The sequence below is a fragment of the Lynx canadensis genome, chromosome B2 (genome assembly GCF_007474595.2).
Source record: "Lynx canadensis isolate LIC74 chromosome B2, mLynCan4.pri.v2, whole genome shotgun sequence".
NCBI classification, from domain to species: Eukaryota; Metazoa; Chordata; class Mammalia; order Carnivora; family Felidae; genus Lynx; species Lynx canadensis.
The window spans coordinates 161,847-233,935 of NC_044307.1; the positions used below are offsets into that span (position 1 = coordinate 161,847).

Sequence of the window (72,089 nt, forward strand, 5' to 3'; positions counted from 1 at the left end):
ATGTATATATGTGTATATATATATATACATATATACACACACACATATATACATACACACACATATATATATATAGTCAGGGTCCTTGCTCCATTTTTGTCAGGATCAGGCTTACAAGCATGATGGGCTGATGGGTGTGCACAGAGAGACAATGAAACCGTGAACATTTACTCATGGGCGTAGGGGAAAGGGCGTTTTGAAGATATATGTGTTAGGGGTTTGGGTCAACACAAAACAAAATTCTGGTGGCACCACCTCTGTTTACCTAAACTGACCTGGGGACAAGAAAGACAGAGCAAGCTACCTCAGGGTCAACAAGGCACCTTTCTCTTTCTAATTAGCTCCACTCTGGGCAGCTTCACCCCACAGCAGTCTGAAGCCCTGTTTTTCCTGTTTACCTAATTTGGTCCTTCCTTCCTGTGAAAGCAGCTTTCTGCTATTGGACTAAATTGGAATACCTAATCTTGTTTACCTAATCTTGTATATTTTTATCCTGAGATTTCCTATTCCTACACCTTTGTATAGGGGCTTTTGCCCCGTTTACCTAATTTTGTTTACCAAATCTTGTTTACCCAAACTTGGGTGTGTTCATCCTATGGCTTTCTAATTCTTTATGCCTTGTTAACCCATTGGTGCAAGCTCAGGGAATTCGTAAACTTATTCCCCACAGCCCTTCAAACAGAGTCAGAAAATCAGCCAAGGTAAAATGTCATGCGACAGAGGCCTTACCAGCTCATAAAAGGAAGGTGTCAGACACATACACGTACAACCGGTACAACCAGCCAGTGTGACTCCCTCAAAAACCAGGCAGGTCGGTGCTGGTGTTGGGCGGGTCACTAGGCAGGTCACTGCCATCAGGGCAGAGGCCCCTCCTGTGTGTTTTCTGGTGTCCCAGGGGGCATGTGGAAAACGGCTCAGAGAGCTAGAATACCACTTCAGAAATGCCAACCAAACTCCATCACAAAGTTCCTGAGAATTTTCATTTATTTATGATTGGAAAAACAATTCATCCACTCTCATGAAGGACAATGTGGAAATACTTACAAATGTAAGTCTTTATTTCTGGATTTTTCCATCATAGTCCATTGATTTGCATGTCTCCCTTTATGTCACTACTACACTGTCTTTATTACTCAAGCTTCATAATAAGTTTAAAATCAAAGTATAATTTTGCCACCTTTTTATTTTTTACAAAGTGTTTTTGGCTATTCTTAGTCCTTTGTATTCTAACTTTTAAGATCAGCCTGTCAGTTTCAAAGGAAAGAAAGAAAGAAAGAAAGAAAAGAATCCTGCTTTTTTAATAGGTATTGTATCCATAGAGAAATTTGAGGAGAATATCCACTTTTATATTTTCTTCTAGAATTTTTTTTAATTTTCTTATTTATTTTAAAATTTACATCCAAATTAGTTAGCATAGAGTGCTACAATGATTTCAGGAGTAGATTCCTTAGTACCCCTTACCCATTTAGCCCATCCCCCCTCCCACAACCCCTCCAGTAACCCTCAGTTTGTTCTCCATGTTTATGAGTCTCTTCTGTTTGGTCCCCCTCCCTGTTTTTATATTATTTTTATTTCCCTTCCCTTATGTTCATCTGTTTTGTCCCATGAAGTCCTTAAATGAGTGAAGTCATATGATATTTGTCTTTCTCTGACTAATTTCATTTAGCATAATACCCTCCAGTTCAATCCACGTACTTGCAAATAGCAAGATTTCATTCTTTTTGATTGCCGGGTAATACTCCATTGTGTGTGTGTGTGTGTGTGTATCTATATATATATCTATATATATATCTATATATATATAGACCCTGACTCGCATTTCAACCCTGCCTACCGCTTTCTTGCTGGGCAAGAGAGAACTCCAGACCCACAATCTATGACAAAGGGCAAATGAAAAGGAATCTTTCTGAGCCTAAAAAAAATTATTATGACAGAGGGAAAAAGCTTCAGATTTCCACTGTGCTAGGAAGCAAGGACAAGGTCAGGTCCCGGGAAGAAATCCTCCCTGCGGCCACCAGAAGGGCACAGGGCACAGCCCGGGCCGCGGCATGGAAGGGAACTATGTGGAGAGAGATCAGAGTCCAGGTTTGTTATTTGGATTCCTGGAAAGCACAGCGCGTCTTGGAATCCAACCCTGTCTGGGTAGGGAATCCCCTGAATCGGTTTTTCTTAGGGAAATCCCAGGCTGGCCCTTGCAGTGGCTCCGAGCTGCAAATCCCCAGCTCCCCTGGGTGACTCCCCTACGGCTGAGGCGGGTGTGACAGCAACCCCTGTAAACCATCCCCACCCCCACCACCAGTGTTCGGGTGGGGGCTGTCCTCCTCCAGGCTCTGACGTCTGCTCTCGCAGGCTCTCTGCTGACCGCTGCCCAGAGGTCCAGGCAGGGCCCGCCACACAGGATGCTCCATCCGCATACAGACCCGAGCTCGAGCCCATTCCTCGCCAGCCTCCTTCTCTGCCCTGTTCCTTCCCTGACGTGTGCCCTTCCTGTGATGCCAGGGCACGCACACCGCGCACTCCCCCTTTCCTTTGTTCTGGGGGAAGACTGGAAGGAAGGCAGTAGAGATTTGCATCTCCAGTCTTGCTTGCCAGCAGCTACTAGCAAGACTGTGGGTGAGTTCCCTTCTTATCAATGGAGCTGGAGGGGTACCAACATTTACCCCATAGAAAGTGGAAACAGGGAATGCGGTGCATTTACAAATGTCTCCTGGAGTTCCTGGAATCTCGTAAGTCCTCATGCCGTTGGTAAATATCAAGTATTTACTGCACCAGACAGATGCCCACGAAGTGCTGAAGATACAGGTCAGTCAAGACACAGTCATGGTCCCCAAGATTCCTACTGTTTAGTGGGGGTGACAGACAAGTAAGCAGGTGGTCTTATTGCTGGAGAAGCTTGTTCCGAGGGGCTCAAGGAAGGCGTATGACTGGACAGAGGATGGGCCCATGGCCCAGCATAGGCAGGGAGTTAGAGAGGGCTTCCTGGAGGAGGTGCTGCGCACAGGTTGATCTGTGTAAACCCCTGAGGCCGAGGGGCGGGCCAGAAGGAAAGGCATGCTCCCTGGCCTGGTGTCGGGGCATCTGCAGGGAACGCGGACGGTGCACGGGCGCAGCTAGACCGGCAGGTCCGCGGCTCGACAGACTCTGTTCCCAAGAAACCTCGTCCTGGGCCCCCCTGCAGGAGCTTTTCCGAGAAAGGAGACATGGGCCCCAACATGGTGTAGCCTGCGCAGGCGGGAAGGGCTGAGAGGGAAGCATGAGAAGCCGCGAATGGTAAGCAGCTTTCAACACCTGATCTCTGTCCGGGTGTGAGGTCCAGGTGTGAGGAACGGAGGGGCTCAGACGAGGGGTCCGGTCCCGAGGCCAAGGTGGGAGGAGGGGTGGGCTCAGACCAGGGGTCCAGTCCAGAAGCCAAAGTGGGAGGAGGGGAGCGGAGAGGCTCAGACCAGGGGTCCGAGCCCCGAGGCCAAGGTGGGAGGAGGGGAGGGGCTCAGACCAGGGGTCCGGTCCGAGGCCAAGGTGGGAGGAGGGGAGGGGCTCAGATGCTTTGCGCAAACACGACGGAGATGGCTTCCCGGCTTCTAACCTCTTCTTGCAGCGCTGGCTCCAGCCTCCCGCAACCTGATCCGGTGTTTTCTGCTCGGCTACTGCTGACGCTTCAGGATGCCCGGATCCTATTGGACGCCGGATGCAGGTGCAGCCCTGCAGGCGGATGGTCTCAGTCTTCCTCCAATTTTATTGACCAGTAAGAGCTTCAAGGAGACCAACATGATTTACGTTGAGTTTTTAAAAATATTTGGTTGGTCTTGGATCCCATGACCCTACACAGGCGCTTCTGTAAATCCAAGTTCTGCAGGTTGGAGACTCCTGCGGTAAAATGGGACCATTTCGCATCTCTCCGTGAGTGAATGGCCACTAAAAGTACAGCAAAAAAGATGATAACTTGACATATTTAGGGAATTTTTATTTGGAAAACATTGGGAGTACTTTTAAATTTTTTTTTCAACGTTTATTTATTTTTGGGACAGAGAGAGACAGAGCATGAACAGGGGAGGGGCAGAGAGAGAGGGAGACACAGAATCGGAAACAGGCTCCAGGCTCTGAGACATCAGCCCAGAGCCCGACGCGGGGCTCGAACTCACGGACCGCGAGATCGTGACCTGGCTGAAGTCGGACGCTTAACCGACTGCGCCACCCAGGCGCCCCAGGAGTACTTTTAATAAATGGTGTTTTGAGAACGGCTTTTGTGGCACTGTCCTGAGTTTGGGAGAGGGTAGTGGTTCCTTTGGGATGTTAGGAGGATCAGAGTAGTCAAGTCAATTCCCGGAGGGCACACAGCCTGTGCACGCCCTCTTTGTCTCAATCCAAATCCTCCCTGCAGAGCCAGGGAGGAAGCAACAGCTTCCTGGGAGATTCTGGGAGGTCACAGCGCATAGGGAGTAGGTAATGTCCAGCGGAAAGGTGGGGAAACAGTGCTGTGATGTGACAGCGGATGTGCGGTGTTCTGGTGTGCGGAAGGTGGGCTCAGCACTTGATTGTTGGTCTAGGATTGTTTTAAGTACTGGATTTGGCTTGCAGGTTCTGGGGCAGGATAGGAAGAAGGTTAGAGAGCTCACGACCCAGGAACCTAAAGTTCTTTGTGAAGAACATTTTATGAACAGTTTTCTGAGCCTGGAAGAACTTAGAAATTCTGTCCAATCGTCTCATGTTAAGGCTGGAAAACAAACATCTGAGGAGGCGAACGCACCTGCTGGAGCGCACATAGCAGGTGGCGCCCTGGGACTGCAGCCTTGTCTTCCATCCATGCAGGAGACTCATCCTGTGTCTTCTGGAGACCTGGTTCCCTCTGTCAGGCTGGTGTGAACAGGCTGCTCTGGTCACATCACTCCTCACCGACCCTGGCCAGCCTTTCCGGGTCCAGAGGTCAGGACCAGGGGTGTGGTTGTGAAGCAGGGAGAATTCTCAACAGAGAAGGACCATCCTGTGTTTGGAACAGGAGGGTAGATGCTTTGGCAGACAACAAAGTGCTTGATCAGACAGTATTCTTTGTTTACCGACTCCACTGTAGCAAAAGTGAAAGAAAATTCATGAGATCATTTGAGAACAAAGGGTACAGACACAGTGGTTCAGGCAGCAGATTTCCAACCCAGCCTATGCATATAAGCTGGACACAAGGCTCTTTTTCCTCAGCCTCCTGCTTCTGGTCCCTTGACTGCAGACATGTCATCTGGTGCTTCCTGCCTCTGTATGAGTTGGGGCTTGATGGTGGGGTTGGGGAGAGATGGGGTGGGAGGGGGCTCAGGAGTGCAGGAGAGATGGAGCTGGGAGGAGCTGGGAAGCCATCTTGCAGGGATGCACCAGGCACCGATATCTACAGAGGTGAAGGAAGATTCTGGAAATAGAAGAGGTTCACTTGACTCCTGGGTTCTCTTCTGTGTCAGATCTGACAGGCTGCTTAGGGGAGGGTGGTGGGAGGTATGAGTGGGCCTTGTGCTCAACGGGGCTGCCAAGATTTGAAACCATGCAAGCCCTTTGACTCTTATTGTGTTTAGGGGTCCTGGGCTCTTAAACTTCCTTCTCCTCCCAGAAGAGCAGTTCACAAAACTCATTTATCCCCAGCTGTTAAAGGCCTGATACATTATCTTGTAAAGAGTATGTGCACCGTGAAGAGAGCTAGGATAAGAGCTTGGCACGGAGGGGCCCCAGTCCAGTGAAGAAATGTCTGTGGCATCCAGACTGGAAAGATGAGTTTGAGTGGAGCAGGAGGGAGGGCCTCCCAGGCTTGCTGATAATGACACAGGGTAAGCTTGCCCAGTTTTAGGTTATTCAAGTAGGACTCAGACCTGGCCCTACCTCCTGTGAGTGAGGCCCTAGTCTAATTACAGGAGGAGATCGTATTCTACAACAGGCATATATAAAAACACAGGAAATACAGATGAACAAGGCACATAACACACTGAGTTATTATTATGAGGCCATGGGACATTTAAAAAATGAAACAATTGTACAGAGAATAGGCATCCTAGCCAGGGTTTCCTTGTAAGGTAGTCCTGGAGGGCAGTGCCGGGAGTAACCCCTGAGGCCACCAAGTCTTGGGAATTCTCTTGGGAGTTGTTTTTAGAGTCTGGTATATATCTTTGGATGCTTTGTAATTGTATTTAGTTCTGACCTTTGACAAACTACATGGATAGGAGGGAGGCAAGTAATGTGGGAAACCATCAATGACGTTGGGATGAAGAAGAGGTATGGCTATAAAGGAATACGATTGATTTTCTTGAGTTCTAAGCTGGAAATTCCAAACAAGAAGTTCCAAGACAGGGGGGGCCACAGCTTGTTGTGAAGGAGCTGGAGGGCCAGCCGGGTGTGTCAGAGAGGGGACAAGTGGTGCAAAGGCTGCAGGCATTCCAGTCACCTTGATGCCGGGTCGCTTGGCTTTCATTGTCCAGGTGGAGGTCTGTTCTGAGGAATGGGCATCAATGACCCTCACTGCTAACTTGGACAACAGAGTGAAGAAGATCACTGAATATGTCTGGGCTCAGACCAACGTTCCTGTGCAGGACCAGGTCCTTCTGCTGGGATCCAAGACTCTCAAGCCCCAGAGAAAGCTGTCATCTTATGGCATCGACAGGCAGACGACCATCCACCTCACTCTAAAGGTGGTGAAGCCCAGTGACGAGTAGCTGTCCCTGTTTCTGGTGGAGATTGGTGATGAGGGGCAGAGGCACCTCCTCCAGGTGCGAAGGTCCAGTTCGGTGGCCCAGGTGAGACAGATGATTGAGAGCAAGATGGCTGTAGTGCCTGCCTGAGAAACAGACTGTGGTTTGCAATGGCAAGGAGCTGGAAGACGGGAAGACCATGGGGGAGTATGGCATCAAAAGGGGCAGTTTAGGGGCGCCTGGGTGGCTCCGTCGGTTAAGCGTCTGACTTCAGCTCAGGTCATGATCTCGTGGTCCGTGGGTTCGAGCACCGCGTCGGGCTCTGTGCTGACAGCTCGGAGCCTGGAGCCTGTTTCGGATTCTGTGTCTCCCTCTCTCTCTGACCCTCCCCTGTTCATGCTTTCTCTCTGTCTCAAAAATAAATAAAAATGTTAAAAAAAAATTTAAAAAAAGGGGGCAGTTTACTCCTCATGACGACCTACTGTATCTGGTGTGGGGGGGTGGGGTGACCGCATCATGGGTGGGTGATCCAGGAGCAGAAGGGCTACTGCTAGCCCTTACTCACCACCCACATCCTTTGATGATTTCCCCAAATTAATGGGAAAGATAGAGAAGATGTGGGGTTAAGTGGGGAGGAAGGGCTGCAGAAAAACTCTGCTTTCTAATTCCCACCTTCCTGGATCTCACATAATTGATTAGGTGGCAAGATTGTGCATGTGACTCCAGCAGAACATAAATCTTTAAGGCACTGTAGAGACAGCATCAAAGCCAGCTTGCAGGGGTGCCTGGGTGGCTTGGTCGGTTAAGCGTCCGACTTCGGCTCAGGGCATGATCTCATGGTCCGTGAGTTCGAGCCCCGCGTCGGGCTCTGTGCTGACAGCCCAGAGCCTGGAGCCTGTTTCAGATTCTGTGTCTCCCTCTCTCTGACCCTCCCCCGTTCATGCTCTGTCTCTCTCTGTCTCAAAAATAAATAAACGTTAAAAAAAAATTTAAAAAAGCCAGCTTGCAATTGAATCTTTCCCTGGCCCCCTCCGATTTATAGAGACACTGCTGTTTCCTCTTTTGTCCAGCAAGTTAGTGTAAGTTTTAGATTGGGATCCATGTTCTACTAATTTCTGTTTCCATCGATATGTTTCATCTGTAATATCACACCATATGCTGAACAAAACTGAATTTCTACTTACAGAGAACACTGAAATGACTCATCATAAATGAAGTACTCTGATATGATTACAATCTTGTTAATAAAGAATTTAGAAATTCAAATTAAAGTATATCCTGTGTCCCTATTTAAAGCTGTTTGGTATGAAATGTCACCTGGCACCGTGTCCCTTCTTACTCTTTACGTTCGGTAACCAAACTGTTCTCATTTCTGGGGAAGATGGTGAGCAAGGGGAAATATTTTCCCCAGGACCCAGAGGTTTCGTGTCTCCAGTGGGAGGTCCTTGGGGCAGGGGTTTCTGGAAGGTGTGGTCTGCCTCCATCACCGTCACCGTCACCGTCACTGGGGCCGGGCCCTCTCCGGGGAGCGCGGGGCCCTTTCCTCCACCTCCTCCGCTCACTCACTCCTTGTCCCCCTGTCCCCCTGTCCCGCTGCTCGGTACACTTAGGGGTCCAATGCTCCTGGTGGGCATTAGGTTGGTCTGGTTTCCCAAGATGGGCAACCGGGGATCCTGTTTTCGGACGGGGTCTCCTGCAGGTAGAGTCTACGATTTCCCGGTCAATTTGGGGGCCTCCCTGACGCCAGACAGCGTGGGGTCTTTTCATGGTGTGCCGTCCGAGTGGGAGCGGGTGGACGTTACCCGTCCGGTGATACCTGGCCCTGGCAAGGGCGGTCACAGTGCCCCGAGGATGGGGAATGTCCTCCCCCAATCCTGCCTTCTCTCTGCCTCCGCCCGAAGGCCACTCTCCCCAGCCTGAACCGTGAAAACGAGGATGGAGGGACTGCCCCGAATACTCCCGGACCTCAGGGGCTCAGGATCGCCCCGCCCCGTCCGACCTTGGGCACTTGCAGGTTCGCACACGGAACCCGCAGACCGCCTTCCCGGTGGCCATCCCCACCCCCGGGCCCGCCCCCTCCCCAGACTCCCCAGGGCTTCCTCGCCGCCCCCTCACTTCCTCCTTCCCCAGCGTGGACACTAGCGGGTTGAGGGCCGGCTGGACCGCCCGGTAGGAGCAAAGCGAACCCGGTGGTAGAGGCGCGGGCGGCCTGCGGGTGGAGGGGGGCGGCGGGCGGGGCACACGCACCCACGAGGTTCCTGCCTGCGTGCGGTACGCGTGCGGGAAGGCGGGGAGGGGCGGGGAGGGGGACGAGGGAGGCGGGGAGGGGAGGGAGGCGGGGGCGGGGGGGGGGCTAGCGGGGAGGGGCGGGAAGGGGCGGGGGCGCCGCGGGGAGGGGCGCGGGGAGGTGGGGAGGTGCAGCGGGCGGGGCCGGCGGCCTCGTGTCACGCCTGCCCCGCCCCTCCCCGCGTCCCGCACCGTCGCCGCCAGCTGGGGGCACGCGGGCACAGTCGCGCAAAGCGGCCGCAGCAGGGGCGCCACCCTCGCCGTGAAGCCCGCATCCAGCAGCGCCGGTGACACCTGAGGTCGCACGCGTGCGCGTGCGTCTGCAGGTGCAGGTCGCGCACCGGCGGTTGCACGAGCGTCCGGTAGTCCTCCGGGGTCGGGACGACGCGGGAAGGCGGGGGGGGGGGGCGACCCCGCAGGAGGAAGGGCTCCCGCGCTGTGGCTGCGCTGACAGGCGAGCCCCCGGAGTGTTGGGGGTGGGGACTCCACGCGCGAGGTGACGCTGTGGCTGCAAGAGGATATCCCAGCGCGCGGAGCCCGGTGGTGAGCGCCATAGTGTGGGAGGCGAGCCTTGGTGCCCTTTAGCTGGTGTGTTTGCCACCTGCTTCCTGGAAGAGAGAACCTCACTCACTGGACACAGACTCAGGGTCGGAAAGGTGACATTGTCCCAGGGTCATAGCTAGTGAGTGACCGTGTGGGAATTGTGGCCTGTCTCATTTCCCAGTCGCTGCTTTTCAGCTGCTTCCCTGGGTTACCCCGCTTCTGAAAGGGCTCCTAAGGGCCAGAGTGGAAATCCGACTTCCTCCCGACCGACAGTTCTCCAGGATCCCGTGGATCTGATCTCCCTCCCATATGACAGTTCTCTAGGGGGGTGTGGATCTGAACTCCCTCCTCTACGACAGTTCTCCGTGGTGTGGATCTGAACTCCCTCCCATATGACAGTTCTTGAGGATGGTGTGGATCTGACCTCCTTCCCGTACGACAGTTCTCTAGGGGGGTGTGGATCTGATTTCCCTCCCATATGACAGTTCTCTAGGGGGGTGTGGATCTGAACTCCCTCCTCTACGACAGTTCTCCGTGGTGTGGATCTGAACTCCCTCCCATATGACAGTTCTTGAGGATGGTGTGGATCTGACCTCCTTCCCCTATGACAGTTCTCTAGGGGGGTGTGGATCTGAACTCCCTCCTCTACGACAGTTCTCCGTGGTGTGGATCTGAACTCCCTCCCATATGACAGTTCTTGAGGATGGTGTGGATCTGACCTCCTTCCCGTATGACAGTTCTCTAGGGGGGTGTGGATCTGAACGCCCTCCTCTACAACAGTTCTCCGTGGTGTGGATCTGAACTCCCTCCCATATGACAGTTCTTGAGGATGGTGTGGATCTGACCTCCTTCCCATATGACAGTTCTCTAGGGGGGTGTGGATCTGAACTCCCTCCTCTACGACAGTTCTCCGTGGTGTGGATCTGAACTCCCTCCCATATGACAGTTCTTGAGGATGGTGTGGATCTGACCTCCTTCCCGTATGACAGTTCTCTAGGGCGGTGTGGATCTGAACTCCCTCCTCTACGACAGTTCTCCGTGGTGTGGATCTGAACTCCCTCCCATATGACAGTTCTTGAGGATGGTGTGGATCTGACCTCCTTCCCGTAGGACAGTTCTCTAGGGGGGTGTGGATCTGAACGCCCTCCTCTACGACAGTTCTCCGTGGTGTGGATCTGAACTCCCTCCCATATGACAGTTCTTGAGGATGGTGTGGATCTGACCTCCTTCCCGTACGACAGTTCTCTAGGGGGGTGTGGATCTGAACTCCCTCCCATATGACAGTTCTCTAGGGGGGTGTGGATCTGAACTCCCTCCCATATGACAGTTCTCTAGGGGGGTGTGGATCTGAACTCCCTCCTCTACGACAGTTCTCCGTGGTGTGGATCTGAACTCCCTCCCATATGACAGTTCTTGAGGATGGTGTGGATCTGACCTCCTTCCCATAGGACAGTTCTCTAGGGGGGTGTGGATCTGAACTCCCTCCCATATGATAGTTCTTGAGGATGGTGTGGATCTGACCTCCTTCCCGTACGACAGTTCTCTAGGGGGGTGTGGATCTGAACTCCCTCCTCTACGACAGTTCTCCGTGGTGTGGATCTGAACTCCCTCCCATATGACAGTTCTTGAGGATGGTGTGGATCTGACCTCCTTCCCGTACGACAGTTCTCTAGGGGGGTGTGGATCTGAACGCCCTCCTCTACGACAGTTCTCCGTGGTGTGGATCTGAACTCCCTCCCATATGACAGTTCTTGAGGATGGTGTGGATCTGACCTCCTTCCCGTATGACAGTTCTCTAGGGCGGTGTGGATCTGAACTCCCTCCTCTACGACAGTTCTCCGTGGTGTGGATCTGAACTCCCTCCCATATGACAGTTCTTGAGGATGGTGTGGATCTGACCTCCTTCCCGTATGACAGTTCTCTAGGGGGGTGTGGATCTGAACTCCCTCCCATATGACAGTTCTTGAGGATGGTGTGGATCTGACCTCCTTCCCGTAGGACAGTTCTCTAGGGGGGTGTGGATCTGAACGCCCTCCTCTACGACAGTTCTCCGTGGTGTGGATCTGAACTCCCTCCCATATGACAGTTCTTGAGGATGGTGTGGATCTGACCTCCTTCCCGTACGACAGTTCTCTAGGGGGGTGTGGATCTGAACGCCCTCCTCTACGACAGTTCTCCGTGGTGTGGATCTGAACTCCCTCCCGTATGACAGTTCTTGAGGATGGTGTGGATCTGACCTCCTTCCCGTACGACAGTTCTCTAGGGGGGTGTGGATCTGAACGCCCTCCTCTACGACAGTTCTCCGTGGTGTGGATCTGAACTCCCTCCCATATGACAGTTCTTGAGGATGGTGTGGATCTGACCTCCCTCCCGTATGACAGTTCTCTAGGGGTGTGTGGATCTGAACTCCCTCCTCTACGACAGTTCTCCGTGGTGTGGATCTGAACTCCCTCCCGTATGACAGTTCTTGAGGATGGTGTGGATCTGACCTCCTTCCCGTATGACAGTTCTCTAGGGGGGTGTGGATCTGAACTCCCTCCTCTACGACAGTTCTCCGTGGTGTGGATCTGAACTCCCTCCCATATGACAGTTCTTGAGGATGGTGTGGATCTGACCTCCTTCCCGTATGACAGTTCTCTAGGGCGGTGTGGATCTGAACTCCCTCCCGTACGACAGTTCTCCGTGGTGTGGATCTGAACTCCCTCCCATATGACAGTTCTTGAGGATGGTGTGGATCTGACCTCCTTCCCGTACGACAGTTCTCTAGGGGGGTGTGGATCTGAACGCCCTCCTCTATGACAGTTCTCCGTGGTGTGGATCTGAACTCCCTCCCATATGACATTCTTGAGGATGGTGTGGTTCTGACCTCCTTCCCATAGGACAGTTCTCTAGGGGGGTGTGGATCTGAATTCCCTCCTGTACGACAGTTCTCCGTGGTGTGGATCTGAACTCCCTCCCATATGACAGTTCTTGAGGATGGTGTGGATCTGACCTCCTTCCCATATGACAGTTCTCTAGGGGGGTGTGGATCTGAACTCCCTCCCATATGACAGTTCTCTAGGGGGGTGTGGATCTGAACGCCCTCCTCTACGACAGTTCTCCGTGGTGTGGATCTGAACTCCCTCCCATATGACAGTTCTTGAGGATGGTGTGGATCTGACCTCCTTCCCGTATGACAGTTCTCTAGGGGGGTGTGGATCTGAACTCCCTCCTCTACGACAGTTCTCCGTGGTGTGGATCTGACCTCCCTCCCATATGACAGTTCTTGAGGATGGTGTGGATCTGACCTCCTTCCCGTATGACAGTTCTCGAGGGTGGTGTGGATTTGAACTCCCTCCTCTACGACAGTTCTCCGTGGTGTGGATCTGAACTCCCTCCCATATGACAGTTCTTGAGGATGGTGTGGATCTGACCTCCTTCCCGTACGACAATTCTCTAGGGGGGTGTGGATCTGAACTCCCTCCTCTACGACAGTTCTCCGTGGTGTGGATCTGAACTCCCTCCCGTATGACAGTTCTTGAGGATGGTGTGGATCTGACCTCCTTCCCGTAGGACAGTTCTCTAGGGGGGTGTGGATCTGAACGCCCTCCTCTACGACAGTTCTCCGTGGTGTGGATCTGATCTCCCTCCCATATGACAGTTCTTGAGGATGGTGTGGATCTGACCTCCTTCCCGTACGACAGTTCTCTAGGGGGGTGTGGATCTGAACTCCCTCCTCTACGACAGTTCTCCGTGGTGTGGATCGAACTCCCTCCCATATGACAGTTCTTGAGGATGGTGTGGATCTGACCTCCTTCCCGTAGGACAGTTCTCTAGGGGGGTGTGGATCTGAACTCCCTCCCGTACGACAGTTCTCCGTGGTGTGGATCTGAACTCCCTCCCATATGACAGTTCTTGAGGATGGTGTGGATCTGACCTCCTTCCCGTAGGACAGTTCTCTAGGGGGGTGTGGATCTGAACTCCCTCCCGTACGACAGTTCTCCGTGGTGTGGATCTGAACTCCCTCCCATATGACAGTTCTTGAGGATGGTGTGGATCTGACCTCCCTCCCGTATGACAGTTCTCTAGGAGGGTGTGGATCTGAACTCCCTCCTCTACGACAGTTCTCCGTGGTGTGGATCTGAACTCCCTCCCATATGACAGTTCTTGAGGATGGTGTGGATCTGACCTCCTTCCCGTAGGACAGTTCTCTAGGGGGGTGTGGATCTGAACTCCCTCCCGTACGACAGTTCTCCGTGGTGTGGATCTGAACTCCCTCCCATATGACAGTTCTTGAGGATGGTGTGGATCTGACCTCCTTCCCGTAGGACAGTTCTCTAGGGGGGTGTGGATCTGAACTCCCTCCCGTACGACAGTTCTCCGTGGTGTGGATCTGAACTCCCTCCCGTATGACAGTTCTTGAGGATGGTGTGGATCTGACCTCCTTCCCGTATGACAGTTCTCTAGGGGGGTGTGGATCTGAATTCCCTCCTCTACGACAGTTCTCCGTGGTGTGGATCTGAACTCCCTCCCATATGACAGTTCTTGAGGATGGTGTGGATCTGACCTCCTTCCCGTACGACAGTTCTCTAGGGGGGTGTGGATCTGAACTCCCTCCCGTACGACAGTTCCCCAGGATCCTGTGGTTCTTCTCCTTTTTCACATTGATTGTTTTGTGGATATTGAGCTAGCCTGCATTCCAGGAATAAATCCCACTTGGTCGTGGTGAACAATTCTTTTAATGTATTGTGGATCTGGTTGGCTAGTATCTTGTTGAGGATTTTTGCATCCATGTTCATCAGGGAAATTGGTCTACAGTTCTCCTTTTTTAGTGGGGTCTTTATCTGGTTTTGTAACCAAGGTAATGCTGGCTCATAGAAAGAGTTTGGAAGTTTTCCTTCTATTTCTATTTTTTGTAACAGTTTCAAGACACTAGGTGTTAATTCTTCTTTAAATGTTTGGTAGAATTCCCCTGGAAAGCCATCCAGCCCTGGAGTCTTGTTTTTCTGGGAGATTTTTGATTAGTAACTTGTTTCCTTTACTGGTTATGGGTCTGTTCAAGTTTTCTATTTCCTCCTGTTTCAGTTTTGGTAGTTTATATGTTTACAGGAATTTGTCCATTTCTTCCAGATTGCCCAGTTTATTGGTGTATAATTCTCATAATATTCTCTTATTATTGTTTGTATTTCCACTGTGTTGGTTGTGATCTCTCCTGTTTCATTTCTGATTTTATTTGTATGGCCCCTTTCCTTTTTCTTTTTGATCAAACTTACTAGGGGTTAGAATAGTTCTCCAGATATTTGAAGACAAACCCCCCCCTCCCGCCCCCCCCCCACCCCAGTCTCCCTCTCCTTCTTGGAAAATCTGTAGTGCCTAAGAATAAGTGCAATACCCCAGACTTGGTATAACCAACACTTGGTAGATTAGACTTATTTATCACCATTTATCACCTTCTTTCTTTCAGGGGCTCTGCTTCTGTTAATACAGCCATTAACTGCTGACTCCTGAGTGCTAATCTGTGGTGAATCTCTCTTCTGGGCTCCAATGTTCATGCCCCTCCTGCTTCTATCTGGTGTGATTATCGTGCTTTACCAGTCTTTAAACCACAAGCCATGTGTCAGGATAACAACACCAAGCTAGAAGTAGGGAGACCCGGGTCCCACCAGACATAATAGCCTTTGGCCCATTTGACTGGCTGATGTGGAGAAGTCACACATTTCTCTTTGCCTGCCTCAGGGTTTTCATGTAGCTAGATGACCTCTGGGGCTCCTGGCTTATCCCCCTGGCTCTAACTGCAAGAAGTACTTTTCAAACAAATGAAAAGGGGACATAGAAGCCTTTCAATCCTGAAAAGTGGCGCTGAATCACATTTCCCAATGGTGCAGAAACCACAGCGGCTGAGGTGATGGCTAAAAGGTGCACATCAACCTTTCTTTGGCATGTTTCCTGACAGGTGTTGTTATGTAGGTAACTCACTGCAAACTTCCTATTGACTGTTCCTAATTTAAAAATCATAATCCCCTGATTTTTTAGTTTTTCACGAAAAGAAAAAACCTCCCCCCCCCCGCTCCCAACAGAACATCATGTTTTTATCCTCATTAGGCGGAACAGGTATTCGTGTGATTAAGAACGAGGGTTGGTGTGTCAGACTGCCTGAGCTTCCGTCCAGGCTCTGCCATTTCCTAGCCCAGCAGTCTAATGTGTCTGTGGCCCAGTGTCCTCACTTGAGAGTAGAATTGGTGAAGCAGGTTGAACACGTAAAGCTCCTGGAACAGTGCATGGCACAGAATAAGTGTTTGGTAAATGCTCACTCTTACAGGCCCTATTTCCTAAGTCGGGAAGGTGTTCAGAGAGGTCCGCACCAGGTAGTGGGGAGAACTGCTGTGTGAGTTTATGTCTCTGGGCTTCATTCTCCCACCGGTTAGGCAATAGTCCTAACTGTAGACTAAGATAGGAGGGTGGTTGAGGTTAAATCACTGGCCCAAGGTCACACTGTTGGTAAATACTTATCAGGATTTCAACCCAAATCCCACCAATTCTGAGAACCTTGGTGTTTTTTTTTTTTTAAATTTATTTAAACAAGCCAGGCTCTCATTTACTAGAGGCTGTGGCAGATAAAAGTACACACGAATCCTGATTCTGATCTCAAGATAATTTTGTAGTGCTGGGGTCATATTGGAGATGTGTTCAGGTGGCAGATCACCTTATGGTGATTCAGGCTTATGGCCCAATGGTGCTAGAGGTGTTGTTCTAAAAAGTCAAATTTTTCTTAAACATCTTTTAAATGTTTACTTTTGAGAGAGAGACCAGGGAGGGGGAATTTAGTGGGGGAGGGGCAAAGAGAGAGGGAGACACAGAATCTGAAGCAGGCTCCAGGCTCTGTGCTGACGGCTCAGAACCTGATGTGGGGTCGAACTCACAAACCACAAGATCATGACCTGAACCAAAGTCGGATGGTCAACTGACTGAGCCACCCAGGCACCCCTAATATTCCAGTTTTTTTTTTTTTTAAATTGTAATGTTTATTGTGCTCTCTTGCAGCCACCTTACTTAGTGTCATGCTTATGGGAGTCGTCCACACTGTGTAAGTCATTCCTCTTACTGCTGGTTATTCCAGTGTATGGAAATCCTGCTTTTATAAAATCTGCTTTCCTATTGGAGGACTTTGGGAGAGTTTCCAGTTCTTGGCCGTTAGAAGAATTGCTGCTATATTTTGATTGACTTAGGAAGTAAGGGTTAGCTGACGGATGAGAAGGCGGTGAGGGCTTGTCCTGCTCAATGAAGCTCTCAACCGTAGGAAGGTGGTGAAGGGTTGTGTGCAGTTGTGGGGTGAAGAAGAATATGGATGTATGCCTGCTTTTCTGGGTCATCATGGAGAAATCAGCAGGCAGACAGTGATGTGCAGAGAAGCATTTACTTTTGCTGTTACTGTCACTATATTTTTTGGAGCATGGGGCATCCAAAGAAGCAAAACTGCCCTCATCCCTGTCCCTCCTGTCACACCTACTAGAACCACATTCCTGATCCACACAATTTGCATGGATTCCCCCTTCCCTTTGTGAAATTTAATAAGGGAAAACCTCACTAAGGTGGAGTGAGGCTGAGGCTGGCAGGGGACACTCCCATGCTGTACCGCTTGATGTTAATTATCGGGAGAATTACCAATCACGGACTCCAATAGGAGGATTGCTTGTCAGGAGGGAATCATCGTTACAGGGAAACGTGTGTGGTGGGGTGTATGCGGGATAAGCGGTAAGAAAGAGGGTCATTTGTGTGTGTGTGCGTGTGTGTGTGTTGGAAAGGAACACTCAGTTGTGAGAAAATTAGGAGAAAATATTAAGTAATTGGTATTTTGAAATACTTCTTTGAGCATTTACATATGTAAAGATTAGAGAGTTTTGGCAATAAGAAAAGGAAAGATTGCAAGATTGTCATTTAGAATAAATGGATTTAGGGCAAAATTTTTGACTTTTTTTCTCTTCCCCTTTAAATGGACTTTTTTTTTTTTTAGAGCAGGGCTAAGTTCACAGCAAAATTGAGCAGAAAGTACAAAGACTTCGCATATACCTCCTGCCCCCACACGCATTGCCTTCACGCATGATCAATACTACACCAGACCGTACGTTTGTTACCACTGATGGACCTGCACATCATAATCTCCAAAGTCCAGCGGGGCTCACTTTGTGTCCATTCCGTGGGTTTGTCATAATCTCCCAAGTCCACGGTGCACTGCGGGGTTCACTTTGTGTCCATTCCGTGGGTTTTGACAAATGTGTAATGACTTGTAGCTACCACTATAGCATCATACAGATGAGTTTCACTGCCCTACACATCCTCTGTGTCTGCCTCTTCATCCCTCTCTCCTCCAGTCCCTGCCACCACTGATCTTTCTCTTTCTCTTTTTTAAAAAAAGAGTTATTCCTTATAATGAGGTGGTAAGTATGCCCTGCTGAACCCCTGTGGTCTTCCAGGACCCCTCCAGAGACAAAGCAACCCTTTCTTCTTTTCTAACATTTGATGAAAGTTGATTGAGCCTCTGGAGACACCCCCCCCCCCCCCCCCCCCCCCCCCCACAACTAGGTCCTTCTGGTTATCTTGTCTCTTGCCTCAACCAACCTTAAAATTCCCGTGTGAGTCTTTTATTATGTAAATTACTGTGCTTTTACTTTTCTGCCATTATTCTGGTTTAACTCTCTTATGAATTTAATTGGTGACCACTTTAATGATTGTGTGATCTCTCTGCAAATGTAGGATGGAGTACAGAGCCAGAGACTAATTTTGGCTACGGTTGACATCAAGATTGATGTTCCTCCAAGAGGAAACCAAATGTTAATTTGCAGTCAAATTGCATGCAGACATGGGGTCATCAGAGTGATGGGGGCAGTGCTGAGGGAGAGGAATCCAAAATAGAATCTGGTATTAATGGGACACCTGCAGAATCAGGGTAATGAGACTCCAGTCTCAGCTTGTCTTAACTTGGTCCGTTGGTGACCTCATCTGTTAAGGGAACAGAATTTCCCTCCCTTGCCCATCTGAAGGAGTGGCTGAGGATAAATTAGGTATTTGGATTGCCTTTCTCAAAAAGCACTATTGATGTTTAACAATTGGCCGTCCTTGTAGACACGAGTCACGGAAGAAGGGAGTTATTTGCAGTTCTGGGCAACAGGCAGCAGGACAGAGTGGCCGGTTTGCTGTGTGACCAGCTCCCGCGCCCCGCTGCTCTCAGTGCCCCCTCCTGCGCCCCGCCCCCTCCCCGCCCCCTCGTGCCGGTGTCCTGAGCTTCTGTCAGGTCGCTGCGCCCCGCCTGCTCGCAGCCCACCCGGTGTCACGCATGGGAAATTGCACGGGCGGCGGTGGCCCGGGGTGATACTCAGGGCCGTGGCCAGGCCCGGGACCCAAGCCCTAGGCTCCTGGTGGGAGCTGGCAGAGGCGCCCCCTCCTTTCTCGGTGGGGTTCCCCGAGGGAGGATCTGGAGGTGCATAGGGTTGAGCAGGATCCGCTCCTGCGGATTTTCCGTGGTCTCCGTTTCCGTTTCCGGGTACCTGCTCACCGTCAGGGGTCACCGTTTCCGGGGGCTTGCTGGCTGTCAGAGTCACCATTTCTGGGATCTGCTTCCCGTCAGGGGGTCACCGTGTCCAGGGACCTGCTGGCAGTCGGGGGTCACCATTTCCGGGGACCTGCTCGCCATTGGGCGTCACCGTCTCCGGGAACCTTCTGGCCGTCGGGGGTCACCGTTTCTGAGGACCAGCTTGCTGTCAAGCACACACGGGGGGCGCAGGTAGGGTGTCTGGGAATCGGGCCTGTGCCCCCCTGTCCTTTCAGATGTGTTGCAGCCTCCGCAGGAGCGCGGGTGACCCCAGAGTAGGGACCTGGTCCCTGGCGCTGGGTCCCCAGCATTATGTGGGAGCAGACGTGCAGCTGGGGCGCCGGTGGGGCAGGGGGTGGGTGGGGTGGGGACACTTTTACAGTTTCCTCCTACAACTTGCACTGTTTCCTAGGGTTTCGTGCCCCCTCCCTAGTGGCTCACGGATCCCCTGCTCTGCCTCATGGGTGAGGTTAGGGAGGGGTCCAGGCATTGGGGATGGAACTTTCTCTGACTTTCTTCAGGGTGTGTCCTTAGGGCCAGAGGTGGTGGGAGTGCCGATTAGAAATTTAGCCAAGAAGGGGCAGTTTGGTCACACGCAGAGGAAGGGCAGGTGGTGGTGGCCCACCCACCTGTGGGCACCTGACGGCTCAGCTCAAGAGAGGCAGGAAGTGCTGAGCTGTGGGTCTGGTGGCCTCCTGCAAAGTCAGAGGTTCGGAGGCCACCGCCTGGTCCCTGGCCCGGGCCTGTGCTGCCCTTGCCTCCTTGTGCACCAGCTACAATGTTCAGTAAACTGCTTCAGGGGAAGAAGAAAGTTCGTTTTAAACTTGTGGCTACCGGAAGCCAGCATTTCTCCCTAGGGGCGAATGACCCCACAGGCTGTCTGTGGGACTTGGGTTAAAGCTACTGTTTACAGATACTTGTACTTCAGCGTTCTGACTCCTGACCCCTCAGGAGCACGCCAATTCCTGCCCAAGTGTCGGGATTTGGGGACCCTGTGCCAGCATGTGGCCCAGACACAACAGCGTCTTCTCCAGTGTTGGAGGGCGGGTCTGGGGTCTGAAATCCTGTAGCAACTGTCCCTTGAGCTAAGGTCTAGTGAAGCGGTTTCAGAAAGTGAGCTGGGTTTTGCCCACAGAATTCCTGGTTTAGTGGGTCTGCGGCAGCACCCGAGGGGTTAAAATTCTATGTTCCTGGGCGATGCTGTTGCTGCTGGTGCACACTGCATTTTGAGAACCACTGTCAGGTACCATGAAAGGCCAGCAGGGTTGTGCTATAGCCCCCGGACTGCAGATTCCCACCCCATTAAGATAAACTGTGCTCAGGCTGCAGAACAGTGGGGTCTGTCACCTGCTCCCTGAGGGGGGGCTCAGGGAGGGGCTAGCAAATGAGGGGAGGCAGGTCTGTCCCCAGGAGGCATCCTATTCTTTTTACATTTATTTTTAATTTTTAAATTTTGGTTTCCAGTGTAGTTACCATACAGCGTAATGTTAGCGTCAGGTGTAAATATACTGATCCATCACATACACACAACAACCAGTGCTCATCACAACAGATGCCCTTCAATGCCCATCCTTAATGCCCATCCTTAATGCCCATCAATCACCCCACCCCCTCCCACCACCCCTCCAGCAGGCCTCAGTCTGTTCTGTCTAGAGTTTAGAGTTTGTTTCTTGGTTTTCCTCTTTCCCCACTCCCTGTGTGTGATTTGTATCTCAAATTCCACATACAAGTGAAATGATATGGCATCTCTCTTTCTCTGCCTGACTTATTTCACGTAGCATAAAACCCTCCATTTCCACCCATGTCGCTGCAAATGACACAATTTCATTCTTCTTGATTGCTGAGTAATACTCCATTGTATATATACCAGGTATTTACCTGTTCATCTGTTGCTGGACACTGGGCTGTTTCCAGTGTTTGGCTACTGTTGATAGCCTGCTATAAACATTATGGTGCATGTGTCCCTCATATTAGTATTTTCATATCATTTGTTCTGCCCATTTTTAAATTGGATTGTTTTTTGGGTGTTCAGTTTTATAAGTTTTTTTATGTATTTTGGAATTGCTCTATCAGATGTCATTTGTGATGAGGGAGCTAAGGCAAGCTGACACCCTGGACCCCCCCCCCCGGCACTCCCCCCCCAAGTGGGATGTGTGGCATTCCTCAGGCTCTCCTGGCTGCCCAGGAACAAAGGGGAAAACAAATGGTAACTAGAGATTGCAGTCCTGCAGGACGTGAGTCTACATCAGTTTACAAATGTCTTAGTAAATTACAAGAAAAGGCAATCTTATCCATTGTCTAATCTCCAGAAACCTATAGACTCTGTTTCCTGGAGCCCCAACATCACCCTCTCCTCCACAGTGATGTGGGAACAAAGGCAGAAGGAAATGGCAGGTAGAACTAAGTTTCTTTATAACCTGCAGCCCATTGGCAGATACTTGAGGCTGGCAGAGTAAACCATCCCTCCAGGAACCCCGTACTGTCTTAATGCTAATACTTTGCTAGAGAGAAAAACCACCCTAGCTTGACAATAGCTAGGCCTCCAGTGTCCTTTGAGTCTGCTTCGGCTTATGAAAGTCTCACTGGAAACTTCCCCTAGACTTTACTGCCTATGGGTCGCATCCCCATGCTTTAATAAAACCACCTTTTTGCACCAAAGACATCTTAAAAATTCTTTCTTGGCCATCAGCTCCAAAACCCTGAACCCCACCATTACCCCCACACTGCATCATTTGCAAATATCTTCTCTCATTCTGTCAGTTGCCTTTTAGTTTTGCTGATTGTTTCCTTCGCTGTGCAGAAGCTTTTTATTTTGATGAGGTCCCAATAGTTCATTTTTACTTTTGTTTCCCTTGCCTCCAGAGACGTGTTGAGTAAGAAGTTGCTGAGGCTGAGGTCAAAGAGGTTTTTGCCTGCTTTCTCCTCAAGCATTTTGATGGCTTCCTGTCTTACGTTTAGGTCTTTCATCCATTTTGAGTTTATTTTTGTGTCTGGTGTAAGAAAGTGGTCCAGGTTTATTCTTCTATATGTCGCTGTCCAGTTTCCCCAGTACTATTTGCTGAAGAGAGTGTCTTTATTCCATTGGGTATTCTTTCCTGCTTTGTCAAAGATTAGTTGGTCATATGTTTGTGGGTCCATTTATGGGCTCTCTATTCTGTTCCATTGATCTGAGTGTCTGTTTTTGTAGGTATCCTGTTGTTGACTGGGGCACAAGGTTGGACTTACACACCTTTCCACCTGTGAGACCCTTCCGTTTTGCATTTGGCCTGTCTGCCATCATTCCCTGGCCCTGTGTGGATTCCAAGTCCTGTGACGCCTTGCTGTTAGAACGTTCCCTCAAGCTGTAAAAGGTAATGTACTTTCTCAGAAACTCCTAAAGCAAGAAATCATCTGTGATCTGAAGGGAAGAGCTTTTATGAGTCTTTATGGGCGCATTTCAGGCATCTGGTCAGGCAGTTGTGTTACTGTTTTTGGTGCACTAGTTTGCAAAGCTGTGTGTGGCTGGGGCTGGCTTCTAGCAGACAAGGAGCTGACGGTCCTGGGTGAGACAAGATGCCTTGGCCGAGGCTTTCTGGGTCCCGTGCTGGCTGCCTCCACACAGCTGGAGCACATGATGAGCGTGGACCAGACAGGCCAGGTGTAGAGCACACTGCATCCTGGGAGCCGCGATCATTTGCTCTCTTAGCGCCGAGGCATTGGAGGAAGGTAGATGTGGGTCACTAAAGGTCCCTTCATCCTCTTGTTCCCTTTCTTCTGGTGAACCAGGCTTGTCTGCCCTCTTGCTGGAAATATCTTTGTAAATAAACAGAAACTTTTCCTCTTGACTTGTTTTAGATCCAGCGTCATAGTTTTGAATTTAGAAACTTGCTACCTATTTTGACTGGTCTCTATGGCAACCAAGTGACCATGCTTATATTTGGCTGGGATTACCATAGTTCAAGATCACTTGGTAGGGATGGTGGACAAGGAGCATTGAACATAATCTTTTTGGTTCTTTGTAAGAAAATCAGCCACAAGAAAGAGAAACTCCTGGGGTGTAGAAGAGTGGGTCTGAACCTGGCGCAAGGCCCACGTGGTTCATTGAGGAAGTTGAAAACCAGAGACATGATGGCAGCAGAACGTGGCAGGTCCTGAGAGTCATCTGTGGCACGGTGTGGGTGGCAGCCAGGTCTTCCGTCTTAATCCAGGGTTTTCCCCACTCAGCAGGCTCTGTGCTGTGATTTGCATGCAGGCCTTGTCCCTGAAAGGCTTTAATGTGCCTTCCGTGAACTGCACAAAATAAGGCTGAGGTAGACCGAACAAAGAAAATGGTGGAATAGAAAATACTGTTACGGAACCAGGCTGTGACTCAGGTGGAAAAACCAAGCAGCACTCAGAGGTCTTGGTGGATTGGAGATTTATTTAACATCGGCGGGCTCAGAGGAGACCGTTTCTCCAAAGATCTGAGCTACGAATGAAGGGGGGAAGGGTAATTTATAGTCATCAGCTTCCATATCTGTGGGGTTTTTTGTGTGTGCGACAAACAGGACAAGAAGAACCTGGAAGAGGGGTCTCTAAGTCAGAGACCAGAGCTTGTTTTAGTCTCATCGGCCATCTTGTGGTGTAAGACTTTATTCATTTCTTTTTTTTTTTTTTTTAATTTTTTTTCAACGTTTTTTTTTTAATTTTATTTTTGGGACAGAGAGAGACAGAGCATGAACGGGGGAGGGGCAGAGAGAGAGGGAGACACAGAATCGGAAACAGGCTCCAGGCTCTGAGCCATCAGCCCAGAGCCCGACGTGGGGCTCGAACTCACGGACCGCGAGATCGTGACCTGGCTGAAGTCGGACGCTTAACCGACTGTGCCACCCAGGCGCCCCGAGACTTTATTCATTTCTCCAACATTACCCACTTTGATGCCTTAAAAAAAAACTTTCACTAGGCGTCACCTTTCAGTTTTACAGGTTGGTACTCTTGGAAAGCTAAGATACGGGCTGTAGTTTGACGAGCAACAGTGTTTTCAATAAAATGTACCAGGGTATTTAGTATACAGGGGCCGATGGTCACAAGGAAAATTATGGAAAGAAGGGGCCCTGCCAGCGAAGCGAGCCAGGAAGCCCAGTCTGTGAGATCCCATCCTCTCCATCGACTGATGTTTTCCTGTTGTCTACGTTGAATTCTTTCCTTGAGTTCCTTAACCTTAGTCCTGACTCTTCCTGATTGGTTTACAAAATAGCAACATTCCTCCCCCAGAAAGATGCAAGTCCCTCCTTTTTCTGAAGTGAAGAGGTCAAGGGCTTGCCTCTTTTGGAGGGACACTGCTGCCAGGGAGTTGATTTGGCTTTGTTAGGTTACCAGGGAGTCTGCCATCTGTTCCATGGCCAGTTTGTTGGTGCAGTCTCTATTAGCCCAACAGCAAGAAGCAAGATCAGGGCGATGACACCAGTAAGGGGCAAGGGCTGGCGGAGTTGCATCCGAACTCCTGGGCTCAGTCCACACATTGATTCCTCAAGCTTCTGCCATGTGCAGGCCAGCCAGCTTCTGGGGTGTGGCTGGAGCAGGGGTGGAGGTCTCAGGGGCCAGTGTCTTTTTGAGGGTCAGTTTAAGCGGTTGACTGGATCTTGATCACTGCCAGGTTGAGGGTTCCTCTGAGTTGGCCTTCTTAACTCTGGGCTTCTCAGCCCCTGCTCTGATGCCCCGGAGGAGAGCCTCTTGGTACCGGCGGATCTGGACTGACATCTGGAGAGTGCCTGTGCCTGGCCAAGGGTGCAGTCTGGCCACTGGTCCTTGTCAGGTAGGGTTCTCTGGGTCCAGGAGAGGAGGAGAGACAGATGGGGGGGGGGAGGAGTTTCAAGCTCAGGGGCAGTGGGGAGGGAGCCCGGTGAGTCATAAGGTGGCAGAAAGAGGGGATCTTCCTCTGGGTTTCTTGCAAACACTAGGGGAGCAGTGGGTTGCTTCTTTGGCTTCTTGGGTGAGCCTCCACATAAAGTGGCTAAAACCTTTGCCTGGCTCTGTTTGCTAGTGATGAATCACACCCAAGGCAGGGGATTTTGGGCAATTTCAAGCCAGGAGTCAATGTATGGAGATTGATCAGGGTGGCCTGGGTTCCCAGTGACTATTAGCCAAACCCACAGCACTATTTGAGTATCTAATGTCCCTTCTAGGAGCCATCCTACATTGAATAGGGGCCGTTCTAGTTCACAAAAGATCCTTAACTTCCTGGGTATCATTTTCACCCTGTAATCGTCTGAAAATTCCTTTTTAAAATTTTTGAGTATGACCTCTAAAATCGTAGGCTTACTCTGTTTTGATCCCATTATTAATTCCTTTCTTGTGTTTGGTGTCGCAAAGACAGACAAAGGGAGGGTATCCCCTCAGATGAGAGGGCCAATCAGATACTCCTCTGGTCGCGTTCCCGAGGGAAACTTTAGGTGAGGTTTGGCCTTAGCGGACTCAGCTTTGTGACTTGTGGTCGGAATCTGACCCGATACCACCTTAGACCTTATACTCTCACCATGACACAGGAGAGCCCGTTCAGACTCTGTAAATTTTTGGGGACTTTAAGGGTGCCCGTCCGTGGAGCTACAGACTCGAATTCGACTGGCAAGCCTGGCCGAGCCGCACATTCAACACACACACACCAGAGGTTATTATATTTCCTTCCACAGAATTCCTACCTGTGAGACTTCTGAAGTCTCGGAGAGTGATCAGGTCCCCCTTCCACTCTTGCGAGTGGGCCTGACTAGATTGGGCTCCAGCCTTACCAGTTCTGACGTCGGGTCCAGGTCCTCACCTGCCAAGTCTCCTTGAGTCCAGTGGGAGTGGCGGAGCAGGGGCCGGCCCGAGGCAACCGAGAAGGAGACTGCCGAAATTCAGGCAAGGTGGGCCCTCTCCCTTGTGATCCTTCATTCTGTCACTGCCTCGCTGTTCTCCCAAGCCAGTGGCAACAATAGACCAGCACAATTGGGTTTCCCAGTCAGGGAACCAAGTATGCTTCGCAACCAGACTGGAACGCTGGTGGAAAAACCAAGCAGCACTTGGAGAACTTGGTGGATTGGAGATTTATTTAACACCGACGGGCTCAGAGGAGACTGTTTCTCCAAAGATCTGAGCGCTGAATGCAAGTGGGAAGGGTAATTTATAGTTGTCGTCTTCCATATCTGTGGTGGGTTTTTGCACCTGGCAAACAGGGCAAGAAGAACCCGGAAGTGTAGGCTGGAGTCGGGGCTGCAGAAGGGCAGGGAGAAGATGAAGGTGTGGCTCAGGCCCAGCATCACTCCACAGGCCCACGCGGCCCCTGTCAGCTGGAGGCACACCCTGTGGCTCAGCAGGAGTGGGTAGCCAAGGGGTTTGCAGATGGCTGTGTAGCAGTCATAGGCTGCGGCCACCAGGAGACAGCACTCCGTGGCCCTGAGGAAGAGGAAGAAGAACATGTGGAGACTGTAGCCCATGTGGGGCACGTGGCACTGGCCTGTGAGGAGGCGGTGGGGCAGCAGGGGCAGGGTGACCGATGTGGTGCTAATCTCCAGGGCTGACAGCACGCGCAGGAAGCAGTACCTGGGGGACTGCAGGTGGCGTCGGCCGACACCACGACTACTATGAATAGGTCGTTGGCCACGGTCAGCAGGTAGATGCCCAGGAAGAGGAAGAAGAGCCAGCCCTGCAGGTGGGCCAGGTGGGAGAAGCCCACGGGGATGAACTTGGCCACCAGGGAGGCGTTCGTGCCCAACCTGCTCACAGCCCAGGGCAGGGGCAGCCACGGAATCGTGACGTGGACACAGGTGGCCTCTGGATGCCCGTTCTCCCAGTGTCCCTGGCCTTTGGGGCAGCACTCCCTTGCCCACGTCAGCCTTGCTCCCTTTGGAGGGCTCAGTGCTGCCAGCCTGGATGGCTAAACTCACCTCTGCAGGTGCCTGCGTTTGGTGGGACCCACGCGGTCCTGCCTCAGCTTCCCCAGGGCTGAGCGCTGAGCCTGCCACCCAGCCCTTCCTCCTGTTCCGTGGGGCTTGCAGGCAGGCGTCCTCCTCCTCAAATCCAGAATTTGTTCTGTCGGGACCTTCCCCTGTGTTCTTCTCCCACTTGGGTCCTTCTCTTTCTTTTTCTTTCCTTCTTTCACTTGGTTTCTCTTTACTTTCCTCTCAGTGTGTATCGTCTCTGACCCAATTTTCACCTCTTCTAGAAATTTTTCCAGCTCTCTTTTCAGTTACCAGATCCACTCACCTCCTCTTTCTCTCTCTCTTATTTTTGTCCTTATCATTTTGCCTTTAAACAAATTTCATGCTTTGCAAGGAGAGGAAGGGAATTTGAGAGGCCATCTCCTTCAAACTCCTGGAGACAGGTAAATGGCTATCCCAACAAGTGAGGGGCTCCCTAGTTTAAAAAGGTGCCCAGGAAGGAGATAAAAAGGTCTTCTTGGTTGTTTATTTCTGCATTTGACAGCCTCTAAAACTCACCCCGTTATACCATAGCACATCCTCAGGTCCCTAAGCCACACACATAAAGTCCACAAACTCACACACTAACATTAAATTTCTAAATACAGCACAGAAAAATAAATAGCCCAATATTTTCACTCTCTAGGTGCATCTAAGGTCAAAAATAAATCATGTTTACACAATGCAAGTATCACTACAAATAACAATGAAAGTGAAAACACATTTAACATAAAAATATAAATGTCAGAGATAGTCAAACAGATGCATAAATCCAAAGAAGTGCAAGAAGATAACCATATTCAAGATCGAATATTAAAAATGCAAGTTCACATGCTGTTATTCTGCAGGTATGGAGTCCTTGGCTCATTCCACCTTACTGGCCTCCAGGAGACATTATCTAAATGTTGTCTTTCTATTTGGAGAAATAGGCAGTGATAAAGGCAGATGGTATTTGATGACTTATTTCCTTCTTTCTTCGCACTGTGGATCCCTCAGTGCGGTCTTTTAAGAGTCTCTGAGGACCTGAGTCTCCAAGCATTTGACTTTCCAATGGGGAGAACTCTTCACATAAACAATTAAATCTGTTGTTTTGGAGTCTGTCTCTTAGATTGGGAAGAGTAGAGTGTGACCTGTCCAGAACGTTTCAGAGATATTCTGGTTCAACCAGAGATATTTTCTTCTCTTTCTTCATGATTTTCTTCTTTCTGTTACTATAGATGTCCTAATACACTTATGCAAATAATGCATTTCTATCAATCTTGTTTCTATAGCTATAATTCAGTAATCAACTCATTTGATAACCCAGTCAGAGTCCCTTATATATTTCAGTCATTGTAGAGAGCACTAAGAATGTAAAAGAGAAATAAACACTTTTGACCTTAGTGAGCTGATAAATGCCATTTTCTTGGAAAACTATCCCTAATTTTTCTTGTTTTTCTCTTTTAATTTATTATACAAGAACATTTTTTACACTATTATTTCAGTATATTGTTTGGTTCTATATTCTTACACATTTTCAGAGATATGATAAAGCGTGTGTGTCAGATAAGATGTTTTCAAGACATGTAACAATCATTACATAAGCACCAAACTCAAACTGGCTTAGACAATCAGTTCATTTATTGGCTCATGTAACTAGAAGTTCAAAGTTTACTTACACCAGATCCCCTACTTAGTTTCCTTCCAAATCTATAGTATCTGCCCCCTTTATTCGGTTTGTCTAAAGTGATAAAAATATCAGTCGCTCCAGAGGATGAAAATGTATTTGCCTTTCACTTGAACGTCTGAAGTGTTGTATTCAGAACGCTGTGGTTTCTCTGACTCGACAAGTGCTCAGGGATCCAGTTTCCTTTCTGTCCATTAGTCTTCTGTCCCTGGTGCATGGGCCTCTAAGGAGGGTGGTGGCATGCATGCCCCAAGGAGCAGAGTGGAAATACTCCACGTGGACACATGCCCATGTGAATGCTCTCTCAGTGAGACCCATGTAGTATTCTTTGCAAAGATGTTTAACTTGAGTATAATTATAAGGAAACAATCAGACCGTGACCCAGACTGTGGCACCTTCTATAAGACAGCTGACATGTGCTTCAAAAGTACCAATGTCTGTAAAGGACAAGACGAAGGCCCAGGGGATGCTCTTCTAAATTGAAGACTAAAAAACATGACCATAAAATATAATTCAGGATCCTTGTTGGATCGTGGGTAACAAAACAACAACAACAAAAAAAAACCCACAACAAAATCGCTTTAAAAGACTTTGGAACAACTGGGAAAATTGAATGCGGATTTTATATTGTCGTATCAATGTTAAATTCCCTCAGTGTGATACTTAACCATAGCGACGTATTTAAGGGCAAAGTGTCATGCTTACTGAAGCTTTGAGCGGCTCATCCAAACAGGCGAATGCATGTGTGTGTGTAGGCCGTCACTTGCTCCACGGATTTCCGTCCCTTTCCCCCCTGCCCCCCAGCTCTTATCCGACGAGGGTGTGCGCAATGTTCTGCTGGTTTGGTTTTGGAGAATGTGCCACTGTGATTGCAGGCAATCCGACACCCCCGTTGCTTAGTAGGGACAATTTACTGTCAGTCACAGGGACTCTGCTGTGGGTGCAGATGACCCACCGTCTTCCCCAAGCTGACTTGACATCCCACACAGTTGTCTACACTTTCCTCCTTTCTTTCCCTGTTTCCTTTGCTCCCTCTCTGTCTTTCCAACTGAGAGTTGTCTGTGTGATGTAACCTGTGTGATGTAACACGGTCCTTGGGTGCCAGTGTCTCGTGGACACCCACACAGAAGAAAACAGAGCTCTGTATCAAATATATATTTTCTCAACGGCTCTACTACTATTATTAATTACATACATAGATTGTATTATGGCTTTTCCACAGCCTTAGAAGACTTGGAAACTTAATCTATATTTACTTCTTGTGTTTCCTGTGCTTTTTGCTTTATGAACATTGATACTTATTATTTGGGACATAAATATTTATCTTTGCTATATCTTCATTGTAAATTTTATCTACTAGCATTATGAATGCCATTTGATATTTTTCTGCCGTTTACTATTTTTTATATATATGAAGTAACGTCATCTGACAATGGAAGTGATTCCTGTGATTTTTGTTATTTCATGTGCCTAGTGTACATTTGAGCATTTAAAAATTTCCAGTATCGGGGCGCCTGGGTGGCGCAGTCGGTTAAGCGTCCGACTTCAGCCAGGTCACGATCTCGCGGTCCGTGAGTTCGAGCCCCGCGTCAGGCTCTGGGCTGATGGCTCAGAGCCTGGAGCCTGTTTCCGATTCTGTGTCTCCCTCTCTCTCTGCCCCTCCCCCGTTCATGCTCTGTCTCTCTCTGTCCCAAAAATAAATAAACGTTGAAAAAAAAAATTTAAAAAAAAAATAAATAAAAATTTCCAGTATTGATGAATCACTTTGTTTTAGATCTGTCTCTTTTAAACAGAACTGACATTTGTTTAGTGATCCCATCTAAAATCTTTTTCCTCCAATGTGTGAGTGCAGCCCATTTATACCTATTTATGTAATATACATTTGATCTTAGTTGTGTTATTATTTTATGTTATAGTTTCTGCTTTTATAGACTAAAATGCTACAATCTTTTTAAACCATTTAGTTTTCCTTTTGATATATAAATGTGTACATACAGGTCTTTGACACATAAAGGCAAACACACACCCATCCACAAACATCTTTAAATGCTGTGTTTTCATTTCCTTCTACTTTTTGATGACTCCTCCCTTCTCCAAGCCTTCCTCTAAGGAAGCTGTCTTAGCAACTGAAGCAATTCCCGTGAGCAGTCTTGAATCCTTTTATTTATCTTCTCTGCTCTCTCCCATTGCACAAATGTTTTGGTATTTTTTTAAACAAAAATATGAAGTTGTTATATATACTTTTTGTATTTCGATTTTCTTCCTTAGCAACACCCTGTAGGAATCTTTTGGAGTCCCTTGGACTATTGTGTATGTATGTATGTATTTATCTGTTTTGTATGATTTCATTTCCCTATTGATCATTCACTGTGATTGGTCATTACCAGTTATAAATAATGCTTCAGCAAATATCCTTAGACATACTGATTTTTATGTATGAATATATATATTTAAAAAGTTTATTTATTTATTTTGAGAGAGAGAAATGGGAGAGAGAATATTTCGTTGGCTCCACACCCAGTGTGGAGGTTGACACCGGACTCAATCTTAAGACTGTCAGATTGTCACTGTGAGATCATCACCTGAGCAGAAACCAAGAGTCAAATGCTTAACCAACTGAATCATCACCCAGGTGCCCCAAAGAATATGTGTATTTTTTTTTTTTAGCTTAAGTAGATATTTATATACTTTTTCAAAGTGGTGACAATTTACATTTTCTTTTTTTAAAAATCGTTCTCTATTTTATTTATTATTTATTTACTTATTTATTTTTATTTTAAATTTTATTTTAAATTTTTAAAAATTTACATCCGGGGCGCTTGGGTGGCTCAGTCGTTAAGCGTCCGACTTCAGCTCAGGTCACGATCTCGTGGTCCATGAGTTCGAGCCCCGCGTCGGGCTCTGGGCTGATGGCTCAGAGCCTGGAGCCTGCTTCCGATTCTGTGTCTCCCTCTCTCTCTGCCCCTTCACCGTTCATGCTCTGTCTCTCTTTCTCTGTCTCAAAAATAAATAAACGTTAAAAAAAAGTTTAAAAAAAATTTACATCCAAATTAGTTAGCATATAGTGAGACAATGATTTCAGGAGTAGATTCCTTAATGCCCCTTACCCATTTAGCCCATCCCCCCTCCCAAAAACCCTCCAGCAACCCTCAGTTTGTTCTCCATATTTATGAGTCTCTACCGTTTTGTCTCCCTCCCTGTTTTTATATTATTTTTGTTTCCCTTCCCTTATGTTCATCTGTTTTGTCTCTTAAAGTCCTCATATGAGTGAAGTCATATGATTTTTGTCTTTCTCTGACTAATTTCACTTAGCATAATACCCTCCAGTTCCATGCATGTGGTTGCAAATGGCAAGATTTCATTCTTTTTGATTGCCGAGTAATACTCCATTGTGTGTTTGTGTGTGTGTGTGTGTGTGTGTGTGTGTGTGTGTGTGTGATACTACATTTTCTTTATCCATTCATCCATCGAGGGACATTTGGATTATTTTCATACTTTGGCTATTGTTGATAGTGCTGTTATGAATATGAGGGTGCATGTGTCCCTTTGAAACAGCACACCTGTATAAATACCTACTAGTGCAATTGCTGGGTCGTAGGGTAGTTCTGTTTTTAGTTTTTTGAGGAACCTTCATACTGTTTTCCAGAGTGGCTGCACCAGCTTGCATTGCCACCAACAATGCAAAAGAGATCCTCTTTCTCCGCATCCTCACCAACATCTGTTGTTGCCTGAGTTGTTAATGTTAGCCATTCTGACAGGTGTGAGGTGGTATCTCATTGTGGTTTTGATTTGTATTTCCCTGATGAGTGATGTTGAGCATTTTTTCCTGTGTCGGTTGGCCATCTGGATGTCTTCCTTGGAGAAGTGTCTATTCATGTCTTTTGCCCATTTCTTCACTGGATTATTTGTTTTTTCAGTGTTGAGTTTGGTAAGTTCTTTATAGACTTTGGATACTAACCCTTTATCTGATATGTCATTTGCAAATATCTTCTCCCGTTCTGTCGGGTTGCCTTTTAGTTTTGCTGATTGTTTCCTTCACTGTGCAGAAGCTTTATATTTTGATGAGGTCCCAGTAGTTCATTTTTGCTTTTGTTTCCCTTGCCTCCAGAGACGTGTTGAGTAAGAAATTGCTGTGGGCAAGATCAAAGAGGTTTTTGCCTGCTTTCTCCTCAAGGATTTTGATGGCTTCCTGTCTTACATTGAGGCGTTGCATCCATTTTGAGTTTATTTTTGTGTATGGTGTAAGAAAGTGGTCCAAGCTCATTCTTTTGCATGGCTCTGTCCAGTTTTCCCAGCACCACTTGCTGAAGAGACTGTCTTTATTCCATTGGATATTCTTTCCTGCTTTGTCAAAGATTAGTTGGCCATAGGTTTGTGGGTCCATTTCTGGGCTCTCTATTCTGTTCCATTGATCTGAATGTCTGTTCTTGAGCCAGTACCATACTGTCTTGATGGTTACTATGAAAATTTGACCTCCTCCTGGTCGGTTTGGATGCCTTTCATTTCTTTGTGTTGTCTGATTGCAAAGGCTAAGACTTCCAATACTATGTTGAGTAACAGTGGCGAGAGTGGACATCCCTGTCTTGTCCCTGACCTTAGGGGGACAGCTCTCAGTTTTTCCCCATTGAGGATGATATTAGCATTGGGTCATTCATATATGGCTTTTATGATCTCAGGGTATGATCCTTCTATACCTACTTTCTTGAGGGTTTTTATCAAGCAAGGGTGCTGTATTTTGTGAAATGCTTTCTCTGCATCTATTGAGAGGATCATATCGTTCTTGTCCTTTCTTTTATTGATGTGATGAATCCTGTTAATCGTTTTGCGGATATTGAACCAGCCCTGCATCCCAGGTATAAATCCCGCTTGGTTGTGGTGAATAATGCTTTTAATGTATTGTTGGATCCAGTTGGTTAGTAACTTGTTGAGGATTCTTACATCCATGTTCATCAGGGAAATTGGTCTGTAGTTCTCCTTTTTAGTGGGGTCTCTGTCTGGTTTTGGAATCAAGATAATCCTGGCTTCATAGAAAGAGTTTGGAAGTTTTCCTTCCATTTCTATTTTTTTGGAACAGTTTCAAGAGAATAGGTGTTAACTCTTAAACGTTTGGTAGAATTTCCCTGGAAAGCCATCTGCCCTGGACTCTTGTTTTTTGAGAGACTTTTGATAACTAATTAGATTTCCTTACTGGTTATGGGTCTGTTCAAATTTTCTATTTCTTTCTGTTTCAGGTTTGGTAGTGTGTATGTTTCTAGGAATTTGTCCATTTCTTCCAGATTGCCCATTTTATTGGCATATAATTGCTCATAATATTCTCTTATTATTGTTTTTATTTCTGTTGTGTTGGTTTTGATCTCTCCTCTTTCATTCTTGATTTTATTTATTTGGGTCCTTTCCTTTTTCTTCTTGATCAAACTGGCTAGTGGTTTATCAATTTTGTTATTTCTTAATTTTTTTTTTCAACGTTTATTTATTTTTGGGACAGAGAGAGACAGAGCATGAATGGGGGAGGGGCAGAGAGAGAGGGAGACACAGAACCGGAAACAGGCTCCAGGCTCCGAGCCATCAGCCCAGAGCCCGACGCGGGGCTCGAACTCATGGACCGCGAGATCGTGACCTGGCTGAAGTCGGACGCTTAACCGACTGCGCCACCCAGGTGCCCCATCAATTTTGTTATTTCTTTCAAAGAACCAGCTTCTGGTTTCATTGATCTGTTCTATGGTTTTTTGTTTTTGTTTTTGTTTTGATTTTGATAGCATTAATTTCTGCTCTAGTCTTTATTATTTCCTGTCTTCTGCTGTTTTTGGGTTTTATTTGCTGTTCTTTTTCCAGCTCCTTAAGGCGTAAGATTAAGTTGTGTATCTGAGATCTTTCTTCCTTCTTTAGGAAGGCTTGGATTGCTATATACTTTCCTCTTATGACAGCCTTTGCTCTGTCCCGGAGTTTTGGGTTGGGGTGGTATCATGTTCATTTACTTCCATGTACTTTTTAATTTCCTCTTTAACTGCTTGGTTAGCCCATTCATTTTTTAGTAGGATATTCTTCAGTCTCCAAGTATTTGTTACCTTTCCAAATTTTTTCTTGTGGTCGATTTCGAGTTTCATAGCATAGTGGTCTGAAAATATGCACGGTATGATCTTGAACTTTTTGTACTTACTTAGGGCTGATTTGTGTCCCACTACGTGGTCTATTCTGGAGAACGTTCCATGTGCACTGGAGAAAAATGTATATTCTGCTGCTTTAGGATGAAATGTTCTGAATATATCTGTGAAGTCCATCTGGTCCAGTGTGTCATTCAAAGCCATTGTTTCCTTGTTGATTTTTTGATTAGATGATCTGTCCATTGTTGTGAGTGGGTGTCGAAGTCTCCTAATATTATGCTATTACTATCGATGATATTCTTTATGTTTGTGATTAATTGATTTATATATTTGGGGCTTTCACATTTGGCGCATAAATGTTTATAATTGTTAGGTCTTCTTGGTGGATAGATCCCTTGATTATGATATAATGCCCTTCTGCATCTCTTGATACAGTCTTTATTTTAAAGTCTAGATTATCTGATATAAGTATGGCTACTCTGGCTTTCTTTTATTGACTATTAGCATGATAGATGTTTCTCCATCCCCTTACTCTCAATCTGAAGGTGTCTTTAGGTCTGAAGTGGGTCTCTTGTAAACAGCATATAGATGGGTCTTGTTTTCTTATCCATTCTGTTACCCTGTGTCTTTTGATTGGAGCATTGAATCCATTTACATTTAGACTGAGTACTGAAAGATAAGAATTTATTGCCATTATGATGCTTGTAGAGTTGGAGTTTATGGTGGTGTTCTCTGGTCATTCTAATGTTTTGTTGCTTTTGGTGTGTGTGTGTGTGTGTGTGTATGTGTGTGTGTGTTTGTGTGTATTTATCTTTTCTCCCCTCAGAAATCCCCCTTAAAATTTTTTTCTTTCTTTTTATAAAAAAAAATTATGTTTATTTATTTTTGAGAGAGACAGAGACAGAATGCGAGTGGGTTGGGGCAGAGAGAGAGGGAGACACAGAAGCAGAAGCAGGCTCCAGGTTCTGAGCTGTCAGCACAGAGCCTGATGTGGGGCTTGAACCCACAAGTCGTGAGATCATGACCTGAGCCCAAGTTGGATGCTCAGCTGACTGAGCCACCCAGGCACCTCACCCCCTTAAAATTTCTTGCAGGGCTGGTTTAGTTGTCACAAACTCCTTTAATTTTGTTCGGGAAACTTTTTATCTCTCCTTCTGTTTTGAATGACAGCCTTGGTGGATAAAGAATTCTTGGCTGCATATTTTTCTGATTCAACACATTGAATATATCCTGCCACTCCTTTCTGGCCTGCCAAGTTTCTGTGGATAGGTCTGCTGCAAACCTGATCTGTCTTCCCTTGTAGGTAGGGACTTTTTTTTTTCCCTTGCTGCTTTCATGATTCTCTCCTTGCCTGAGTATTTTGTGAATTTGACTATGATATGCCTTATTGATGGTTGGTTTTTGTTGAATCTAATGGGGGTCCTCTGTGCTTCCTGGATTTTAATTTCTGTGTCTTTACCAGTTTAGGAAAGTTTTCTGCTATGATTTTCTCCCATAACCCTTCTATCCCTATTTCTCTCTCTTCCTCTTCTGGGACCCCTATGATTCTGATGTTGTTCCTTTTTAATGAGTCACTGATTTCTCTAATTCTCAACTCGTGCTCTTTTGACATAATCTCCTTCTTTTTTTCTGCTTCATTGTTCTCTATAAGTTTGTCCTCTATATCACTGATTCTCTCTTCTGCCACATCCATCCTTGCCGCCGCTGTATCCATCCATGATTGCAGGTCACTTATAGCATTTTAAAATTTCATTTTGACTATTTTTTTACTTCTTTTATCTCCGTAGAAAGGGATTATAATCTATTTTTGACTCCAGCTAGTATTCTTATTATCGTGATTCTCAATTCTGGTTCAGACATCTTGCTTGTATTTGTGTTGGTTAAATCCCTGGCTGTCATTTCTTCATGCTCTTTCTTATGGGGTGAATTCCTTCGTTTTGTCATTTTGAAGGGAGAAAAGTAATTCATGAGGTATGAAAATTGTAATTAAAAAATTAAAATTAAAAGAAAATTAAAATTAAAAATTAACACCTCCCCCCCCGACACACACATCGAATAGATGGTGTTAGATCCTAGGTGTGTTTTGGTCTGGGTGTTAAAAGTGGTTTGACAGATTAGAGAAAAAAAAAAGGAAATCGTTTGAGAATTTGTGAAAATGAATACACTGAAGTAGACTAAAATGAGTAATGGGGATAAAACAGCATTTGAAAAATATACACAAAATTAAAGAATATAGTGGGAAAAAATTAAAAATATTTTTAATAAGAATTAAAAATAAATATGAATTTTTCATTTTCTATATTTAAGAAAAAAGAAAAGAAATGAAAAAGAGAAAAAAGATAAAAAAGAAAAGAAAAAAGAAATCATTTGAAAATTTGAAAAAGTGAATACACTAGTAGAGTAAAATAAAATGATGGGAGTAGATACAATTTGAAAAAATTTACATAAAAGCAAAAAAATAGAGTAATAAAAATTAAATAAAATATTTTGAAAAGATACTGAAAGTGAAAATGAAGTTTTTCTCTTTCTGCATTCAAGAAAAAGAAAAGAAATGAAAATGAGAAAAAAAAAGGAAATTATTTGAAAATTTGAAAAGGTGAGTACACTGAAGTAGACTAAAATAAAATGACGGAATTAAAGTAGAATTTGAAAAAATTTACACAAAAGTAAAAAATATAGTAATAAAAATTGAAGATAGATATTTTAATAAAAATTGAAAATAAAAATGAATTTTTTCTCTTTCTGTATTCAAGAAAAAGAAAAGAATTGTAAAAGGGAAAAAGGAAGAAGAAAAAAGAAAAAAGAAAAACAATGAATAGATGAACCTGCTCTCAGATTGAAGTATGACTGAAATTGCTTCCTTTTCCCCTAGAAGTCAGTCTATGTAACTCTTCATAGTCCATAAATTAAGCTGGCGGTGAGTCTTGTGTTCTTGAAGAGTGAAGTTGGCCCAGTCAGGCAGGGCTCAGTGTAACAGCTCTGCTCTTCACTACATGGTACTGTTAGCCTACTGGGGTGGATTGTTGCAGTGCTCATTGGTGCGTATGCGCATGCGTGCGAGCAGTGAAAATGGTGCCACCCAGCTACCCAGTCTGTTCTCCCACATCAGCAATCGCATACTTGTCCTCTGTCTTCAGCTCTTGTCACTCCCTGCTTTTTCCTTCTTGTGACCAGGCTCCAGGCAGTACTTCTCTCCCAAGTTTTGTCTCAGATGTGGCTGTTTTCCCCAGCCCCTTACTTCTGAAGGACTTTGGCTTTGACCCATTCTGCCCCTCTGTGGGAGGGTCTCACCAAGCAATGGCTGAATGAGCAATGGCCGAATGTCAGCTGCACCCAGGAATGCCTGCTGGACCCTGCTGTTCCTGGTGCCCCAAGACTGTGGCCAGGTGCCAGTCCACCCCAGAAAAAGTTCGCAAGACAGTGTAGCAGCAGCATTTCAGGGATTATGGAAAATCACAACACACATCAGGCACCAGGCTTCACCCTTAACTACCTTGACCCAGCACCAGCGAATGTGGCTGCCTTCCAGGGTCTGCTGGGACCAGGTGGCTTCAACAGTCTCTACCAAATGTCCTTCCAGCAGTGGAACCGCTTTTCCCTGTGTGGCCTGAGAACCTCCTGGACCCCACTCTGTTCCTGGGGATTCACACTTCCCACTAGAGCACCACCAGGTATCGAGCTGAGGAGTTGCAGCCTTTGCGCTCCCCTTGTTTATGGTCTTAATGGAATATAAATCCTCTCCTTTCTGCTCTGTCCCTTTTTAGTTTAGTCCCTGCGGCTGTTTCCAATTTTCCCCCTTCTCTCTAGCTGCTTTTGGGGAGGGGTGCTATTCCTGTATTCTTCCCCCCTCCCCAGTCTCCATCTTCTCTCTGCCTGCGAAAGGGGTTCCCTACCTTTCACGGCTTCTTGCTCCCCACCTTCACCTCTCCGCGCTGCTTACCTGCTGAATTCTGTTGTTCAGGTTGTGCAGATTGTTGTGTTAATCCTCCAATCAGTTTTCTAGGTGTGTAGGATGGTTCAGTGTTGGTCTGGCTGTATTTCATGGATGCGAGACGCACAAAAACTTCCATGCTGTTCCACCATCTTGGCTCCTCCCCAATAGTTCTCTATTTTAAAATAGACCTTTTTTAAAATTGTTCTTTTTTAATAGTTCTTTTTTAAATAGTTTCTATTTTTTAAAAATAGTTCTGTAGAATTTTGAGATATAATTGACCCATAAAAATTATATGTATTTAAGGGATATAAGTTGATGATTTCATATACGTGTAAATTATGAAATAATCACCCAAATCAAGCTAATTAATATATCCTTTACCTCACATAATTAGCATCTTTTCTTTGTTGCCATAAGAATACTTAACATCTGCTCTCTCCCCGGTATCTCACCATGCGTCAGTGCAGTTAGGCATCAGCAAATTAATGAGAGGAGAGAGGAGGCCCCTGCTCTTCGGCACCTGCAGGAACTTACTCCAGCTCCAGACACACTGTAAACACTTTCATCTAACGGAAGATAAGCTGTGAAATCGGATTTCTGAACCACAAGACACTTGTGTAAAAACTGCATTCCATGCCAGGCCTGAAATGTTCCAAAGCTCAGTTCGCTATCAGCATCCCAGGTGGTGCAATTAATAAAGAGCTAGCGTGGGGCCACTGACACAAACAAGGCAGCTCCTTAGAACCTGAACTTCCTATTTGTTCCATTCCTTGGGTAGATAACACCTGTTAATTACTCTGGAGTATTTTCTTTTAGAAATTATTTTGGTGAGGAGAGAGGGAAGATGGCAGCATAGGAGGACACTGGGCTCACCGCGCGTCCTGCTGATCACTTAGATTCCACCTACACCTGCCTAAATAACCCAGAAAACCACCAGAGGATTAGCAGAATGGAGTCGCCGGAGCCAAGCGCAGAGGAGAGGCCCACAGAAGAGGGTAGGAAGGGCGGCGAGGCGGTGCCCGCTCCATGGACTGGTGGGAGGGAGCCGGGGTGGAGGGGTGGCTCACCGGCCAAGCAGAGCCCCTGAGTCTGGCTTGCAAAAGCAGAGGGGCCTGACAGACTGTGTTCCGATAGCAAGCGCGACTTATAGGTCATAAGTTAACAGCTCTGCTTGGAAAGCGGGAAGGCTGGAGGACAAAGGGAGGGAGAGCTGCTGAGGCCCTGGACGACAGAGCTCAGTTTGGTGGGGAACAAAAGCGCTTGCCAGCGCCATCTCCCCTGCCCATCCCCCAGCCAAAATCTCAAAGAGAACCAGTTCCTGCCAGGGAACTTGCTCGCTCTGCTCAAACACCCAACTCTGCGCTTCTGCGGGGCCAAACCTCCGGCAGCGGATCTGACTCCCTCCTGCTGCCACAGGGCCCCTCCTGAAGTGGATGACCTAAGGAGAAGTGAGCTAAGCCTGCCCCTCCTGCCCCCGTGCACCTTGCCTACCCACCCCAGCTAATACGCCAGATCCCCAGAACCACAAGCCTGGCAGTGTGCAAGTAGCCCAGACGGGCCACGCCACCCCACAGTGAATCCCGCCCCTAGGAGAGGGGAAGAGAAGGCACACACCAGTCTGACTGTGGCCCCAGCGGTGGGCTGGGGGCAGACATCAGGTCGGACTGCGGCCCCGCCCACCAACTCCAGGTATACACCACAGCACAGGGGAAGTGCCCTGCAGGTCCTCACCACACCAGGGACTATCCAAAATGACCAAGTGGAAGAATTCCCCTCAGAAGAATCTCCAGGAAATAACAACAGCTAATGAGCTGATCAAAAAGGATTTAAATAATATAACAGAAAGTGAATTTAGAATAATAGTCATAAAATTAATCGCTGGGCTTGAAAACAGTATAGAGGACAGCAGAGAATCTCTTGCTACAGAGATCAAGGGACTAAGGAACAGTCACGAGGAGCTGAAAAGCGCTTTAAACGACATGCAAAACAAAATGGAAACGACGACGGCTCAGATGGAAGAGGCAGAGGAGAGAATAGGTGAACTAGAAGATAAAGTTATGGAAAAGAGGAAGCTGAGAGAAAGAGAGATAAAAAATCCAGGAGTATGAGGGGAAAATTAGAGAACTAAGTGATACACTAAAAAGGAATAATATATGCATAATTGGTATCCCAGAGGAGGAAGAGAGAGGGAAAGGTGCTGAAGGGGTACTTGAAGAAATAATAGCTGAGAACTTCCCTGAACTGGGGAAGGAAAAAGGCATTGAAATCCAAGAGGCACAGAGAACTCCCTTCAGACGTAACTTGAATCGATCTTCTGCACGACATATAGTGAAACTGGCAAAATACAAGGATAAAGAGAAAATTCTGAAAGCAGCAAGGGGTAAACATGCCCTCACATATAAAGGGAGACCTATAAGACTCGTGACTGATCTCTCTTTTGAAACTTGGCAGGCCAGAAAGAATTGGCACGAGATCTTCAGTGTGCTAAACAGGAAAAATATGCAGCCGAGAATCCTTTATCCAGCAAGTCTGTCATTTAGAATAGAAGGAGAGATAAAGGTCTTCCCAAACAAACAAAAACTGAAGGAATTTGTCACCACTAAACCAGCCCTACAAGAGATCCTAAGGGGGACCCTGTGAGACAAAGTACCAGAGACATCACTACAAGCATAAAACATACAGACATCACAATGACTCTAAACCCGTATCTTTCTTTAATAACACTGAATGTAAATGGATTAAATGCGCCAACCAAAAGACGTAGGGAATCGGAATGGATAAAAAAACAAGACCCATCTATTTGCTGTCTACAAGAGACTCATTTTAGACCTGAGGACACCTTTAGATTGAGAGTGAGGGGATGGAGCACTATTTATCATGCTACTGGAAGCCAAAAGAAAGCTGGAGTAGCCATACTTATATCAGACAAACTAGACTTTAAATTAAAGGCTGTAACAAGAGATGAAGAAGGGCATTATATAATAATTACAGGGTCTATCCATCAGGAAGAGCTAACAATTATAAATGTCTATGCGCTGAATACCAGAGCCCCAAATATATAAAACAATTACTCATAAACATAAGCAACCTTATTGATAAGAATGTGGTAATTGCAGGGGACTTTAACACCCCACTTACAGAAATGGATAGATCATCTAGACACACGGTCAATAAAGAAACAAGGGCCCTGAATGAGACATTGGGTCAGATGGACTTGACAGATATATTTAGAACTCTGCATCCCAAAGCAACAGAATATACTTTCTTCTCGAGTGCACATGGAACATTCTCCAAGATAGATCATATACTGGGTCACAAAACAGCCCTTCATAAGTATACAAGAATTGAAATTATACCATGCGTACTTTCAGACCACAATGCTATGAAGCTTGAAATCAACCACAGGAAAAAGTCTGGAAAACCTCCAAAAGCATGGAGGTTAAAGAACACCCTACTAACGAATGAGTGGGTCAACCAGGCAATTAGAGAAGAAATCAAAAAATATATGGAAACAAACGAAAATGAAAATACAACAATCCAAACGCTTTGGGACGCAGCGAAGGCAGTCCTGAGAGGAAAATACATTGCAATCCAGGCCTATCTCAAGAAACAAGAAAAATCCCAAATACAAAATCTAATAGCACACCTAAAGGAAATAGAAGCAGAACAGCAAAGGCAGCCTAAACCCAGCAGAAGAAGAGAAATAATAAAGATCAGAGCAGAAATAAACAATATAGAATCTAAAAAAACTGTAGAGCAGATCAACGAAACCAAGAGTTGGTTTTTTGAAAAAATAAACAAAATTGACAAACCTCTAGCCAGGCTTCTCAAAAAGAAAAGGGAGATGACCCAAATAGATAAAATCATGAATGAAAATGGAATTATTACAACCAATCCCTCAGAGATACAAACAATTATCAGGGAATACTATGAAAAATTACATGCCAACAAATTGGACAACCTGGAAGAAATGGACAAATTCCTAAACACCTGCACTCTTCCAAAACTCAATCAGGAGGAAATAGAAAGCTTGAACAGACCCATAACCAGCGAAGAAATTGAATCGGTTATCAAAAATCTCCCAACAAATAAGAGTCCAGGACCAGATGGCTTCCCAGGGGAGTTCTACGAGACGTTTAAAGCAGAGATAATACCTATTCTTCTCAAGCTATTCCAAGAAATAGAAGGGGAAGGAAAACTTCCAGACTCATTCTATGAAGCCAGTATTACTTGGATTCCTAAACCAGACAGAGACCCAGTAAAAAAAGAGAACTACAGGCCAATATCCCTGATGAATATGGATGCAAAAATTCTCAATAAGATACTAGCCAATCAAATTCAACGGCATATAAAAAGGATTATTCACCATGACCAAGTGGGATTCATTCCTGGGATGCAGGGCTGGTTCAACATTCGCAAATCAATCAACGTGATACATCACATTAACAAAAAAAGAGAGAAGAACCATATGATCCTGTCAATCGATGCAGAAAAGGCCTTTGACAAAATCCAGCACCCTTTCTTAATAAAAACCCTTGAGAAAGTCGGGATAGAAGGAACATACTTAAAGATCATAAAAGCCATTTATGAAAAGCCCACAGCTAACATCATCCTCAATGGGGAAAAACTGAGAGCTTTTTCCCTGAGATCAGGAACACGACAGGGATGCCCACTCTCACCACTGTTGTTTAACACAGTGCTGGATGTTCTAGCATCAGCAATCAGACAACAAAAGGAAATCAAAGGCATCAAAATTGGCAAAGATGAAGTCAAGCTTTTGCTTTTTGCAGATGACATGATTTATACATGGAAAATCTGATAGACTCCACCAAAAGTCTGCTAGAACTGATACATGAATTCAGCAAAGTTGCAGGATACAAAATCAATGTACAGAAATCAGTTGCATTCTTATACACTAGCAATGAAGCAACAGAAAGACAAATAAAGAAACTGATCCCATTCACAATTGCACCAAGAAGCATAAAATATCTAGGAATAAATCTAACCAAAGATGTAAAAGATCTGTATGCTGAAAACTATAGAAAACTTATGAAGGTAATTGAAGAAGATTTAACGAAATGGAAAGACATTCCCTGCTCATGGATTGGAAGAATAAATATTGTCAAAATGTCAATACTACCCAAAGCTATCTACACATTCAATGCAATCCCAATCAAAATTGCACCAGCATTCTTCTCGAAACTAGAACAAGCAATCCTAAAATTCATATGGAACCACAAAAGGCCCCGAATAGCCAAAGGAATTTTGAAGAAGAAGACCAAAGCAGGAGGGATCACAATCCCAGACTTTAGCCTCTACTACAAAGCTGTCATCATCAAGACAGCATGGTATTGGCACAAAAACAGACACATAGACCAATGGAATAGAATAGAAACCCCAGAACTAGACCCACAAACGTATGGCCAACTCATCTTTGACAAAGCAGGAAAGAACATTCAATGGAAAAAAGACAGTCTCTTTAACAAATGGTGCTGGGAGAACTGGACAGCAACACGCAGAAGGTTGAAATTAGACCACTTTCTCACACCATTCACAAAAATAAACTCAAAATGGATAAAGGACCTGAATGTGAGACAGGAAACCATCAAAACCTTAGAGGAGAAAGCAGGAAAAGACCTCTCTGACCTCAGCTGTAGCAATCTCTTACTCGACACATCCCCAAAGGGGAATTAAAAAGCAAAAGTGAATTACTGGGACCTTATGAAGATAAAAAGCTTCTGCACAGCAAAGGAAACAACCAACAAAACTAAAAGGCAACCAACGGAATGGGAAAAGATATTTGCAAATGACATATCGGACAAAGGGCTAGTATCCAAAATCTATAAAGAGCTCACCAAACTCCACACCCGAAAAACAAATAACCCAGTGAAGAAATGGGCAGAAAACATGAATAGACACTTCTCTAAGGTAGACATCCGGATGGCCAACAGGCACATGAAAAGATGTTCAACGTTGCTCCTTATCAGGGAAATACAAATCAAAATCACACTCAGATATCACCTCACGCCAGTCAGAGTGGCCAAAATGAACAAATCAGGAGACTATAGATGCTGGAGAGGATGTGGAGAAACGGGAACCCTCTTGCACTGTTGGTGGGAATGCAAGTTGGTGCAGCCGCTCTGGAAAGCAGTGTGGAGGTTCCTCAGAAAATTAAAAATAGACCTACCCTATGACCCAGCAATAGCACTGCTAGGAATTTATCCAAGGGATACAGGAGTACTGATGCATAGGGGCACTTGTACCCCAATGTTTATAGCAGCACTCTCAACAATAGCCAAATTATGGAAAGAGCCTAAATGTCCATCAACTGATGAATGGATAAAGAAATTGTGGTTTATACACACAACGGAATACTACGTGGCAATGAGAAAGAATGAAATATGGTCCTTTGCAGCAACGTGGATGGAACTGGAGAGTGGGATGCTAAGTGAAATAAGCCATACAGAGAAAGACAGATACCATATGGTTTCACTCTTATGTGGATCCTGAGAAACTTAACAGATACCCATGGTGGAGGGGAAGGAAAAAAAAAAAAGAGGTTAGAGTGGGAGAGAGCCAAAGCATAAGATACTGTTAAAAACTGAGAACAAACTGAGGGTTGATGCAGGGTGGGAGGGAGGGGAGAGTGGGTGATGGGTATTGAGGAGGGCACCTTTTGGGATGAGCACTGGGTGTTGTATGGAAACCAGTTTGACAATAAATTTCATATATTAAAAAAAAAACTGAGAACAAACTGAGGGTTGATGGAGGGTGGGAGGGAGGGGAGGGTGGGTGATGGGTATTGAGGAGGGCACCTTTTGGGATGAGCACTGGGTGTTGTATGGAAACCAATTTGACAATAAATTTCATATATTAAAAAAAAAAAAGAAAAAAAAGAATACTTAACATCTACCCCTTACAAAATTTCAAGGTAGAATACAATAATTTATCCATAGTTACAGTGCTGTGTCCTGGAGCTCCCAAACATACTCACCTTGCGTAAACTAGAACTTCATAGCCGTTAGCCAACATCTCCCCATGGCTCCAGCCCCCAGCCCCTAGAAACCTCTACTCTACTTTCTGCTTTTATGAGTTTGACTACTCCTGGCTTCATATAACATAAATCGTGCAGTATTTGTCTTTCTGCGTTTGGCTTATTTCACTTAGCATAAAGTACTCCAGGTTTATCCATATTGTGACAAATGGCAGGAACTGCTTCTTTTTTAAGGCTGAACAATATTCCATTATGTATGTATTATATAAATACATCTGCACATATGCACTACGTATAGACATATATACACACATATATAAATGCACATATGCACATATGCAGTATGTATAGACATATGTACACACATATAATATATAAATGCACATATGTACATATGTACTATGTATAGACATATGTACACACATATATATAAATGCACATTTACACATATGCACTATGTATAGACATATATACACACATATGTACTATATATACACACATATACAGTATACACATAAACAATATAAAAGTATATATATATTCAGCTGTTCACACATAGGCTGTTCCCATATCTTAGCAACTATGAATATACTGCAGTGAGCGTGGGAATGCAGATATCTCTTTGAGGTCCTGTTTTCATTTTGTTTGGATGTAGATCCAGAAGTGGGATTGCTCGATCATGTTAGTTCTATTGTTAATTTTTGAGAAACCTTCATACCATTTTCCATAATAGCTGTACCAGTTGACATTCCCACTGACAATCTACAACAATTTTCTTTGCTCCACATCCTCTCCAACACTTGTTACTTTTGTCTTTTTGATAATAGCATCTTAGCAGGTGTGAGCTGACATCTCATTGTAGTTTTGATTTGCATTTCCCTATGATTTGTTATGTTGACAACCTTTTCATATACCTCTTGGCCATCTGTATGTCTTCTCTGAAAAAAAAACATCTGTTCAGATCCTATGCTTGTTCTTAAAATCAGGTTGTTTGTTTTATTGCTGTCGTATGGGTTCCTTACATATCTTGGAAACTAACTTCTTATCTGATATATTATTTGCAAATATTTTCTCCCATTCCATAGGTTGCCTTTCACTTTAATTGCTTATTTTGTGTGCAAAAGCTTGTCAGTTTGATGTAGTCCCATTTGTGAATTTTTGGTTTTGTTGCCTGTGCTTTTGATTGTTAAATCAAAACAATCATTGTCAAGACTAACACCAAGGAGTGTTCCTTTTGTTTACTTCTACTAGCTTTATGGTTTCAGGATGTACATTTAAATCTTTAACCATTTGGGGCGCCTGGGTGGCGCAGTCGGTTAGGCGTCCGACTTCAGCCAGGTCACGATCTCGCGGTCCGGGAGTTCGAGCCCCGCGTCAGGCTCTGGGCTGATGGCTCAGAGCCTGGAGCCTGTTTCCGATTCTGTGTCTCCCTCTCTCTCTGCCCCTCCCCCGTTCATGCTCTGTCTCTCTCTGTCCCAAAAATAAATAAACGTTGAAAAAAAAATTAAAAAAAAAATCTTTAATCATTTTGAGGAATTTTTTTGTGTTGTATAAGGGTCCAATTTCTTTTTCCTTTCTTCTTTCTTTCTCTTTTTTTCTCTTTCCCTCTTTCTCTCTTCCTTCCTCCCTCCCTTCCTTTCTTCCCTCTTTCCTTCCATGTATATGCATATCCAAGTTTTCAACAATCTTTATTATAGAGACTGTCTTTTCCTCATCATATGTTCTTAGTGCCTTTGTCAAAAATTAGTTGACCACATAGGTGTGGGTTTATTTTCAGGCTCTCTACTCTGTTCCATTGGTCTGTGTCTGTTTCTATGCCAATACCATACTGTTTAGATTACAGTAGCTTTGAAATATATTTCAAAATCAGAATGTGTTATGTCTCCAGTTTTGTTCTTCTTGCTCAAGATTGCTTTAGCTCTTCAGGGTCTTTTGTGGTTCTATATGGAATTTGGGATTGTTTTTTCTATGTCTGTGACAAAAGCCCTTGGAATTTTGATAGGAATTGCACTGAATTTGTATATCACCTTGGGTTGTATGCACATGTTGATAATATTAATTATTCCAGTCCATGGACTCAGCATATCTTTTCATTTATTCATGTCTTTTTAAAATTTCTTTCAGTGTTTTATAGTTTTAATTGTACAGATCTTTCACTTCCTGGCTTAAATTTATTCCTGAGTATTTTTGTTTTTGATGTTATTTTAAGTGGGATTATTTTCTTATTTCCTTTCAGATAGTCACTGTGTATAAAAATACTACTGATTTTTGTATGTTGGTTTTGTGCCCTGCACCTTCGTTCCTTTGTTAGTTCTTACAGGTTACCTTTAGGGTTTTATACACATATAATCACGTTATCTGCAGACATAATTGTACTTTCTTATGGATTTGGATGACTTCTACCTCTTTTTCTTGTTTAATTGCTCTGGCCATGACTTCCATTTCTGTGTTTAATGAGGTGGTGAGAATGGGCATCCTTGCCTTGTTCCAGATCTTAGTGCAAAAGTTTTCAGTTTTTCACAATTGATTACAATACCAGCCAGGGATTTTTCTTTTTCTTTATATATATATATATATATATATATATATATATATATCTTTATATATATATATGAAATTTATTGACAAATTGGTTTCCATACAACACCCAGTGCTCATCCCAAAAGGTGCCCTCCTCAATACGCCAGGGATTTTTCATATAAAGCCTTTATTACTATTATTGTCATCTTAATTGTGTTGAAGTATGTTCCTTCTAATTCTATTTTGTTGAATTTTTTAAAGTTTTTATTTTTTGTGGCACCTGGGTGGCTCAGTTGGTTAAGTATTCAACTTTGGCTTAGGTCGTAATCTCATGGTTCATGGGTTTGAGCCCCACGTCTGGCTCTGTGCTGACAGCTCAGATTCTGTGTCTCCTTTTCTCTCTGCCACTCCCATGCTTGCGCTCTGTCTCTGTCTCTCAAAAATAAATAAACATTAAAAAAATAAAGTTTTTATTTTTTTTAGAGATGGTGGGAGAGGGGCAGAGAGAGAGAGAGACAGACAGACAGACTCCTCAGCAGGCTCCACACTCAGTGCAGAGCCTGACAAGGGGCTTGATCTTATGACGCTGGGATCATGACCTGAGCTGAAATCAAGAGTCGGATGCTCAACCGACCAAGCCACCCAGGCACCCCTATATTGTTCAGTTTTAATCACAACCGGATGCTGAATTTTTTTTCAAAAATGTTTTCTGCGTCTATTGAGATGATCATGTGGTTTCTTTTTCTTTCATTTTGTTAATGGGGTGAATCACTTTGATTAATTTGTGTGTGTTGAAACTTCCTTGCATCTCAGGTATAAATCTTGCTTGGTTATGGTGTAAGATCCTTTTAGTGTGCTGTTGAGCTTGGTTTGCTAGTGTTTTGTTGAGGATTTTTGCATTATGTTCACCAGTGATGTTGGCCTATGCTTTTCCTGTAGTGTCTTTCTGGTTTTGGTATCGTGGTAAAGCTGGTCTCATAAAATAAGTTTGAAATTATTCTCTCTTCTATTTTTTGAAAGAGTTTAAACAGGATTGGTTTAATTCTTCTTTGAATGGTAGAATTTACCCATGAGTCCAATTAGTCCTGAGCTTTTCTCTTTTGGGATGTTTTGATTACTGATCCAATCTTCTTATTGGTTATTGGTCTTTTCAGGTTTTCTGGTTTTTCTTGATTCAGTTTTGGCAGGCTAGATATTTCTAGGAATTTATTCAGGTCTTCTAGATTATCCAGTTTGTTGGCATATAATTATCCATAATATTTCCTTATGATTCTTTTTTTCCCCTGAGACATTCATTGTCATGTCTCTTCTTTCATTTCTGATTTTGAGTCTTCCCTCTTTTGTTTTTTAGTTTGTCTAGGTAAAGGCTTGTTGATTTTATATTTTGAAAACACCACTTATTAGTTCTATTGAATTTTTCTATTGCTAAAAATTCTTAATTTGATTTATTTGTGTTCTAATCTTTATTATTTCCTGCCTTCTGCTAAATTTGTGTTTTGTTTGTTCTTTTTCTAGTTTAAGGTTTGGTTGTTTGAGCTCTTCCCTTTTTTATTTTATTTTATTTTATTTTATTTTATTTTATTTTATTTATTTTTTACTAATTTTTTTTTACATTTATTTATTTTTGAGAGACAGAGAGAGACAGCACAAGTCAGGGAGGGGCAGAGAGAGAAGGAGACAGAGAATCCAAAGCAGGCTCCAGGCTCTGAGCTGTCAGCACAGAGCCCCACATGGGGCTCCAACTCACAAACCATGAGATCATGACCTGAGCTGAAGTCGGACGCCTAACTGACTGAGCCACCCAGGTGCCCCTGAGCTCTTTCTTTTTTAATGTAGATGTTTATTGCTATATTTTTCCCTCCTAGTATGGATTTTGCTGCATCAGTTGTGTTTTGGCGTGTTGTGTTTCTTTTTTCATTTGTCTTAAGATACTTTTTAAGTTCCCTTTTGATTTCCCGTTTGACCTCATGTTGTTAAAGATTATGTTTTTTAGGGGTGCCAACTGGCTCAGTTGGTGGAGTGTGTGACTCTTGATCTGGGGGTTGTTAGTTCAAGTCCTGCACTGGGTGTAGGGCCTACTTTAAATAAATTTTTTTTTTAGCTTCTGTGTAGTAATTTTTTTCCATTTTCTTGCTCTTTTTGATGTCCAGTTTCATTATATTGGGGTGAGAAAAACCCTTGAAATTATTTAAATCTTATTAAATTTAGGGGCACCTGGGTGGCTCAGTCAGTTCAGTGTACAACTTCAGCTCTGGTCATGATCTCATGGTTCGTGAGTTCAAGCCCTGCATTGGGCTCTGTGCTGACAGCTCAGAGCCTGGAGCCTTCTTCTGATTCTGTGTCTCCCTCTCTCTCTGCCCCTTTCCTGCTTGCACTCTGTCTCTCTCTCAAAAACAAATAAACATTAAAAAATTCTAAATCTTCTTAAATTTGTTAACACTTGTTTTGTGTTATCTATAGTGGAATCTATACTGGAGAATGTTCCATGTGCATTTGGGATGAATGCATATTCTTCTGCTATTGGATGGAATGATCTGTATGTGTTTGCATGATCTAAAGTATAGTTCAAATCTAGTATTTCCTTACTGATTTCCTATCTGGATGAGTTATCCATTGTTTTCTTTTTTAAACATTTTAAATGTTTATTTATTTTTGAGAGAGAGAGAGAGAGAGAGAGACAGAGCATGAGTGGGGGAGGGGCAGAGAGAGAGAAACACAGGATCAGAAGCAGTCTCCAGGCTCTGAGCTGTCAGCACAGAGCCCAACGCGGGGCTCGAACTCTTGAACCGTGAGATCATGACCTAACTCAAAGTTGGACACTTAACTGAGTCACCCAGGTGCCCCAACTTATTCACTGTTGAAAGTAGGGTGATGAAGTCCCCCACAATATTGTATTGTTGTCTATTTCTCCCTTCAGATCTGTCAATATTTGCTTTACATTTTTAGGTGCTCTGATGTTGGGTGCAAGTATATTTATAATTGTTATGTTTTCCTGTTGAATTGACCCTTTCATCATTATATAACGGCCTTCTTTTTCTATTGAGACAGTTTTTGACTTAAAGTCTATTTTGTCTGATGTAGGTGTAGCTACATTTATTTTCTTTTGATTACCATTTTCATGAAATATCTTTCTCATTCCTTTACTTTCAGCTTCTATGCATCTTTAAATCTAAAGTGAGTCTCTTCTATGACCCAGCAATAGCACTGCTAGGAATTTACCCAAGGGATACAGGAGTGCTGATGCATAGGGGCACTTGTACCCCAATGTTTATAGCAGCACTTTCAACAATAGCCAAATTGTGGAAAGAGCCTAAATGTTCATCAACTGATGAATGGATAAAGAAGTTGTGGTTTATATATACAATGGAATACTAATTGGCAATGAGAAAGAATGAAATATGGCCTTTTGTAGCATCGTGGATGGAACTGGAAAGTGTTATGCTAAGTGAAATAAGTCATACAGAGAAAGACAGATACCATATGTTTTCACTCTTATGTGGATCCTGAGAAACTTAACAGAAGGCCATGGGGGAGGGGAAGGGAAAAAAAGAGTTAGGGAGGGAGCCAAACCATAAGAGACTCTTAAAAACTGACAGTAAACTGAGAGTTGATGGGGGGTGGGAGGGAGGGGAAAGTGGGTGATGGGCATTGAGGAGGGCACCTGTTGGGATGAGCACTGGGTGTTGTATGGAAACCAATTTGACAATAAATTTCATATTAAAAAAATAAAGTGAGTCTCTTGTAGACTATGTAAATGTATAGTATACTCTATTATCTGTTATGTCAAGCTGTCTTCTCCCTCTGTTCTCTTTTGTACAATTCTCTTGAATTTCCTGAGAACAGTACTCTAGACATATTTTACTATTATTTTGTCCAATTTTAAAGTATCTGACTTGGGATTTTTTTTTTTTTTGTATTAAATATATGTTAACTTTGGAGAACTTATATTTCTGTTGTATTAAGTGTTCTCCTCAGGAACATAGTATATCTTTTCATTTGTCCAAATGGGCTTTAATAATTTCACAGTATTTTTTAGATAGGTGTTTCACTTTTCCTTAAATTTTCAATGTTTTCATTTGAAATTTGAGTGGTATCCTCCCTCATTTCGCTTCTGACTGGTTCCGAGGAAAAACACAGAGCAATTAGTTTGTATATTTATCTTATATCCAAACATCTGCCAAAGGCACTTAATTCTAGTATTTCCAATAAACTTTAAGCTTTCTAATTATAAAATCCAGTGAAAAATAATAGTATCAGACTACAATTAAGTTTATATTTTCTCCAAATATCATACTGATTATCTTTTTCTTACTGCATTTGTTAAACTTCTATAGCAATATTGGTAATATTGGCAGTAGTTGTAGGCAAGAAGTCCAATTGTAATGGACATATCTTTTAGCATTTTACCATTGAGATTCACATTTTTAGGTCAATAACATTTTCATCATTAAGTAGGCTACTCTCATTGCTATTGTACTTCAAGGTTTTATTGGATAAGTGACCTGTGAATTTTGTCTAATGACAAACATTTTGTCTAATTTTTTGCATCTATTGATATCATATGGCACTCTTCTTTGTTGATGTAATTCTTATGTTGAAAGATTTTTTGATATCCTGAATTCATTTGGTCATGATGCATTCTTTTGATACCCTGCTAGTTTTTTCAATAAAAATTTTATTTTATAAACATTTAACTCCTAAACTTACAAACATTTTATATGTTCACAAGTGAGATTTATGTACATTAAAAAAATCTTGGGGGCCTGGGTGGCTCAGTCGGTTAAGTGTCGCACTTTGGCTCAGGTCATGATCTCATGGTTCATGAGTTTGAGCCCTGCGTTGTGCTCTGTGCTGACAGCTCAGAGAGCCTGAAACCTGCTTCAGATTCTGTGTCTCCCTTTCTCTCTGCCCCTCTCCTGTTGTGTCTCTGTCTCTCTCTCAAATGTAAATAAACATTAAAAAATTAAAAAATTCTTTATCAGGTTTGCACATGTAGGTGATATTGACTTTATAGAATCAATTATGGAATTTTCTTTTTCTATGCCTTAAATTAATTTAAATAATTTGAGTCATCTATTTTTAATTCTTAGCTAACTCTGTGAAGCTTTCTGTTATTAGTGCTGTATTATTATTATTATTATTATTATTGGTGATAGATGTTCATCTTCCCAGTTGAGATTGATTTAACTTTTCCAGGATCCTTGTTCAAATTTTCTAGTTATATTTCACAGAAATTGTACTATTATACAGATTATACAGATATAATAATACAGAAAGTTATCCATCACATCTATATTTTCAAAATTACTTTTAGAGTTTTACCAAGTATAATAAATAATAATAATAAAAATAAATCTTTTCTACATATGTGGTTTATGACTTCTTTCTCATTTATGAACTTGCATTTTTTTCACTATTCCATGTTAATCAAATTTATGGGTTTTTTTTTTTTTTGATGTTTACTTATTTTTGAGAGACAGAGACATGACATGAGTGGGGGAGGGGCAGAGAGAGAGTTCATGAGTTTGAGCTCTACATCGGGCTCTGTACTGACAGTGTGGAGCCTACTTGGGCTTCTCTCTGTCCTCTCCCTCATTAAAATAAAGAAATAAACTTTAAAAAATAAAGAAAATGAATTGCTAATCTCAAGAAGCTGTGGAAGGTATGGGATAAGACATTATTTCCAGTTAGGTCCAAGAGACACTGTTGTTAAAAGCTTCTTGGATAGAAGTTGCATAAGGTGCCATGTACGGGGCCAGGGGACTACTGCTCAGGCAATGGTACTGAGCTCTGGCTTGTGAGATATCCTAGGGACATGGGGCCCTATGGGAATGTGCACTTCTTTTCCAAGTGGAATTGCTGATGCAAAGTGGGGTGTATATGTGACCAAAACAGCAATGATGTAAGTTGTCAGGCTTGAGCCTGATATTAACCCCACCTTGAACTGCCCCATAGTCCATTCTGAGAGTTGGCAAGATGTGTTCAGGACCGGGCTTCTCTGGTCCTTCCTGCCCAGTCCCTCCCCGTGCCTTCACAATCCTGCTCTGTGATGGTGCTGACTGCCTCCCTCTGCTTAGACATTCTCTGCATGGTTGGTCTCTCCTTCCCCACCCTGGCTGTGGGGAAAGTGACTGCTGGCCCCAAACAAGGGAACAGGCCATTTTGGAATCCTCCTTTGTGCAGCTCAGATCAAGTTGTAGCTATAGGAGAATCTGCTGTAGCTGTAGTTTAATGGGAGCTAAATATGATGCAGGTAACTATTTGCTATCATACTGTCCCCCATGTACCTGGATGTCCTTGTCCATGGTAATTCTTCTGGCCAACAGTATAGATACCACGTCTCTGACTGCTCATGACCTTTTCACATCTCCCAGGCTGGGCCAAGCTGACCCCAGCACACCAAAGAAGGGAGAAATATGTTTTTCTTGCTAATATCACACCCAATTTTGGGGGCCTCATTTTCTGGCCCAGGATTAATCTCTTACTAGGATGATACCCACGTCTACTGCCACAAATGATCTTTGCTTCCCACCATGGGATTATAGTCTGGACAATAGAAAGTATTTTGACAAAAACGTTTGTGAAAAACCTCTCAGAGTAAGATGATTCAGACTCTCCATGGTAAACTTGACTCCTGTCTGAAGTGATGTTTGCCCATCAACTTCATCATTGGAGCAGACTTGAGGGTCATGAAATGACTGTCAGCAGTTGTGAACTTCCTTCAGTTTGGATTATGTACAAATTGTTTTGTTCACGATGATTAGTGTCCCTTAAGTCAACCACGAAAACAGCATGAGAAACATACAGAATATAGGCACTGATGGGAGAGTATAAAATGCCCAAGACATGGTGTGTTCCCGAATCCGGACCTTGACAATGAGACCCTTTAAGTCTGTGCTTTGCGGGGGTAGAGGTTGGGAGTCCTGACTGAATTCGGGTTTGTCTGGGTTCACATGCCAGGTTCTCGGGTGTGGAGAACTCTCCTAGGTGTTGAGATTTCAAAATGTGGTGACTTTCATGTCCTGAATTGCAATTCTCCACTCATCCCAAATAAACCTGGTTTAGCTGGTAATGTTTAAGGTCAATAACCTTTATGTACCTCATGGGTGTGTACTGCTTATAAAACAGTAGATATATAGGGCAGGCATTCCGCACAGAGGTTATTGAAAGGCCATATAACCTTTGTGTTACTGAGAATTGGTTCCCTGCTCAGATTGGCTGCTCGCTGCTCAAAAATCAATACTTGGAGACAAGAGATGGTGGGAAAGGAAAGATCTCTTTACTCAGAGGGCCAGCAGCCTGGGAAGATGGTGGACTAATGTCTCAAAGGTCATCTTCCCTGTCCTGGGGAAGCTGGAGACATTAAAGGGGAAGACATGGGGGAAAGGGAGGGGGCTGCATTTGGGAGGAGCAGGTGGCTGGGTGGGTAGTCACGGGTGGACATGACCCTGAACAGACTCTCTGGCACCCGATGCAGCTGTTTTCCGGTGCGGTCAGGCCATATCCTCTGTGAAGGTGTGGCCCTTCACTCCCCAAGGCCAGTGGTCTGCAAACCTCAAGGGAAGTAGGTTATTTCTGCTACAGACTGAGGGACGTGGGTCAGCAAGCAAGGGGTGCATAATTTTGAAGCAAGGTCACCCTTTGACAGATTGCAGGACTGTTGTATTTGGACGTTACTTTGTAGCAACATGAGAGATTCCCTCCCTGAAAGCAAGCCCAGCCTTGGCTTTGATCCACACAAAACACTCTTAAGGGTTGTCTCTACTAAAACACAGTTGACTCTTGAACAACATGGGCACTTATATGCAGATTTTTTTTTTACTAAACAAAGCACAGACCTGTATACGTATTTTTTCTTCCTTATGATTTTAATAGCATTTTCTTACTGTAAGAACACCATATATAATACATATAACATACAGAATATGTGCTAATAGTGTATGTTGTTGGTGAGGCTTCTGGTCAGCAGTAGGCTATTAGTAACTAAATTTTGGGGGAGTCAAAGTTATATGTGGGTTTTGGGCTCCCTGGGGGGTCAGTGACTCTGACCCCCACATCTGTTCAAGGGTCAGCTGTCTGGGATGATCGGCCTGGAGGTGGCATGGGAGGGAGGACCCCTTTGGGAGCTGTTGGGAACTTGTGGAGGGATGAGTGGAGAACTCAGGGGAACTTCGCGAGTTCTGTGCAACAGCCTGAGCTGCTGTGGGGAGACCATCAGTCCCCGCGGGGATTCCTGGTTTCCACTCCATGTCTGGTCAAGCCAACAGTTCAGGAGATTCCTCTGGAAAGAAACTAGTGTCTCAGGAGGCTGGTCTTTGGTGTTCATTTAGGGCTGCTCTCCAGGAAATCTGTAATTGGCTCTCAGGGGCTCTCCCCTCAGGCAATTGTCAGCTTTCCAGTGGTAAGACCAGGACTAGGATCTGGCAGAGGCGATGGAGGGGGGAGAGGGCACTACCCGGGAGCTGGTCCTAATCAGAGCCCTTCTTGGCTTCAGCGTGAGCTCCAGGAGGGAGAGTGGGAGGGAGAATGCCCGGGGCAGGAGGCGCCAGGGTTCCCAGGCCCTCCGCACGTCTTAGGCTTCCTTCTCTTCGCGGCTTTCCTGTGGGATTGCTATTCAGGTGAGCTCCCTGTTTTTGTAGAATTCTTTGCAGCTTGGTTCACAGATGCTTTTAGAAAGCTAAAGAATTGGTGTTTGCAGTTTTCTCCACTAACCAATAAGACCTTTCCATTAACCCAGAGTCAAAAACTTTTTCAAAGGCCTTTAAGGAAATCCCATGGCCTTCCTTCAGAATCGTGTTGTTGCAGCTTCTGTCGTTGGGATCTTAGAACGCAGGTTTTCAGTCTTCCCTGTGCACCCAGCTCATCTCCTTGTCTCCTGGAGGTGGACTGGGGTCTTTACCCCAATTTTGCTCATGATGGAAATTTATCCTCTTTCTTGTGGGATAACTGAGATATGCCCGAAGTCACGCTGTCTTCTTAAAAAAAAAAATTAGTATATTTTCTGCTTTATTATGGAGTAAATGCCGAAGAGAATTAAAGAGTTAACAAATTAAAAATTCAAACTAAATTAAAATGTAATTAATTTGTTTTATGTTTATAAAAATAACAAGGTTAGCACACACTGTAAAATATATGAGGATAAATTTTCCTCATTTTCTAAAGATAAACTAAAACCCACAGTTTGCATTTCCATAAATGGTGATAGTTTTAACTGTGGACTCCCGGTTATGACTTGTATCTGTACAGGGTTGAGTCTGTGATTGTGTGTTTTTCAGAGAAACAGTAGATATTTTACACTATAGTCATTTCTGTCCCAGTTAGAAAGCAGTCTTGGAGCACGAAATTGAGCTCCTTCCCTACTCAGCGGCCCCTCTCTGCTTCTGATGGGCTGTGGCCTCTCCTGCAGGTGGCCTTGTGCACAACCCACACTCCTTGGCTTTCCTCTTGCACCCCCAGTCCCCTAACCCCTTGAAAAACAGGGCTGGAATGTGGTGGTCCGAAAAGCCAGGGTTCTCTTATGATATAAAACTCATTTTCACAAGAAAGAACTTTATTTACTTTTAAATTTATTTTTATTTATTTACTAATTTTTTTTAACATTTATTTATTTTTGAGAGACAGAGAGTGAGCAGGGGAGGGACAGAGAGAGAGGGAGACTACAGGATCTGAAGCAGGCTCCAGGCTCTGAGCTGTCAGCACAGAGCCTGACGTGGGGCTTGAACCCATGAACTGTGGGATCATAACCTGAGCTGCAGTCAGTTGCTTAACTGACTGAGCCACCCAGGCACCCCTGTGAATGAGCTTTTAAAACAGTACTGAGAACAATCTGGTTTGGGAGATAGTGTAAGTGTTAAATTGTAGTGTAGGGCTAACGTATAGCTTTAGAGAGAACAGCTTTGTTTTGACACTGAAGGTTAAGAGATAACAGCCTTGCTTTACTCTTGTAAATTACACTTCATACTCTTGTAAATTAGGCTTCACCAATTAAGGGAACAAAAGTTCAAAGAAAAGTGGCGCCAGAGGCAGGGTTAAGGAGATCAACTGGTTGCGACTTAACGGCAGAAAGTCTAAAATAATCACCCCATCCAGGAACTGTTTCCACCTCATCTGGGAACTATTTCTTTGTTCTGTTCCCAGGTGATGATAAGACAATGTGGTCGGCTATAAAAACTCTGTACCCCGGCTGTTCGAGGCTGCACTCTGATCAAAAATGTTGGTCCCAATCGGTTGGCCTTGCCTCTCGTTGCAATAAACTTTGCTGTGACTGTCACTGGTGCCCACAGCATTCTGTTTCAGGAGTCATGTGGATGCAACAATAGGATACATCCATGTTTCCAGGAACGCTTCCAGCAGATTCTGTGACCACACACACATTTATTTAAATTAGGTGTTCCTCTGGGGATGGAAAGTGGAAATTTTCTTTGGCTCCAGCTCCTGTGTCCTGAGTCACAGCACCTTGGCTTCTTTTGAAAATGGCTTATCCCCTGAGTTTCCCTTAATATTCATATCTCACCCTTTGTTTTCATCCTCTAACCACATCCCTGGGTAAGTCAGCATTGTTTAGCATTTGTTCCCTGGTATAATGAAGGTAAGTGGTGCCCCAGGACACTGTAACATGTTTGCTGTCTTCTCATATTGTGGGTGTGGGGGGCTTGATTTTGCCACGACTGAGGTCTTGATGGTGCCCTAGAGGTTGCCACCTGGGGACATGTGCTCTGAGTGCTGCAGCTGCTGTACTCTCTTGTACTTGCTCCCACCCTCAGCTGCTGTGCTCTCTGACTTGCTCCCGCCCTCAGTCTGCCTTCCCTGAAGTAGTCTCTCCCACATAGTTGGAGTGAGGAAAATAATACCTTGTTCCTTTGGACAAAGTCATGAAATAGATTGTAATAGGTACATGTTGGTTTCACAGCAAGATCGTTAACCTTATGTTTGTCCTCGACATGCTAGCCTCCACTACACCTCTCTCTGGTTTCAGCTGGCTCAGTGCCGCCCTAGGAGAGAAGGATTGCATTTCATTTACGATCTGGAGAGTGAATGAGTGGAATCTGTAGGAATGCAAATCTTGTCGCTGTAGGGATAAATGGCTGAGTCAGTATGATCAAGTTCTGGTGCTGATTTCTGGGGTGGTGATAGTGGGGAGCTATTTATTCCTGGAGGTCCTGGCCTGCCTCTACTTCTGAGAGACCAGTGTGTAGAAAGAACCCCAGCCTCAGAGTGGGTTTGGGATACATAAGTAATCTAGGGGCTACAGGAGGTCCAGAGGAAGGTCAAATTTGGACCCCAAGGAAGAGCACTGACATGGAGGGTAAGGAATAGACATTAACAGAACCTCTGGGGTTCCTAAGTCCATGGAGCACAAAACCCTCCTAATCACTTCACGTGGGCTTTGGTTGTGGGACAGGCAGTTTTAAACATCAGGGTTTACTGACCCTTCATCTTTGTTGAGAACTTTGTTGAGTGTGGATATAAATACTAATATCTGTGATAGATGAGCTGGCAGTCTTTGCACAGAGGAGAGATTTCCATGGAGGAGAGAGTGCACATAACAGAGCAATGAGTGGTCACCTCAAGGCAGTGCACCTGCTCCCCAGGATGCAGCTGGGATGTGGAATCGCCCGTCCCCCACTCCAGCTACCTTGGGCCCAGCTTCCTCAGTACCAGCCAGGTGCCGGTGCACCGTGTCACCTCTGTGCTCCCTCCTGCCTACAGGACAAAGCCCCAGCTCTCCTCACAACAGGACAGGACCCCCATGCTCTGGTCTGGGCCCACATCTGCATCCCTACCTTCCACACTCTTTGCCTCAATCCTAACGCTTCTTCAGAAGTGAATTTCTTTTAATTGCCCTTGGTTGCTTTCTCCCTGACACCCTCTTCCCCTCCTCACACTGTGTGCTGTTTCTTGCCTCAGTTTCTACTCTTCATTTTCCTTTTACCTGAAATGCCCTCACTCCACACCTTCCTTTCTCCTTAGCAATCCCATCAGTCCAGGGTTATTTCCACCCAGGAGGGTTTCTTGCAGGTTGGATTCATGAGCTCTCTTTTAGCGTATTGCGATTATTTGTTGATGTGTCCATTTTCTCCACAAGATGGTAAGCTGTTGAGTGTATGGAATGGTTTTATTTGACCTAGAATCTTCAGCACCTGTTGCCTGACCAGCTCTTCCCTGTACTTCAAGACTGAGCCTACAACCACCTTCCCTGGCTGGACTGTCATGCCCCCTCCACTCCCTCTGCATTTGGTCCCTCTGTTCCCACATTTATCACATTTCCCCTATAAAATCTTGAATGACTTGATGAAACCAGGATCTAAAGAAGATTGTTTCGATACATGAGAGGGGACAAGGAGTCCACACAGTTGTAACTGCTAAGATCACACAGAGGTGACTGCTAAGAGAGTCATGAAGAGGCTGTGAAGTTGGTGTGTGGGGAGGAGGGAATGTGTAAGAACTTTCCAAGGAACAACCAGTGGGATTTTACTGACTGGAGGTTGGGAATGGGAGAGGGCATTCAGCTGAAATGGCAATGATATGGTAAGCTTGGGATCAAAGCAGAATTTCACACTACCTGTCCAGTTGGTTGTGGCTGGGAAAGATATGAGGATTTGTGTTTGATCCTGCTGATTTTGAGCTGAGGGTAGGGAGTGTCTTGCAGGCATTTGGAGGGTATTAGTCTGCTGTTCAGGAGGACGACTGTGTGGCTGGCTCTACACATGAGGCTGGTGGATTCATTTTGTCACAGAAACACTGGGTTGAATTAATAGGGTAAAGGGTCCTGAAGACTACGTTTGTGTTTGGACGAACTCTCCTGAGCCATGAAGAACATACACAGTTAAGGATGGTCAGGGGAACAGAGTTGCAGGAGGAAGCCACTATAGGGGGACAGATCAGGATGTGCAAGGGACATTTGTGTGGGAGACTCACCCTCTTCTTTTCGCTTTAGCCTTCCTTGTCTTGGAGTTGGTGTTGGAGACAGAGATGCCCTAAAATCTCTCCCTTAATCTCTGTCAGACAGGAACTTGGACGATCCCCATGGAAACGGTTGCTCTGGAAAACCAAACTATCACTGAATTTGTCCTCCTTGGTTTCCATGATGTAGCTGAGCTGCGTCTTGTTTTCTTTGTTGTGCTCACCATTGTCTACGTGTCCATCGTCATGGGGAATGTGCTGATCATCGTGGCGGTGGTTAGCTCACGGAGGCTCCACACACCCATGTATTTCTTCCTGGCTAACCTGTCCTTCCTGGAGATCCTCTACACCTCCACAGTGGTGCCCAAAATGCTAGAGGGCTTCTTGCAGGAAGCGGCCATCTCTGTGGCTGGTTGCTTGCTGCAGTTCTTTATCTTCGGTTCTCTAGCCACGGCTGAGTGCTTCATGCTGGCTGTCATGGCCTATGATCGCTACCTGGCAATCTGCTATCCACTCCGCTACCCACTCCTGATGGGACCCAGGGGGTGCTTGGGGCTGGTGGTCATAGCTTGGCTCTCTGGCTTCATGGTAGATGGACTGGTTGTGGCCCTAATGGGCCAGCTGAGGTTCTGTGGCCCCAACCACATTGACCACTTTTACTGTGACTTCATGCCCTTGATGGGCCTGGCCTGCTCGGATCCCAGTGTGGCCCAGATGACAACATTCATTCTGTCTGTGGTCTGCCTCACTGTCCCCTTTGGGCTGATTCTGACATCTTATGCCCGGATCGTGGTAACTGTGCTCAAAGTCCCTGCTGGGGCCCAGAGGCTAAAGGTTTTCTCCACCTGCTCCTCCCACCTGGTGGTGGTGTCCACCTTCTATGGAACTCTCATGGTCTTGTACATTGCACCCTCTGCTGTCCATTCCCAACTTGTCTCCAAGGTCTTCGCCCTGCTCTACACTGTGGTCACCCCGCTTCTCAATCCTGTGATCTACACCCTGAGGAACAAGGAGGTTCATCATACATTGCGGAGACTTCTGTACATTAAGCTCACCAAAACACTCAGTTGAGGGAGAATGGTGGTGAGGATTTTATTTGGACTTTGCATGTCTCCATTGGGGTGTCCTTCAGGACTGGTTGGGAAGGAAGAACTTTGTTCTATTTTGACCTTTCTCTCTGTAAAACATTCTGTAGTTACTCTAAAAATGAGCACCAATTTCAAGTGTTAACTTAAAATTTACATTTATCTTTTATTATTCTTTTTAAAATAGGCTATGAATATTTGATATAGAAAGTAGATACACAGAAACAGAAACAGAAAGCAAAAATATTGGCTACTTGTAATAGGTGCGTACGTGTGTGTGTGTGTGTGTGTGTGCATGTGTGTATACACACACATATGTATAAAACAACTTGGATTGTGAAACTGTAATCTGGTTTTTCACTAGACACTATGTCTTAAACATCTTTCTTTTTCAATGAGTATGTAGTTATTCATTCTTCTGGGCTTTTAGGATGGTTAAACATGGCTTGTTTAATCTTCGCTTATGGGATTTTTTAGTTGTATGCAATTCTTTCACCATGCAAACATAGTTTACATCCAGATTTTCCTATAATAAATCCTTAGGACTTAAAGTGCCCAGTCTAAGGGTATACAATATTTTTTAACATTTAAAGGTGAATGCATTTGCTTTTTTTAAAGTTTTTTTATTGTAGAAAATTTTAAACATATATGAAAGTAGTGAGAAAATTCTAATAACCCCATGTAGCCATCATCCAGCTTCATTATCTACATTTGTCAACCCTATTTCAATGACTCATTTTTGGAGTCAATGGCTCCTTTTTTTCTGCAGGATTTTCGAGCGACTTTCAGTTGTGTGCATTGTATAAGTACATATTCCACATACAAATATTCTGTGTGCTCTTTGGTAAAGGCATTTTTAAATTGTTTTAACTTCAATTACATATAGTTACCATACCATGTAATATTAGTTTTAGGAGTACACTAAAGTGATTCAGTACTTCCATATAACACCCAGTACTCATCACAACATGTGCACTCCTTGATACCCATCACCTTTTTCCCCCATCCCACCACCCACTTCCTTTCTGGTGACCATCAGTTTGTTTTCTGTAGTTGAGCATCTGTTTCGTGGTTTGCCTCTCTCTTTTTCCTGGTGCTCATTTGTTTTGTTTCTTAAATTCCACATATGGGTGAAATCATAGGGTATTTGTCTTTCTCTGACTGACTTATTTTGCTTAGCATTACACTCTCTAGTTTCATCCTTGTCATTACAAATGGAAAAATTTCATACTTTTTATGGTGGAGTAATATTCCATTGTGTATGTATACCACATCTTCTTTATCCATTAATCAGTTGATGGACACTTGGGCTGCTTCCATAATTTGGCTATTATAAACAATGCTGCAATAAAAATAGGGGTGTACGTATTCTTTGAATTAGTGTTTTCACATTCTTTTGGTAAATACATACTAGTGCAATTGGTGGGTCATAGGGTAGTTCTATTTTTAACTTTTTGGGGAACCTCCATACTGTTTCCCACAGTGGCTTCACCAGTTTGCGTTCCTGCCAGTAGTGTAAGAGAGTTCCCCTTTCTCCATGTCCTCACCAACATCTGTTGTTTCCTGAGTTGTTCATTTTAGCCATTCTGACAGACGTGAATTGGTATCTCATTGTGGTTTTGATTTGTATTTCTCTGATGATGAGTGATAGCAGTAACTCTTCTTTAAATGTTTGGTAGAATTCCTCTGTGAAGCTATCTGGTACTGGACTTTTGTTTGTTAGGAGTTTTAAAAATACTGATTCAATTTCCTTACTAGTAATTGATCTGTTCAAATTTTCTATTTCTTCTTTTCAGTTTTGGTAGTTTATATGTTTCTAGGAATTTAGCCATTTTTTTTTCTGGGTTTTCCGATTTGTTGGCATATAATTTTTCATAATACAATCTTACAATTGTTTGTATTTCTGTGGTGATGGTTGTTAATTTCCTCTCATTTGTGATTTTACTTATTTAAGTCCCTTCTCTTTTTTCCTTGATGAGTGTAGCTAGAGGCTTATCAATTTTGCTATTTTTTCAGTGAACCAACTCCTGGTTTTATTGATCTGTTCTATTGTTTTTTTCAGGGCCTATACCATTTATTTCTGCTCTAATCTTTATTATTTCCTTCCTTCTGCAGGTTTTGGGTTTTGTCTTATTTTGTTTTATTTATTTATTTATTTATTTATTTATTTATTTATTTATTTATTTATTTAACATTTATTTATTTTTGAGACAGAGACAGAGCATGAATGAGGGAGGGTCAGAGAGAGAGGGAGACACAGAATCTGAAGCAGGCTCCAGGCTCCAAGCTGTCAGCACAGAGCCCAACGCGGGGCTCAAACTCATGGACCGTGAGATCATGACCTAAGCGCGGAATTCGGACACTCAACTGACTGAGCCACCCAGGCGCCCCTATCTATCTATTATCTATCTATCTATCTATCTATCTATCTATCTATCTATCTATCTATCTATCTATGTATTTATTTCTCCTTTAGGTGTAAGATGAGGTTGTTTATTTGAACTTTTTCTTGCTTCTTGAGGTAGACCTGTGTTGGTCTAAACTTCCCTCTTAGAACCACTTTTTGCTGCATCCCAAAAGTTTTGGAGCATTGTGTTTTCATTTCTGTTTGTTTCCATGTACTTTTGATTTCTTCTTTGATTTCTTGGTTGACCCACTCACTGTTTAGTAGCATGTTATTTGGCCTCAATGTATTCATGGTCTTTCCAGAATTTTTCTTGCGGTTGATTTCTAGTTTCAGAGTGTTGTGATCAGAAAAGATGCATGGTATGACTGATCTTTTTGAATTTGTTGAGACTTCTCTTGTGGCCTAATATGTGATCTGTTCTAGAGAGTGTTCATTTCATGTGCATGTGGTAAGAATGTATATTCTGCTGTGTTACAATGGAATGTTTCAAATAAATTTGTTAAATCCATCTGGTCTAGTATGTCTTTCAAAGCCATTGTTCTCATGTTGATTATCCATTTGGATAATCTGTCCATTGATGTGTTAAAGTCCCCTACTATTACTGTATTACTATCGACTATTTCCTTTATGCTTGTTATTAATTGTATGTGTTTGAGTGCCCTCATGTTGGGTCCATAAATATTTATAATTATTTTATCTTCTTGTTGGATTGTAATAATCCAATTATTATTATGTATTATCCTTCTTTGTCTCTTGTTACAGTCTTTGGTTTAAAGTCTGTTTTTTCTGGTATAAGTATTGCTACCCCAGCTTTCTTTTGAGACCCATTTGGATGATAATGTTTCCCTATCCCCTCACTTTCAATCTTCAGGTGTGTTTAATTCTGAAATGCATCTCTTGAAGGAAGCATATAGATAAGTTAAAAAAAAATCAATTCTGTTAACCTATGTCCTTTGGTGTGTTTAGTTCATTTACTTGCTTATCTTTAAGTGCCTTTTGATTTGTCATTACTATTAGGTTTGTATATAACATCTTCTGCATATAATAGTCTGTATTAAACTGATGGTTGCTTAAGTTTGAATGCATTCTTTACTCCACCCCACCCTCATTTTAGGTATATGGTGTCATATGTTAACATCCTTTTATTTTGTGAATGTTTTGACTGATTTTTATAGATATATTTATTTTTCATACTCTCATTTATGATGTTTCCACTCAAAGATTCCTCTTTAATATTTCTTGCAGGGCTGGTTTAGTGGTCACAAACTTCTTTTGTTTTTGTTTGTCTGAGAAAGTTTTTATCTCTCCTTCCATATCTGAATGATAGCCTTGCTTGATAGAGTATATTTGGCTGCAGATTTTTTCCATTCAGCACTTTGAATATGTCATGCTAATCCCTTCTGGTTTGCAGAATTTCTGCTGAAAAATCCTCTGATAACCTTCTGGGGTTTCCTTTGTATATAACTGGTTTCTTTTCTCCTGCTGCTTTTAAAATTCTCTCTTTTAACTACTTTTTGCCATTTTAATTGCAATTACTGTGTGTCTTGGCATGGACATCGTTGGGTCAATTTTTTGGATCTGGATTTCTGTTTCTTACCCCCAGAAGGAAGTTTTAAACTATTATTTCTTAAAAAAAATTTTCTGCCCCCTTTTCTTTTCTTCTTCTGGGATCCTTATAATATTGACGTTATTATGCTTGATGGAGTCACTGAGTTCCCTAAGTCTATTTGCATAATTTTTTCTCTCTTTTGCTTGATTACTATCCATTACTCTGTCTTCCAGATCATTAATTCATTCCTCTGCTTCATCTAGGCTGTTATTTATTCCCTCAAGAGTATTTTTATTTCATTTATTGTGTTTTTCACCTCTTTTTTTTTTTTTATCTCCTTGTTAAGGGACTCACTGATGTCCTCAGCTTCTTTCTCAAGTCCAATGAGTATCTTTATGATCATTACTTAAATTTTATATCAGGCATATTACTTAAGTCTGTTTTGCTCTTGTTGAGGTCTCAATAATTCATTTTTATTTTTATTTACCTTGCCTCCAGAGACATGTCTAGTAAGAAGTTGCTGTGGCTGAAGCTACAGAGGTACTGCCTGTTTTCTCCCATAGGATTTTGATGGTTTCCTGTCTTACATTTGTCTTTCATCCATTTTGAATTTATTTTTTTGTGTATGGTGTAAGAAAGTGGTGCAGTTTCATTCTTTTGCATGTCGCTGTCCAGTTCTCCCAGCACCATTTCTGAAAGAGATTGTTTTGTTTTTGTTTTTTCCATTGGATATTCTTTTCTTCTTTGTCAAGGTTAGTTGGCCATATATTTGTTGGTCCATTTCTGGGTTCTTTATTCTATTCCACTGATCTGTGTGTCTATTTTTTGCCAATACCATACTGTCTTGATGATTACAGCTTTGTAATAGAGTTTGAAGTCTGGAATTGTGATGTCTCCAGCTTTGGTTTTCTTTTTCAACATTATTTTGTCTATTAGGGGTCTTTTGTGTCCCCATAAAAATTTTAGATTGTTTGTTCTAGCTCTGTGAAGAGTGCTGGTGTTGTTTTGATAGGGCTTGCATTGAATGTGTAGATTGCTTTGGGTAGCAGCAACATTTTAACTATATTTGTTCTCCCAATCCATGAGCATGGCATGTTTTTCCATGTCTTCTTCAATTTTGTTCATGAACTTTCTATAGTGTTCAGCATATACATCTTTTACCTCCTTGGTTAGGTTTATTCCTAGGCATCTTATAGTTTTTAGTGCAATTATAAATGGGATCAATTCTGTGATATGTCTTTCTGCTGCTTCATTGTACAGAAATGCAACTGATCTCTGTACATTGATTTTATATCCTGTGACTTTGCTGAATTCATGTATCAGTTCTAGCAGTTCTTTTGTAGAGTCTTTGGGTTTTCCAGGTAGAGTATCAGGTTATTTGTGAAGAGTGAAAGTTTGACTTCTTCCTTGCTGATTTGTATGCCTCTTACTTCTTTTTGTTGCCTGATTGCTGAGAATAGGACTTCCAGTACTATGTTGCACAACACTGGTGAGAGTGGACATCTCTGTCATGTTCCTGATCTTAGGGGGGAAGTTCTCAGTTTTTCCCCATTGAGGATGATATTAGCTCTGGGTCTTTCATATACTACTTCTATGATCTTGAGGCATGTTCCTTCTATCCCTACTTTCTTGAGGGTTTTTATCAAGAAAGAGTCTGTATTTTGTCAAATGCTTTTTCTGCATCTATTGAAAGGATCATATGGTTCCTATCCCTTCTTTTATTAATATGGTGTATCATGTTGATTGATTTGCAAATCTTCAACCAGCCCTGCAGCCCAGAAACGAATCCCACTTGATCGTGGTGAATAGTTCTTTTAATGTACTGTTAGATTCGATTTGATAATATCTTGTTGAGAATTTTTGCATCCATGTTCATCAAAAATTGGCCTGTAATTCTCCTTTTAGTGTGGTCTTTGTCTGGTTTAGGAATCAAGGTAATGCTGGTTTCACAGAATGAATTTGGAAGCTTTCCTTCCATTTCTATTCTTTGGAACAGTTTGAGGAGAATAGGTATTAACTCTTCTTTAAATGTCTAGAAGCATTCCCCTGGGAAACCATCTGGCCCAGGACTTTTACTTATGGGGATACTTTTAAAAACTGAGTCGATTTTGGGGCACATGGGTGGCTCAGTCGGTTGAGCATCCAACTTCGGCTCAGGTCATGATCTCGCAGTTTGTGGGTTCAAGCCCCACATCAGGCTCTGTGCTGACAGCTCAGAGCCTGGAGCCTGCTTCAGATCTTGTGTCTCCCTCCCTCTCTTCCCCTCCCCTGCTTGCACTCTCTCTTGCCTATTCTCTCTCTCAAAAATAAATGAATGTTAAAAAAAATTTAAAAAAAAAACGAAGTTAATTTTTGTTTGCTTGTTATGGGCCCACCCTCCTGTTCAAATTTTCTATTTTTTCCTGTTTGATTTTTGGTACTGTGTTAGTGCCTGGGTGTTTGTCCATTTCTTCCAGATTGTCCAGTTTGTTGGCGTATAGTTTTTCATGGTATTCTCTTATAATTGTATTTCTGTGGTGTTGGTTGTGATCTCTCCTCTTTTATTCATGATTTTATTTATTTGGGTCCTCTCTCTTTTCTTTTTAAGAAGTCTGGCTAGGGGGTTATCAATTTTGTTTATTCTTTCAAAAAAACAGCTCTTAGGGGCACCTGGGTGGCTCAGTCATTTAAGCATCCAACTTTGGCTCAGCTCATGATCTCATGGTCTGTGAGTTCAAGCCCCCTGTTGGGCTCTGTGCTGATGGCTCATAGCCTGGAGCCTACTTCAGATTCCGTGTCTTCCTCTTTCTCTCTCTGCCCCTCCCCTGCTTGCACTCTGTCTCTGTCTCTCCCTCAAAAGTAAATAAACATGAAAAAACAAACAAATAAACAAAAAACCAGCTCTTCGATTCATTGATCTGTTCTGTTGCTTTTTTTGGATTCTATACCATTTATTTCCACTGTAATCTTTAGTATTTCCCTTATTCTGCTGGCTTTGGGCTTTATTTGCTGCTCCTTTTCTAGCTCCTTTAGGTGCAAGATTAGGTTGTGTATTTGGGGCCTTTCTTGCTCCTTCGGATAGGCCTGAATGTTTTTTTTTTAAATTTTTTAATGTTTATTAATTTTTGAGAGAGAGACAGAGACAGAGCATGAGCAGTGGAGTGGCGGAGAGAGAGAGAGTGGGAGATGCAGAATCAGAGGCTGGCTCCAGGTCCTGACATGGGGCTCGAACTCACAAACTGCGAGATCATGACCTGAGCTGAAGTCAGATGCTTGACCAACTGAATCACTCAGGCACCCGTGGCCTGAATGTTTTTTAAAATGTCTTTATGGATGAGGCTGAGAAGATGGTGGATTGTCAGGATTCTAAACTCACCTCAATGCACAGATACAATGAGATAACACTCACATCAGCTTAAATATCCCAGAAAAAGACCCAATGACTGGCAGAACAAACTCCACAACCAAGGGTAGAGAAGAGGCCACAAGGAAGAAGGTTGGAAAGGCAGAGATGCAATTTGAGACCTAAAAGGACTGTGGCCATCTGTGGACCAGAAGAAACCAAGAGCACGGTGAAGGTCAAAAAACAGATGATCCCACTGGGGACCTGCACAGGGAAGATGAACCCCCAAAACATTTGGCTTTGAAAGCCAGAGGAGTCAAATTTCATGAGGTCTCACAAACAGCCTAGACTTACAGCCTGGAATTCTTAAAATCAGCCTGCCTGTCTCTGAGAGAGCCCTGAAGGCATTAGGAAGCAGAGTCTGAGCCCTTAAAGCTACAGCACAGCAAACAGCTCTAGCAGATATAGCATAGAGCCAGTAGTTTGAAAAACACCAGGAGAGACAGGAGGATTTACTCATCACAGAGCATGTTTGGAGAGATATGGATCTCAAAAAGAGTCCTCCAGGAACAAAGGAACTGGCCAGTGTTATTTCCCCCCCACACACCCATGCATAAGTACGTGGCCACTTGTGGGAACCAACACTGCCTCCACGCTTGCTTCCTAACTTGCTTGCACCAAGCCCCACCCCCACGTGCTTCCCGATCCAGCCTTTCCAGTCACACTTGCCTCAGTCCTAGAACTGCAGGCTCCTCCCCCAGTACACCAACGTGAACCTCACAAGCACTGTATCTCCTGACCTTCACCTTGTGTGGGGCCTCAGTCTTGGTTGCTGTGGTGGGGGACGCACTGTGGCAGCAGAAGCCTGAGGTCCACCTTATTAAAAATGAGGGACCCACTCGTATGCCCATTGCAGATCCCCTTAAGTTGGCCATCCTGGCAGTGGCGTCCACAGGTGTCAATTAGCAAGCACACCACCAATGTGTACCTGTTAATACCCACCCACACCTGGCAGGGACCAAACACTGCCCACACAGGAAAAAAGGCCACTGTAGATAACGGAACTGAAGGGGAAAGCAGAAAAGAACATGTCAGAGACACTCCCTGAAGTGCCAGGTCCTGGGCAAAGAGGACACAGCACTGCAGGGCATTTCAAGACCTTTTCTTTATAAGGCCATTACCGTCAAGAACAAGAGACATAACTGCCTTCTCTAACACACAGAGACAGACACAGGTAGAGTTAGAAAAAATGAGGCGGGAGAGAAATATGTCTTAAATGAAGTAACAGGACCAAACCACAGCAAGAGAACAAACCGAGGGTTATGGAGGGTGGTGGGTGGGGGCGGGCCAAAAGGGTGATAGGTATTAGGAGGGCACTTGTTAGGATGAGCACTGGGTGTCATATGTAAGTGATGAATCACCGGCTTCTACTTCTGAAGCCAAGACTACACTGTTGTTAACCAGAATATAAATTAACAAAAACAAACACACTGACAGTGCCATTATGACACTTTCACTATGATCAGAATCTCCTCAATGTCATTTAATACACAAGCCATGTTCAATTTTTCCAATTATCTTTCAGTAAATTCTTAGACTTAGGATTTGAGAAAGGTTCTTACAATGTATCTTGTTTTATGTTTCTTATTCCCTTATTTCATAGCACCCACCCCCCCTTTTTATCATGTAATTGACCTACTGGAGAAATCTGATTATCTGTCCTATACGTGTTCCATATTCTAAATTAGACTTATTGCTTATTTATAGTCTTAACTTCTATTCCTATATCCTATATAGACTCGTTTTGATTGGTCTCCACCTGTTGAGTGATACATTCAGCTAGGAATGGCTGGGGCACTCTCCTGGGCCCTCATTGACATTTCCCTGTTGGGAGTCAATGTTGTGGCTAGACCACCTGTTATGATTGTTATTATAATTGCAAGACACACTCCAGCAACAACCATCAGGGAGCTTTGAAAAGGCAAGATTTATCACTCAGTCCTGTGGGTACACAGTACTGCTGAGGCCACACAGGGCTTGGGGAAAGGGAGAGAGCACAGGGGCCTGGGGCTCTGCCTGTGTTGGGATCAGGAGAGGAGTGTCTAGGGTATTGGGCATTTACTCTTCTTTGCTGAATTTAAAACATAAGAGCAGTAATTAAAGCACAGGAAGGGAAAAGCAGGGTCACTCAAGTGACCAGCTGTCTGTGTCACCAGGGTTCTCTCAAAGGGGAACTGCATGGGTCACTCGAGTGATCAGCTATTTGTGTTACCAGGACTCTCTCAAAGGGGAACTGCATGGGTGGGGCGCTCTGCTCCTTATGTAGTTATGTATTTGGCAATATGTTTATTCCAGGTGGCTAACTTTGAAATGGATGTCTCAGCAACAAAGAGCTTAATGTCAGGCACCTACCTTACAATAAAAAAACCTGTTAGCACTTAAACTACAAAACTGATACTGAGATAGAAGCTTGATTAGATCTTTGATAACTTTGAGGCAGAATATCTCCAAGTTGCTGTTTTATTTCTGTTATAGCATCTCATGAGACAGTGCTTGTCCTACTTTTAGTGATGCTATTTATATTATTGACCAGTGGGGTCAGGTGGTGTCAGTCTGTTCCATGTATTATTCAATTTCCAATCATCTTT

General features: G+C 44.3%; 3 protein-coding genes across 3 annotated transcripts; 2 read left to right on the forward strand and 1 right to left on the reverse strand.

The window, feature by feature from the left end:
• Window positions 1–6,413: 6,413 nt before the first annotated feature.
• Window positions 6,414–19,326, forward strand: UBD (ubiquitin D). Its single transcript, XM_030316791.1, is given in 3 exon segments — window positions 6,414–6,794; window positions 6,796–6,896; window positions 19,284–19,326. Coding segments are annotated over 3 exon segments (525 nt in total).
• Window positions 19,327–22,561: 3,235 nt separating this feature from the next.
• Window positions 22,562–45,693, reverse strand: LOC115514671 (olfactory receptor 10C1). Its single transcript, XM_030316794.1, is given in 4 exon segments — window positions 22,562–22,829; window positions 26,206–26,599; window positions 26,602–26,756; window positions 45,656–45,693. Coding segments are annotated over 4 exon segments (855 nt in total).
• A 15,508-nt stretch (window positions 45,694–61,201) lies between these two features.
• Window positions 61,202–62,149, forward strand: LOC115514674 (olfactory receptor 11A1). Its single transcript, XM_030316799.1, has one exon. It carries the CDS (start codon window positions 61,202–61,204, stop codon window positions 62,147–62,149), a length of 948 nt encoding a protein of 315 aa, XP_030172659.1.
• Window positions 62,150–72,089: the final 9,940 nt, after the last annotated feature.

Coding starts and splice junctions, on each gene's coding strand:
- LOC115514674 (XM_030316799.1), top strand. CDS start 61,202: ATGGAAACGGTTGCTCTGGAAAACCAAACTATCACTGAATTTGTCCTC.